Source organism: Magallana gigas, chromosome 3, assembly GCF_963853765.1.
Source record: "Magallana gigas chromosome 3, xbMagGiga1.1, whole genome shotgun sequence".
Classification (NCBI taxonomy): domain Eukaryota; kingdom Metazoa; phylum Mollusca; class Bivalvia; order Ostreida; family Ostreidae; genus Magallana; species Magallana gigas.
The window spans coordinates 37722391-37783338 of NC_088855.1; the positions used below are offsets into that span (position 1 = coordinate 37722391).

Below are 60948 nucleotides of genomic sequence, written 5' to 3' on the forward strand. Positions count from 1 at the left end.
TCTTTAAATGATTTAATGTAAGTGAAAGATTTTGGCTTTATCTCTAATTTTGTTGTTTATTTTTGTAGTACATGTATTACTATTCATGATATTGTGAACTCAGACCTTGTCACTGATTTCATTGTTTTTTATTTTTGTAGTATAACTATTGATGATATTGTGTATGTCATTGACTGTGGCTTTGTGAAGGTCAAGGACTTTAACCCAGAAAAAGGACTTCAGACTTTGGAGAGTTTTCCTGTATCACGTGCTAATGCTCAGCAGCGCAAAGGCAGGGCTGGGAGGTACAGTGTTTAATTGAGATCAATCAGCCATCACACTAAAAAAAATTCAATTAAAAAATTCAGTTGTGTCATGAAATATTCATCAAACACTACAAATGCTAGTTTTTTTCAGACTTCATTTCAGTAAATGATAAATAATAATTTTTTGAATAACTGCTCATAAAACATGTCACTCAACACACTACTTTTTTACTAAGATCAAAAATAGATTCAAACAGCAAAGTACATGTACAAAAGAAAGTTTTAATCAGATAAAAAATGAGCAGAAAATGGAGAGGAAAATAAGAAAATATACATGTAAAATGCATTACTCTGGAATGCAAATGATGTATCAGTGTTTTATTTTTTGCATTCATGCAGATAGTTTGAGTTATTTTAATTTCAATACTGGGAGGTGGTGATTCTGAACTAACTAGTATGGCAAAAGAAAGTTATCCAGATCCATTACTGATGCAAAGTTTTGTTTTATTTACATACATTTAAATGGAAAATTATAAATACATGAACAGTTAATTGAGAAATAAAGTACGAGTTTTCGTGAATGTTGCAGAATAACCTCCGAGGTCGAGAAATGTTGTTTTGAAATATAAAAGCCGAGGCGTTAGCCGAGGCTTTTATATTTCAGACAACATTTCGAGACCGAGGAGGTTATCCTGCAACATTCACGATAACAAGAACTTTATTTCTATTCTACTAACAGCTCAGTATTTCTACAGATCATTTCTCCTATAGAGGGACGATCTAGGTCATTTTGACAGCTGTTCCGTGTAACCCCAATGGTTTTGTTAGTAATGTTTACATGTGTATCGATCAAAAGAATCACATGCAGACGACATAATTTTTCTTTGGATTTTTAATACTCTTTACTTATTTATAAAATATCTTTGAATCATGTTCCTAATATTTTAAGGGCAATTTAATACGATAATTACTACTACACGTTATATATTTTATGTAAAAACACGCAGTGAAAATGTGCAAGGGAGGTCCTAGGAACAGCCGTATTGATCTCTTAAAAATAAACATTTGAGGCAATACACATCGTTTTGACTGGAACTAACACGTGAAATTGACATGGTTTTAAAATTTTTACGGTTTGAAGTTGTACTTTCATGATCAGTGCGAGACAAATAGGTATTTCTGATCTAATAATTTACTGATGACGTTCGTGGTATATTGGAGAATAATGTCCGCGGCATCTCTTTGATCTCGGCAATAACTGTAGTAGAATTCATTGTACACCCTTAGAAATGCACTTTCTGTTGCTAAGCTTTAATCATTTAACCTTATTTGTGTATGTCTTTGCAATTACATGTGCATGTATAATATTTCCTTCAATAGAGTGCAGGCTGGCCACTGTTTCCATCTGTTCACAAGCCTTCAGTATGCAGAAATGAAGGAGTACATAGCTCCGGAGATACTAAGGACCAGATTAGAGGAGCTTTGTTTGATGATAAAGGTAGCTGCCATACATTTCAAATAGACTAGTGTTAATTCTTTGACAAGATTAAGGACTTCTAACTTCTTCATCACATAAGATCCAGCTTTGACCTTTTGACCTGAAAATCAATAGTTTTACTCAATCATTCTGGCCAACATTTGAAATTTGAATTAAGTTCATTAAAGGAAAATTACAAGAATTGGTATATCAGGATGTTAGTTGATGAATATTTGTGATGATTCTAGAAGTAAACCATATGACCAGATATCTTGTTGACCTGATAAAACTGATGATCCTGGTCAGCTTGTGTATGAAATTAGTTTACCAGCAATACCAATAAACATGTGAAAATCATTTTGTCCTCTTCTTTTAACGGATAATGATTGATTATTATTGAGACAATCCTTTTATTGTAGGTTAGGATTAATTCATTGATAATTTTTTCCTCCTTGTTATCATAGAATTATAATTTTGACATTTAGGTAATATATAAATGTATTCCATAAGCAAAATTTACAGTGAGATATATATACTTGTAGATACTGAAATTGGGAAAGATAGAATCTTTTGTCAACAAGGCTCTAGATGTTCCTTCTGCAGAGGCCGTGAAAGCCGCCATTGTCAACCTACAAAATCTTGTAAGTCAGTGTAAATCTTAAGGATGTAAGGCAGAATTTACACTCTTTGTTGATTTTAATCACCAGCATCTGTCTGAAATGTCTGAGTCTGAAATGTAATTTTCCAGCAAGCTTTGGATGACAATGAAGAGTTGCTTCCCTTGGGGTATCACCTGGCTCGACTTCCACTTGACCCTCACACTGGCAAAATGATCCTGTTTTCTGCCATGTTTGGCTGTCTGGATCCTATCTGCCTGATTGCTGCCTGCCTCAATTTCAAGTCACCTTTTTTTACCCCTCTGGTAAGCATTCTTAAATTTTTACATACTGTCATGAAATGAATGTGGCAAAAAGTGGTAGGCTTGAGGACTTAAGACAAGAGGTTTCTATTGTTGTCAGTCTAATTAAAATCATATCCTAGGATATGCTTACTGTCCTTGTGATCAATGTGAGCTGATACAAGAATCTGATTTTAATCAGATTGTACCTATTGTTGTTGCCATGTCCTTTTTTATTTGAAGGGCAAAGAAGCTCAAGCAGATCGATGCAGGAAAGCCCTTGCTGGAGACAGCCCTAGTGATCATATCATGCTGCTTAAAGCCTTCAAGGTAATATCTGATACCGGTACATGTTTAATGATCATTGCAGACTTTAAAAATTTTATTTTTACCATTTTTGTTGTGGGAAGAGTTAGAATTTTATCAAATGAGATCCATAAAGAGACTGAGAATAACCAAATAAGATTAGGTATTTACCATATTTAAAAAGATATTCATTGGAGAGATTTTTTTTAACATGATATTTGATCTGACACCTTCAAATCCAGTAGAAGTTATTTTTCATGTAAAATAAAAGTTTCATTGCATAATATTCTTTAAAAAAAAGTATTCATCAATTTATACATGTAGTATACTAAGACTGATTAGAAGAGAAAATTATAAGTTGTATCAAGTTCATAAGGAGGGTAACATGAAGGATCAGAGTATGTACCTTTTAATTATTGTGCTAGACCCTAGACGAGTACATGTGTTTATCATAGAAGGCAGTGCACTGGATGTAAAATAAGCTACATGTATTTAAATTTCAGAAATGGGAAATTGCTTCAAGGAACGGAAATGGTAGAAAGTTTTGTTATGATAATTTCATGTCTGAGAATGTATGCAAGGTTGGTACAGTACAATTATCCCAGTTATTACTTCTCATTTTAGATAGATTTTTTTGTTTTCATTATATTATGAAAATTCAATAAAACTATCATATAATATTGTAATTTTGAATGCAGTGTTGGTACAGTAACCATTATACCAGTAAATACTTCTAATTTTAGATAGATTTCTAAAATTTTACTTTTTTATGAAAATTCAATAAAATTATCATTTTGTGTTACAAGTAACATGTAAAATTTGATATTGCAGATGTTGATGAAAATGAAAAAGCAGTTTGCAGAGCTGTTGTATAATATTGGATTTGTAAACTCTCTAGATCCAAGAAATAAAGTAGCTAACATTCATTCAGGTATAATAACCTAAAACAGGTCTAAGAAAATTATCATCTTACCGTAAACTTCCTGAATTTAGTGGTTATCATACTTTGATGCATTTCTATATTATTCTCAATGCTAATTTGAGTAAAAAATACTTGTCATATTAGCACAAGTATTTGAATTAGTTACGTATCTTTGTTTATAGAATGCACCAAATTAGTTATTTTGCGATTCAGAGAAAGTGTGTGATTGTACTAGAATGTGCTAGTTTATGTAGGTTTACATTATCCATCATTATTTTCATCCTCGATGCATGTCTAAATGTTGCTATTTCTTTAGGGTTTAGGATTACATCTCATTTAAAAATAACTGGCACTTCCACTATTTACATGTAATTGGTCTGGGTTTTGTTTTCCAGACAATGAAAACTTGATAACTGCTGTGATATGTGCTGGGCTTTATCCCAATATTGCCAAAGTCCATAGAGTGGCCAAACCTAACAGAAGGTAAAATATGTCAATGATACATTTATACTTGAGGTAGTTTCGGCTATATGGACATTGAATATTGGCCTAGGTAGCTCAGTCTTAGAGCACCTGACAAAAGATTCAGAGATACAGGCTTTATTTCCGGGTCCACCCATTTATATAATTATTTTTTTGAAATGAATGTTCATTCTTTATTTCCCACTGCAAATAAAAGGCTAAATCTTTATAAGTACTGTGCACATGATTAAAAATTTCACTTTGATAAGTCTTAAAACTGCTAATTTAGATTGTATTTGGATACATAATAGATGAGTAATTGAATCATAAGTTTGAGATAATTATCTTTAGCTTTACAAATACAGTACATGTACCTCTTCTTCAGTCATTTTTTGTATACTTTTTTCACTGTACATGTATAAACATGTTTATGTATTTTCATTTCCTAGCACTGTGTCAGTTATTCTGCAGAATGGGACCAAAGGTTACCTCCATAAAGGGTCCGTTAATGCCAACGAGACATATTTTCCATCAAAATGGCTGATTTATCACAAAGTTATGAAAACAATGGTAATACATGTGCTAAACCCTTTTCTTATGTAATTATCAATTTTAGAAGAATAATTTCTCATATTTGCATGTACATGTATTTCAAGTAGGCTTAGTACTTAAACATACATATACTACCTGAGAGTTGCCACTTACCAGTAGCAGCAACAAAGGTTGAAGAACTTTGTTAAACTTACTGAAGCCTCATTAAAATTCAGTTATTTTATTCATAGACTTAAAAGTAAAACAAATGTGTTTTTATCATACAACAAAGTTGAGTTTTTTCCTTAGCGTGTAATTCTCTAAAACCATTAGAATAAGAAGAAAAAGCTGTCAGATTAAGATAAAGAAACTTTTGAATAGGTAATATGTCTTATATTTGCAATTGTGTTTTGATATTTGAATGTATAAATAATAATACTTATTGAAATACATGTATTTATTTTCAGGCAGTGAACGTTTATGACTGTAGTGTGGTTTCGCCATACCCTTTGCTATTCTTTGGCGGCAAAATTTCATTCTCTGTTACAAATGTGGTGAGTCAGATTTTAATTTCATTTCAGTTAATAAGGTCAGGTAAAATTGTTGTTTAGATTTTCATCCATATTTGCAAAAACCATGGGGGGATTTTTTTTATTCTTAGAAATATTTATTTTACTTTCTTTTTAGACCATTACCCATCATAACTTACAAATATGTTCATATCAATATACCTGTCAGAACAATTATCACAGGAATAAAATAACATGTCAGTCTATCAAGTGCCTTTGAATTTTATCTATTTGAAAATTTCTGATGTATTCTTTTTTCATATTTTTTTTTCAAATATAAATAATACTGGGGCAGGATGCTTTTAGAGGGATGGGAAGGGAGGAGAAGGACTTTTATGTAGACATTTTTCCTTCTTCTCTTACATATACATTTTACAGAATTTGAATTAAATACCGCTAATTACTATGTGCATGTATATAGCATCATATCCTGTTTGTAATGAATCACCTCCATTTTTGAATGCACAATTTTTTAACACTTGTAAATTTAACTCAACAGAAAGGAAGAGACAGAGAATGCGTGGAAATTGATGGTTGGATCCCCTTTTGGACAGAGAGAGCAACTTATGATCTAGTCAAGGTACGCTCATGATTTATCAATTTGACTATTGAAATCCTAGTGATATGGAGAGTTTATTTTAGAATGAATATCTATGTGCAGTCACATTTCACCAAGAATACTTCTGCACTATGTCCGATTTATGAGATAATCTGTACTGTTAAAAAACTTTCGAGCTTTGAGGCAATAAAGGGTTCTCAAAGTCTTTTATGAAATGAGAAGTATTGTATTTTAAATAAAAACAAAATAAGATATATAATGAAAATGCAGGGGTTATTGTTAAGAAAATAATATTCATTCATATCCCATGATTTCTAAAAGATAAATGCCAACAAGTATTGACCAGGGAGATTCAATTAGCATGTATACTGAATACCAATAATCAGTGTTTTGACGATAAGCTTCAAATGTTTCTCTTTGCATTCATGTTTAGTAATTTAACTCTCACACACAATTTCCAGGACCTAAGGAAACAGTTGGATAAAATTCTAGAGGACAGAATTGTGTCACCACGGGCGGTTGATCTGACAGTCAGCTCCAAGGAACAGGTCATCATTAACGCCATCGTCGACCTCATCTCCAAGGAGGAGGTCACCCATCACGACTTCAGGGACGACGACCAATGGGACTCTAATGAGGTGGATTACTGAGGACCAGCAAAGTCTTAATGATGAAATTCCCAAGGGCTGGTACAAAATGGTACAGGTCAGAGAAAATGGTACAGCTTACTGGTATGTGTACCAATACATGTACCTTAAGCCATGTGATCAAAAGGAGGATTGTTGCCAAAATCTCCTTGTGGAAGAAACATTGGACGTTTCTTATTTTATTGGTTTAAGAATTTTTTTTATTCTTATGATTCTTTAGGAGAGAACATTTATAGGCATATTGCCTGCTGACTGCTGTTTAATCCTCTTTGATGTATTTTTATATACTTATATAAAACACTTCTTAAATCAAATGAAATAAATTATATTCTAATGAAATTTACATAAAAATTTATGATCATTACTTCTTTACTGAAACACTAGATACAGTTTTATTTATTGAACAGTACATGTTTTACAAAATTTATTAAGTGTACAAATGTACATGCCAGATATTTTTTTCCGCAAATTCATTTTTTTTTGTTGACAAAGATGTTTTTTTCCTTATTTTCTATAACTGAATAAAAGATTAAAACTTCATTTGTTATTTTATTTGAAAACAATGCACGGCTTTATGGAATGAACAGAAATAAGTAATTTTGGTATATGAAATTGATAAACATAAAACAAAACTTGGAATTGTTTTTATTTTGGTTTGTGTTTAACTTTCAATCAAGAAGTCAAGAGTCACAGACAAACCGCTATTGCCATGAAATTTTAAGATCTTGACAGGACACCTAATCTGTTCAAATTTTGAGTTATACATGTATCTGCAGATTTGAATTTTCGTAACAACAGTTCGTAGTTTTAAATTGTTTGTGCTCCTTCCTTTTAAAAAAAAAATTATTATGATATTGTTTATTTTACAAAGTGATCAGTCAATGCGAATAGTATTACTACAAGAACTAAGTATGCAGTACTTCCCCTGACTGTGACCTTAACTCGGAAGTAAAACCTAGTGTTACATTACAGTCCATAAGTGTCAAGATATTGCGCTTGATGTCTCGCAGTGTGATCAATGTCGTATGCTGGTATCATCATTAATAGCTGCGGAACCGCAGCTCTTACATTAATGTCTTTACATTTACATTATAAAATTACCAAAAATACCCCCCTCCCCCGGCAACCTCAAATAACCGTCGGAACAACACCCCCCCCCCCCCCCTGGAAAAATGTTCTTGATCCGCGCATGGAGGTAAACTGGTAAAGGGCGCAACTTATCAAGTAAGCAAATATTTTTTATCGGGACGTCAGTCAGTCAATAAAGGCAAAAACAATTGGTAAAAATGAAAAAAAAAAAAAAACAATTGAAAATTTATTTCACATTAGAAACAGCTAACATGGACACGTAGTCACGTACTTTACAAACAGAACACAGATTTCGCACGGATAAATTTTTCCACATAAGTGAGACAGTAAATTTGATTTGTCCGAAAGAAGTTTGACCCTAGTTGACTTGAATTGAGTGCAAGCAGGAGGAAAAGATATACTACTGAATGATTCAACAAGGATTTGGCTACTCATCGTTTCGGAAGTTGTTAAATTAACTTGGGAAGATGCACCGAAACACTCGTGGACTATCTTTTTTCAAATAGAAAAACACTTAACTAGAATATATGGTTATGAAATATTTTTTCTCAGTATTAAAAATTACAACTTCAAATATACATCAGAATAGATTATTAGCAGACCTTTTTCTTTTCTATTTTTTAGAGGGGGTGGTTAACTAGTAAGGAATTGGCGTGAGTCTGGACTAACATCACGTGACGTTTTGACACGACTTCGGTTTCCAGATCGAGGCGAAGAATTGGCACTTTTCAGATACGTAATACCAGTATTGTTACTTTCTTTTAGCAAAGGCAGATGAGGCGTGTACATCTTGTAAAAAGCCTCTCTAAACTGGCTACTCATGAAAAAGAAAATCCAAGCGTTGATATTGTAGACCAGGAGCCAAATCACCACGCCAATGGTATCCCAAGCTTTGTCCTCTTCCTCAGAAAGAACGCGCCCTCTCTTGCTGTAGACGGCTATCTCGTGCACGTAAATGAAATATGCGGCACAGTCTTGTAATTCAGATCCCAGAAACAAGAACAGAATTATAAACAACATGATGGTGGCTCGATGTATCTTCTTGTCGGTGAAGGAGGAATTCTGGGCTCCGTCTGTTATAGTCTTGCCTTTACACAGAAGTTTGACGGTTAGTACACAAGTACTTACAGAAAGAATGAGGCACGGTAACAGCCGAGAGAATATACCTGTAACGATATAGTTGGTAATCACTGAAGATCCAAGGTCGTCTGAAGATTCCTTGAACCAGTGTGCAAAGTCTCGCAGACAGCTCTCGGGTAGTTTGGAAACCCCGTCCTCCGACAAAACTTCAAGCGGGGTTATGTCTATAATAATGGCTTCAAAAATGAAAATTATAAATGCAGCCAGCGTTATGGCACCAATACTGATACATGTGTTTCGCATAGAACAGTATCTTTTAGCTTGGAAAGGGAAGATGACGATGATGCTTCGTTGAATTCCCAAAAGTGCCACCAACCAATTGGAGGACGTTCTCGTCATTTGGTGAGCAATGTAAAGTACGTGTCGAATGACACACCAGTGGTACGGCAGATACCGGGAGTAGTTCCCTTGGATGTACAGGTGGTAGGCAGAGGGTATGATCGTAGCACAGATGATAGTATTGGAGACCGCCAACGCCAGAAGAACAACAGACGTCGGGGTCCGGATCCTCTTCCATATGAACACCGCAAACACTAGACAGTTGATGATGATAGTAAGCAGAGATAGGATGAAATAGACGTACCCTAATACGATGTTCTGCCATGGCTTGAAAATGTCGACTTTATACGGCAATACAACGGTGTCGTAGTAATAGTAGTACAAGTATTCCTCCGAACTATTGTCGGTGGTGGTAGACCAATTCCCTAAAGGCTGCAGGGTGGTGTTTTGGTCCATCGTCAACGAGGAATTCTTCATATCAATAAACCTTTCCGTGATATTATAATCCATGATTCCTCAGTAATTCCTCCAGAGGTCTAAAATCCTGCGATTTATTAATGCGTCCTTTTTATATCACAACGACGGCCGCTCTCTCGTTAATTTTTCAATAATCTGCCCCATGTCACTACAAGAGATCTCGATCAAAAGACAACATGAAACCGCTATCACTGGGTCAACTTGCGTTTATTTACCTATAGATTATGATGCTGTTGTTGCAATGAAAACTGACGATAGTGACGACGCGACAATCGCGCTGGGCGCTGAAGAGGGCTCTTCACCCCGATGACGAGTTGTCATGGCTTAATCACCCCGCTCTGTGGCCCTTATCATAATGTGTTGATATCATTCTTTCTTCATCATTAAATCTCTCTTGACTCAAAATCGATGTACATTACTAAAGAATATAAGAGTTTAGTGTGAATGATTGAAGGGTCAAGACCTGTTTGATAGACATTAAGGACGTTTGATTTCATACTAATGAAAAAAATGTTATTTTTATTGCATATTGTATATTGTGCACGTTGAATAAATTTAGTTTATTTAAAACATAAGATAATTATAAAATTTCTAAAGATAGAGGCTAAATTTTACCTGGCATGTGTAAGTCTAAACGTTTATTTTTTTTCTTGGGGATGTATTAGCGAGATTTACAATTGGAGCATTGACTAAAAGCTGTACAAAATGTAATTATACCACGCGAACAATGTCTAAAAAACGATACCAGTACTACATTTCAATAATATAATTAAGTCTAGCACAGTGTGTGAATTCACTTCTGAAAATACAAGAAAACCAACCTTCAAACAAACACTTTATATAATTTACGTTTAAATTAAAATATTTTGGCCCTTTAAAAAAATCCATGTTTATACAGTTCTTCCTTTTGTCACAAAACACAAATTTATTTATTAAAGTATCACGCATTTTACGTCCACTTTCACACCATAATACATGATTGTGTTTTCATTTAATAAACGCACAATTTAGTGTCGGAATAGACAAGTTTTCTGAAATTAATAAACTCTTAGACACACTTCTGTAATAGATTTTGCAATGGACAGTTTTTCAGAAGGGACGGTCCCAAAATGATAAAAAACTGTAAAAAAAAAAAAAAAAAAAAAAAAAAAAAAAAAAATCTGTCCCAGTACAAACTTTCTGTAAATTAAATCATGACCTTTCAAAACGCTAAAAGAGAAGATTGCAATAGCTGGTACAAAATGCATTTACTAAAAATTCTAGAAATGTACATATTGAATCGATCTCTAACCTGTAGCTGAAGTTGAGACGATTGAGCTATACGATGTTAAACAATAAAAAAAAAATGAAAGCTGTTTTTCAAAGAAATTACATCATGAAATGAAGTCTTTGATCCTTTCCTTAAAACGAGAGGCCACATCGCGCACGTGAACAACAGCTCATGGTTTCATATTACATTGTGTTTTGGTTTTTTAATATTTTCCCCGATATGTTTCAAAGTTAAATATTGAACCCCTATTGAGGCATAGCAGGCATGAATCATTGTTTTTTGAAAATGTGCTGGGGGGGGGGGGGGGCAACCTCATCCAAAATATCTTGACAAGCAGAAAAAGGCAAAATTCTCGAATCTTGAAAAACTTAATCCGGGGGTGGGGGGGGGGGGGTGCCCTTTATTTCAACAATTTAGAATCCCCTTACCATATGGATGCTTTGTGCCAAGTTTTGGATCATTGAATTTAGAGAAGAAGCAAAAAAAAATGTGAAAAGTTCACCGACGGACAACGGGTGATCAAAAAGCTCACTTGAATCTTCGGTTCAGGTTGGCTAAAAGTCGCGGAGTCCCCTGTCAAATTGTAAACCTGGAGCAATTAAGACGGGACATTTTTGAATGTAGTAAAAATGTTCCTTTTTTAAAGTTTAAATCGTTTTGTTTCCACATTAAATATCGTATAAGAATATTAATGTTGCTAAAAATGTTTATTTCAAAACGTTAGTTGTATTTCATACGATATAACATTGAAAAAAAGATTTTTCGTTTAAATGATTTAAATTCAAAATGATATATTGATTAAACTATGTTTAACCATTAAAGGTTCATATTTGAAATTGAATTGAATAAAGATAAAGACTTAAATATCTTAAAATACGACCTATGGACTGTCGGAGGAGATCAGTCATTATGAATCCAATTTATCATTCAAATCTTTAAACAAAATCAAAGGACTCCCATAAAATAAATGAACTACAATGTGACTTTGTAACTTTTGTGCTATTTATGAACTGAATGTAATATAAGTAGAAACATTTACACAGGCTCAACCCCAGACAACAATTATTGTGTTTATTCGAAGAAAAAGCAAGGACACCCAACTTATCACATTGATGTCGCTGGAAAGATAAAAACTACAATACAGCGACATTGTGAGCATAGAAACCTAATGTTCGAGCTTATGACTTAATTCATCTGCTGTTTGTGACCTGGGTGTAATGTTACTCTGCCTCAACCCCATACAACCAGTCACTGAGCACAAGATTAGTACTACATACTCATGTATAGAGCTTCAGTATTTCTGCAACTTTCAGGTTACCTTTCGGTAGGGCTTCCCTTACATCTGATTTGTTATGCCAGAGTTCCCGAAGCTTGTTTTGCAACCATTAATATTGCTGAAAAAGTTCTACTCAACACCCAAGCAACTTACAATACCGGTACTTCGACGCCGTTACACTTATACGGAATTTCTCTGGCTGATTAGGGCCAGAAACATCGCTATGAAAATCATATTTCATGCCAGTAACCTTCATAACCTTCCAACATACACACAGATAAATGAAGAGAAAGAGTATTTTATCAATATTCTCAAAGAGTATTCAATAATAATATTTAAATTTAGAATATTTTAAAGGATATGATTTTCCGAATGTAAAGTTCTTGGCTAATATTAATCACAATTATTAAACAATAAAATGCCTTCTTTGGTGATTCATACGGAATATGAAGGTTGCGACATTGCAGAAAAAATACATAATCCACTTTACCGGTTTTATGTATTTTTTGTAAAGATTCTTACAATCAAATCCCGCATGAATCATCAAAGGAAGCATTTCATTGTTTATATTTAACATCTTTTTAAAAAATTAATAAATTGATTGTAAAAAGTAAGTTAAATTCACTAAATTACTGTTAATGTACATCAGTACGTTAGCTAAAAGAAACAGCTAAAACTTTGAATCTGACTTCATCATGATTATTTCGTGCAGTCCGTGATTTTTCTTATGTCGCTGTAGGTTTCGACCAATCGACAAACGGGGCGTGTCTGGCTGTTTCCATAGAGCTATGAATAACTTAGCTGCATGTATGTAGCTCCCGGTCTGAAAAAAAATTCTGATGGACGACGGCAGTGTGTTTTATCCACAGAATGTGTTCGGAATTGGGGGTTAATAAGTCCAATACTAGTGCAAATTTTTTGTGTGCCGTTTTTAGCTCACCTGAGCTGAAAGCTCAAGTGAGCTATTCTGATCACATTTTGTCCGTCGTCCGTCTGTCCGTCCGTCTGTCCGTCCGTCTGTCCGTCTGTCCGTCTGTCCGTCTGTAAACTTTTTACATTTTGAACTTCTTCTCTAAAACCGCTTATCCAATTTCAACCAAATTTGGCACAAAGCATCCTTATGGGAGGGCGAATATAAATTGCAGAAATAAAAGTCCGATCTGTATTCAAAGCGGAGAAAACCTTGAAACTGTAGAAAAAGGGGGGTGCATTTTTAAAAATCTTCTTCTCAAGAACTACCGAGTTAATCTTAACGTAATTTAGCATAAATCATCCTTAGGGAAAGGAAAATATAAATTGCAAAAATTATAGGCGATTTCTGTTCCAAATTTGAGATAATTGCGAAAATACTTATAAAGAATGGCTCGTTATTCCATATATCGTAGACTGGCAATTCATTGCGATAGACTGACAGGCATCGCCAGTCTACCGCATCTCGAAAACGAGGTTCTTTGTTTGAAGCTGGCAGTTTGTTGTGCAACCTTTCACGTGCGAATATAATCTATGAAACATGGAAATAACCTTGGTGCCGATTATTGTGAAGTAAATTGAGGTTAAATATTTCAACGCGTTGTCATTTTCACTTGTGATGTTGGTTTTAGTTTGTTTTCATTTTTTCGTTTCATTTTGCTTTTTAACTTGGGAAACAATCGCCTTGTATTTGGAACATAGACTTCGGTAAATGTTTACCTGCGAAAATGATTAAATCTGATGCATTAACAACGTACTAAAGTGCATTTCCCTCTGTTTTTATTGTTTATTGATTAATTTTCTAATTGTTCCAACAAGGATCAAACAAGTGTGTTGGTGTTAGCTTGTTCGGATTTTCGTTTCGTTTTCATTATTTACGCTTTTAAACCTGGAAACTATCGTCTACAGGTATTTCGTGATTTTTACGTATCAATTCAAACAGATACTTCGGTAAATCAAACAGTTAACTGTTTACCTGCGCAAATTAAGCAAAATCTGATGTAGGGGTACTGAAATACAATTCCTTCTATCGGTAATTCGGCATTTTCTTTTTATATCGCTGACGGAAATATGTAGGTATATACATGTATATATATATGATTCATTTCGAAAAAATAAATTGTGTTCTTTATTTGTTATAGTGCATGTTTCTTGTGTTTAATTGTTTACAATTTCTATTTACTAACCATATTTGAGTGTTAAGCTTCGAATTATAAGCAAGATACAAAGATTTGCTCACAATTCTATGTTTGTACACAGATCTTAAAAACTAAAGATTAAAAAAGTAAAAAAATTGTCAATATTTATTAAGAAAATGTTCAAAGTCTGTTCTTCCAGAAACCAACTTTAACAACTTATTGTATTGTAAACTTAATCTTTTTAGCTCACCTGAGGGTGGGGCCACAATGGGGGGGGGGGGTGGGGGGGGGTGGAAGTTTTACAGTATATCTTTAAAAATCTTCTTCTCAGAAACTAATCAGCCAGGAAAGCTGACACTTGTGTGGATGCATCCTCAGGTAGTGTAGATTCATAGTTATGAAAATCATGACCCCCTGGGGTAGGGTGGGGCCACAATGGGGGATCGAAGTTTTACATAGGAATATATACAGTATATCTTTAAAAATCTGCTTCTCAGAAACAAATCAGCCAGAAAAGCTGACACTTGTGTGGATGCATCCTCAGGTAGTGTAGATTCAAATTTGTGAAAATCATGACCCCCGGGGGTAGGGTGGGGCCACAATGGGGGATCGAAGTTTAACATATGAATATATAGAGTAAATCTTTAAAAATCTTCTTCTCAGAAACTAATCAGCCGGCAAAGCTGAAACTTGTGTGGAAGCATCCTCAGGTAGTGTAGATTCAAAGTTGTGAAAATAATAACCCCTGGGGGTAGGTTGGGGCCACAATGGGGGATCGAAGTTTAACATATGATTATATAGAGTAAATCTTTAAAAATCTTCTTCTCAGAAACTAATTAGCCAGGAAAGCTGGCACTTGTGTGGAAGCATCCTCAAGTAGTGTAGATTCAAATTTGTGAAAATCATGACCCCTGGGGATAGGTTTGGGCCACAATGGGAGGTCGATATTTTACATAGGAATAAACAGAGTAAATATTTAAAAATCTTCTTCTCAAAAACTAATCAGCCAGGAAAGCTGAAACTTGTGTGAAAGCATCCTCAGATTGTGTAGATTCAAGGTTGTGAAAATCATGATCCTCAGGGGTAGGGTGGGGCCACAATGGGGGGTCAAAGTTTAACAAAGGAATATATAGGGTAAATCTTTAAAAATCTTCTCAGAAACTAATCAGCCAGATGATTCTTTATAATTATTAAGACTTTGGCCCCAGGACAATTCTTTGGCCTCACGAGAAGGTTCAGAGTTTGATGTACGTTTATATCCGATGTATAAACTATTGTTAAGGATCTTTTTGAGAACTGCAATACTCAACATATCACATGACTATAAAATCATCCTGTCAGAAAGGGGACTAATGATTATAAACATAAGAATATCTAGGGGAAAATGGATTTTATTTATACAGGATCTACATGTATTATTGTACATTGTCCAGATAGTTTGTATTATGACTCCATTAAGCTAATTTTATCATACCTATTGTTCCTCAGGTGAGCGATGTGGCCCATGGGCCTCTTGTTTACTATGGGAGGCACTGTAGCTCCCAGGTCGTCTATCCGAATTTTTTCAGACTGGGAGCTGCAGACCTGCAGCTATGAATTAACTATAAGTTTCCGTAAGAAATAGAGGGAATCATACTCGGTAGATGTTATATATTTATAAAAAGACCTCTTAAAATTTTATGAGTAATTTTTTTTTTGTTATGCTGACTACATTCATTCTCCCATACCAAAAAAACAAACATTTTATTGTTCAATATATACTGATATACGTGACTTTTCCTCCTTGTTTAAAATCATTTTTGCTACTTATCAAAGATTATAATAATTTCTTGGATTGCCTGGATCAATTTTATTTTTTTTTAAAGTCCAGGATTTCGTGTATGCAGTTTCAATACACCGATGAATTAATATAAATTTGTTAAAACCGACAACAGAAAAAATAGTAAAATAAAATTTGGTAAATTGAACAAAAATAATGGCCATAGACAAATAAATCAATGGCTAATCTCGACCCTTTATGAATCTTTATCATTTACGGCACTGATCTGCAAATTTAAGGTATGAATTGGTCCACGTAGATAGGAAATATTCATTTCAATTCTCCAAGATCAGCCCTTGATTTTCTTTGTTGGAGATGATGAGTTGACATCAGCAGAAGCTTTTTCAAGTTCTTTCTCGCGTCTGATGTCGGCCCAAAGATCGTAATTAGTGACGTCAGAATGCGCGTGAATGCCCGGATCTTGACCAGACTCCCTCATCATATTCTCGAGCGTTTCGACGTTGTATTTGGACAGTCGTAGGTAGCCACATGCCAACATTTCCTTTGGATCAAATTTAGTGGTGGAATGTCTGCTGAGTTTCTCCAATATGGACTCAATGTGCTCTAGTCGCCTTCTCTGGTGACGACTTTGCATATAACAAAAGCCTTGTTCATCTTCGGCAATTTTCCTGGACATATCAAAATAGGTTGTCACCATTAAAGAAACATTAAGCTATTAAAGATGTTTAGTAAACATCGAAAATTGTGTTTTCTTTATACTTGATATTATAATGCACTAGCGAATCGAGAGGGTAATTACTAAAACTTATATTCACATAGTAAAGTTATGAAATAAATAACCCCAGTTTTCTGGTTCCGCGCTTGTAACCAAAATACCCCAAGACTATTTTTGGCAGCAGCAAGAGTACTATTAATGAGTTTTTGACCGTAGAACGGTCTAAGATAAAGGTCAATACCTGTCCCTGAAAATCTGCACTTCCCGCAGAAGTTCCTCGAGATCCTCCATCGCTGAACTGTCCAGCATACTCAGATTAGGCATGTGTTCGGGAAGCGCCAATGGAGAGGGCTACAACGGTAAATATACAGAATCGTTGACGATATACATACACGTGTATTAAAATTATAACGTTAGAGGTAAAAAAATATCCTTTTTTTGTGTAAAAAAAATGAGTATTAATTACAGGGATATATGAAAACGTTTAAGTATGAACAATCTCCAATGCAAAATAAACATATTCACTCTAGTCTTCATGTATAGCGGTGGAAAAATCAGTAATATATCCTTTTTAAATGTAACCTTTATGAATAATTTGATTCCATTTATATCTAATAAAATGTACAATAAACTGTTTTTAACCGAATATCGTGATTTATGTATTAGCGAGTATACGGATAACCATGTTATATCCAGGAGCTTATAGCTGCAGAGGGTCTGAAAAAAATTGGATGGACCATCGGAGAGTTATGATGCCACACATTGAGGAAAGTGGATTGTAAACTATAAATAATGCCATGTGTCACTATATTTTGTTTTTATTACTTTTTATGTATTACCTTAACTTGTTTGTTCGCTATGTATATTTTGTGTATAAAATAGGATTTTTTTCCCTTTTATATAGATTCAAAAGTACTCTAAAAGTGCATGTAGAAAAACGAGATAACAGAATTTACTTTATTATTTGTTTAAACAATATTAAGTAAAGAATTCGTTGATTAAAGTTTAATTGCAAAGTTTTTGTTTCTTCGCGAAAGTTACGCATATAATCATGAATATTTCACGTTATATCGGGAATTTAAGCGATCAATCACGAAAATGAGTCCAGCGACCTTATGCTTACGTTGGAAGATATTCGTTTCGAGTCTAGATTTTGGGTGGGGTAGTTTTAAATACTCCCATCTTTTTCTATTAATTACCTTTTCCAGGGACACGGATCCCCTCCTTTCCCCGGGCAGTGACCCGCGCCTTTCGCCGGATACCGATCCCCGTCTTCCGTGAATAGTCGGCGGGGAATGTTTGTGAGCATCCGCCACCGATCGGATCGCCAGCTCGTACAGATTCTGCGCCTCCTCCATGTTATTCTCGTGAGCAAGTTTCCGGTTATGGCCCACCATGGAATATCGTCGGTTCTCTAGAATGTGACTCTGTCGTCTGCTTTCTCTGTGCAAATGTGAGTGGTGGTCAGCGTGATGCTCACCATGCCTGGAATCACGATGAGACGGAAGAATGCTTTGTGAATCATGGTGATCACGTGGGATAGGGCGGGCACCATGGGGATGATGATCACGTGATCCAGCGTGATCATGACCGTGCTTTGCTCGGGCTCCGTGTTGCTGATCCTCTTGGTGTGCACGCTTTACGTGTGCACCTTGGGAACTTACGTGATGGTCTTTAGTACCATGATGATCACGTGACTGAGAATCGTGCTTTGTATTCTCTCGAGGAGAAGGATTGTGTTCTCGGTAGCCACTACGGGACGGGTGGTTGTCCTGATTTGGTGGTACCCGATTTTCTTTGTTAGCGCCCACTTTCTCTGGTGCTTGCTTGTTATTCAGAATATCGGCGTTCGGCTTAGCGGTGGGGGACAGGAAGAGGATGCTGGACTGCTTGCAGTCCTCCTCTGTCAGAATAATGGAAGGAATGGGGGTATCTGGCAGTCCTGTATGTCAATATTAGCAGAGAAATTAACGTCAATTCTACACATGCATGTACAACATGTAGTTCATATATTTGTACTCATGGATATACATTTACTTATAATCTTTAATGCATTGCCGAATTTTGTCGTTAAGAATGATCGATGCTAGTGAATTTAAATAAAAGTTGAATGAAAACAAAAAATTGATAAATCACTAATTCAAATACTTTGTTAACTCTTCCTGTGCTAAATCATATACAAACGCGCGTTATAAAAATGACAAGCTTCCAAGGTTCAAATAAACTTAACAATTTTGATAATTGTTAACGACAACGAATACCAGTATACAATATGTGAACTTTTCTTGAATGTCGATGGAGGTACAAACTTTAAGGAGGCTATGTGTTTAGAGCTACCTTTAATATCTAGAAAAAAATTTAAGCTATATACTTTTGATTAAATCTCTATATATTATAGCTTTGAAATATAAATATCTGCTATAGAAGTCTTCTTCTCAAGAAGATCAATAAGTTCTTTTTAAAAAATGGCAAAGATCACGAATCCAGCCTTCTTAATGTACGAGTTGTGTTTTTTAAGATCAGTATCGTGATGTTATGAGTCATAAAAAGTGATGATACACCAACTTATAGATGAATCCTTAAGGACGGATTAAAAATAAATTAAGCTAATTTCATAGATTCCTATACTTTTTCATGCAGATGTACGAGTACATGTATATTTAGCGAACCATTTGAGGATAGAAAAATTATTTGATTTTGACAACAAACTTACTTTTATCCACAGCAGATGTTGCACCTTTTAGCCCATGCGATTTTTTCTTGTCTATAATAAAATCAAAAACAAATCTAACAGTCAAAGTATTAAAGTTTAAAAAAAAACACAAAGAAACAAACAGTTACGGTTTTCTGCACTATATAATGAATATTTTAACCCTATCCCACTCCTCGAATAAGAATGTTCATGAAATGTTATATATTCCCGGTGAATTTTAATTACAAAACGTAACATGGAACGTTATGCTAGTGAAATGATTGCGTTCCCATGACAACCGTACCTGGACTGGGCAGGGACAGGGAGTGACTACGCTGACGGTCCTGGGGGTGGTCATGACCCGAGTCTGCAGAAATCTTGCCTGAAATGATACGTTCATGCTACCATGTGTAAATACTACTTAGGCATCTTTGATGCCGAATATACCTTGCCTATAAGATTTGTTAATGGTATAAATATATTCAGTACTGTTAGGTAGATTAAGGTGCGACTCACATCAAAGTAGTCCATTATCTTCACCAGAATTATTCTGCGTTAAATTTCACAGTTTCTTTTTGCTTTACATGGATTTATCAAAATACAGTTTATGTATTTTGCCGAAATTTGAATAATAATTTTGTTCAGAGCCTGACTGTTTTATTAAGGTACGTGCACATTGTTCACTTTTTAGGAGCTTTCGTATTTTGGACGCGCGAATCCAAGAAAATACCACTAGGATTTTACGATCCAACCCGCTCATTTTCTAAGGTGCGCTCTTGTTAAGGAGCCGAGTGGATAGGAAAGTATTGGCTACAAAGATGGGGAGGTGCTTCTTCAAAATTTCTACCGGGTATATTTATTTTCAAGGGAAAAATACGAAATGGGTATATATTTGTATAAGTTGCATTATGAATTAGATATTGACCAATAATACTTCCGACGAATATTCTTATATGACGCAAACAAACTGATGGATTTGTGGATTCTTTATTCTTTAAACTTGATGGAGGAAAATAATCAACGAAGGAAAAACAGAGCTTGTTCCAACCAGTTGTTTTCCATTCTATTGATGTAAAATACATTTATTGGTACTTATTATCCATATCTTACGGTTAGAAGAACTATGCGTACTGATACTTAATAAGGTTCGGTTTCTTTGTAATTGTAACTTTCACACTACAGTTAAACACGCCTGTTTCCAATAAATAGTTCACAAATTTCTTTTAAGCGAGTTCGCTGTAACTATTTTGGAATGAACAACGAATCCATTATAAGTATGTTCGCTGATATTGCAATAATGTAATCTACACGACATCCAGCGACAACTTGTTGTTGTTGTTAAAGTGTTAATTATTACATTTACCTCAATTGTAAAAGCAATATGAACTGTATTGTTTAGGATATTGTACTGCTGTAAAAACCTGCTAGTATGCTAATTCTGCATGTAACTTAGACTTCTATGATAAATAAGATTTGGGAAAAAAAATCATTAATTTTTGTCAGAAGAAAGATTTCCCTTCAAAGGAATTTATATATAGCAGTTCAATTTTGTACAGGACAACAATAATTCAATTTTACTTCAATTAAGGCTTCTTAAAGGCTTTTCCCACAAAAAAAAATATAAGGCTTACAAAAATTAAAAAAAAAAAATTGTCATTTTTGTAGAAAATAATATTTTCATTAAAAAAAATTCAACATGAAAATTGCAGCTCATATTGCTTAATTAAGACTGTATATAATTGCTTATGAAAATGAGCTATATATTCTAAGTTAGAATCAATACTGAAAATTGTAGGGTTTAGTCCTTAGTTTTTAACCTCTTTAGATACTTTTCTATAATACAATCTTATCATAAGATTTCAGCGAAAAATAAAATAAATAACAATGGAATAATAATGTTATTGTGCATGAGGTGATATTCTGTGCTTTCCAAAAAAATCCTATATTTCATCGAAAAAAAAAATCATAAAAGACCCCATTATTTGTTAGGAAGAAATGTTATCTCATGTGGGGGAAACATCTTACCCTGATCAAGGGATCTACGTGAAGTGGGCCGCTTGAGATCCAAGGAGGTAGCACCAGCTTCCTGTAGCTGACGACGGCTGCGGGATTGACTTTTAACGTCATATCCGCTAAGGGGTCGGAAGCTGCCGCGACTGTAATGTCAGAATGATGTAATTGTTAAAAGACGTTTATAATCTGTATGAATTTGTTATCAGACCAGAACTGTCATTCAGGGTCGTTCGAAAATGCAATCTTTTAGAAAAAAAAAATCTTCTAAAACACGGAGAATAAAGTTGTTGGTTGGGTGTATGGCTATTCTTAACAAATGGACTAAAACGTAGAGCAGATTTTTAAGCTAATTCCTACAGTACTTTTGCAGAAACAATACATAACGTAAACTTTTATTGTCGTTCAAAAGGTGTTATTGTAGTTGGTGCCAGGATTTAGAAAAGATTTTTTTTTACAACAATCAGCCATATCCTTTGGGGTTTTTTTTTTCACGAAATTTTACTTCATAAACATGAATCTTAAGTTTGTTTTTCCTTTGAAGTGTCATTACTCTTGTTATGGACACCGTGGTAATATGGAGTGATTTCTTAAACAATATAAAATACATGTATAACTTTCCTTTCAATCATCATTGCTCTTCTTATGAACGTTACGGGTAATTTGGGGTTATTCCATAAACAAAATAAAATTGGGATTATTTTTTCATGAATCATCATTGCTCTTTTTATGAATATTTAGAGTAAAGCAACACTGTTGGCCATTTTAGTAGAAAAGAAGTAACTTTCTGTGTTTTGTTATCTTTGCGTAGTTCACATAGTAAAGGAAAACTAAGAACTCAATACTAAGTACCTATGGGATCTGTCCCTCTCATCCGTGTTTGGAAATGGGGAACTCTAAAAGAGATAGGAAATAATTATGTAATTGCAGAAGAGTCCTCTAAAAAGTTAAACTAGTACGTTTTATTGATCACCAAATTACCTGTAGGTATTTTTATTGCAATATTCAAGATATATTTATTTATGTATTCATTGATTCATTTTTTATGATTTTTTTTAAATATTTCGATAATATACATGTACATACGCCTCGACTGGGCTTGTAGTCTTTGCAAAATTTGATTCTATCGTGCTCCAATTTCTCCAGACATTTTCTAACCCTCTCCTGGTCTTTTCTGAAGAAAAAGAGATTTTATCATAAAACATATACAATATTCCACGTGTTGTTGGACTTGCAGTAACATTAAATTCAAGTTTTTTTGTGAACTGATCCATTATCAAAATATTCTAATACCATTAAACTATTCATTTTAAACATGAAAAAAATAAAGAATGTATAACGTCGTTTAAAGCTTTTCAAACACCAACCCCATTTCACGGGAGGACACATGCTCTCCCTTGTCGATCAGTTTGTGTTCTTTGGCCAGCTGAGCCTGAATGGCATCACTCTTATATTTTTTGGATTTCCGATTGTAACTACTGGAAAACCCGTCCGGAACAATAGCATCCATCGATCTATCCTACAGCTACAATAAATTACTCTTTTCTAGTTGCTTTAGAAGCCCATAGTTCTAAAATAATATTACGTGAACTATAAACAATAAACCAGCAACCAGCAACGTTATTGTGACGTCACAATTAATAATTGTTACGTCATATAAATGGAATGGTGAGCCCGATGTTTTAGCATCTTTTACGGGTTTTTTTAAAATCTAAAATAAAGAGATAGATATATATATTATGTTTATATAAACATATATAATATTGCCGCTTGATAAAAGAATGTCAAACAAGAATTAATTGAACAAAAAAAAATGATCGATTCAATTATAAAAATATGCATCTTTTTTTAAACTCGATTTTGTTTTAATTTCTTTGGAAAAAATAGCATACGTATTTGCTCTATAGGAGTTTTAATATACCCCATACAACGAATTTGCAAGGCGTATAATGTTTTTTTACCCGTCCATCGGTCCGTCAGTCCTGTTTTGTTTTGTTTTCTTGGTTTTTTTCTTGTAAGCGCAACTCCCCTTTAACCGTTGTACAGAATTTCGTTAAACTTTGTAGGTATTTAGGACACAATGTGTATATTCCGGGTTTTTTTCAGGGAATTTTGGCCTTTTTTGATATAGAATTTTTTTGTCAAAGACCAAGAATAGTTGCCGTTAACAACTTATTTTAATTGTGTACAGGTATTTAATCAAAATAACAGTTTTGGCATCGAATACAATTTTTTCAGCAGACTTTCTAAAAATCCAATCCGACATTAACAACCATATCTGAGAAATAGATGGACAATAAAAGATATGTGTAATCGTTTCTGGTTCTAAAAAATATATTGAACATAGTGGGGAATTTTTAATTTAAGGAAGGAGTCTTTTCTGGTTTTCGACTTGTCAAACGTAAATTTGATAAATTGTTCATTAAATCAACATGAAAGGAAATCAAAATAGTATATTTTTCTTTCTTTTTTACTATCATACAACTTGGCATAGAAAAATGTAATCAATGTTTAGAAGGGAACAAGGACTATATTTCTGGCGTAATATTGGCGTAGGAAAATATCACATGTTGCGCAATTCAGAATTGCTTCAGATTATATATATATAATGAGTCTGTTTTAGCATTTTAAAAACAATAACAATAATGTTGGATTTTTTTTTACTAATGTGAACTAATAATATGATACTTGGGTTTCAGAATATGTTTTTAAAATATGATTTGCCTATCAGATAACATTTTTATAAGCTTTTTAAAGCGCCCATTCTATATATTGATTTTTGTGAAAAAATCACTAAAATCAGTTTTTCTCTCTTATGAAACGGTCAATATATTAGCTTTTCTTTCAATTTATATCTTTATATAAAGTCTTCATAATACATAAAAATTAGAAATATTTTATTATACGAAGCATAAAAAAATAATCAAAATTTCTTCAAAATTTAAGAAAATTAGAGGAAATGCGGGCTAAGCAATATCAATTTTAGTATAAATATTTATTCCAATTTAGTAGTATAAGCTGATAGACACTCTCATCGTCTATGATTTTATTGAAGATTTGAATCTTCAAATCTTAAACAAATGTCTACAGAACTATAAAGAGCTACACTTATTTTTATCACTCTTTACGTTGAGGAAAAAGGTAGTGACCTTGACCTGACCTTTATCCGAAAACAAAAAGGTCAAATTTAATTAAACTGATAGAATCATTAAGTAATATGATCCGTTTGACTGTGTCAAAATTTCATGCATTTCTTATTATAAGAAGTATGTTTGATAATGAAAAGACCCCTTCCTTAACACATGTGTAGTATTTTGTTAGTACCTAATAATCTGTGGATAATTAAACTTAAAAAATTGATCAGTTTCCTTCACCTTTATACAGAGCTCTTCTTCTTAAGAGATTTAAATAGTCTAAAAATGACCAAGACCATCGAGCCCTCCTAATATTTTGATTCCAGGTTCCGGTATCGATCCTTGACCCACCAATATTTTATTTGCATGATGGATAGATAAAGAATCTTTTTGAAATCTGATTTCACAAAACAGAGACCAATATTGACTTTCAATTATTTTTTATTGTGAACTTTATGTATTTCTAGAGTGATATAAAAAAAACCGTTTTGAGTGCAAACAAGGTATTTTAGAGCTTAAGGTGGTATGGGACATCTGTCGATAATAATGTGGATTAAAGTACATTATAATTAGAATACTTTCACCGGTTTAGAATTTTAAATTACAATATTTATCAAAAAAATAGCTTTTAAAATTTTTTGGAGAGGTACAAAATGTAAAACCTCTAGCGGGATTCAAACTCATGACTTGCAGATTCTAGGTAAATTTACCCTCTGACCCACTGCACTACGCCTTTAGGTGACCGTTTTGAGAAAGAAACTACTTATATGATTACACTTCATATTATTGTTTATTTCGATAAACAATAGGTCACACCATGGAGATGTCCCATACCACCTTAAGATTTGATACATTGATTATTCGAATAATAATTCCAAACGAAGGAGTAAATTTTATATAATGTTTGTTTAATCATTAATTCTGGATGCTGCACTTGCATACCTAGTAGCTAGTAGTAGTCGAAAGTTGTAAACGTCAATAAATGCACATATAATTCACGAACAATATATGGTCTATATTCTTTCATCGCCAGTAAACAGAATTTCGTTATAGAGTGACTTGTATCTCGAGATAACTAAGTAATAATGAGATACATGTAACTCGTTAGGATGAGAACTTATACCTCGGTACAATATGTCAGTGCTTTGTTATAAAGGAAGGATTTTTATTTTATGAAATATTCCCCTTCTGTCACTTTAAATTTATTTCAATATGAATTATAATTTCTGTTACTTGAAGTTTACTGCAATAAAAAATAACAGTATTGTAAAGACTATTTCACAAATACATGTATCTAAAACTACACTAGAAAATTCAAATTCATAAGAGGGTCATTATTCTACGGAAGTGACTTTTCTTCACATAGAGTGTGCTCATTTTGATGAAAATGACACTTACTCCTCGGGAAAAAAAGGGTCATTATTCTACGTCGAAAAACGACCCCCCTGTCATAATTCTACGGGGGTTATTCAGAGGCGGATCCAGCAATTTGGAAAAGGGGGGTTCCATTTGATGAAAAACCAAAATGTGCAAAATTCATCATTTGTCAATAAACAAGGACTTTTTGAACGTTTTCCGTGCGTATACAACTGTATTTTATAAACATTTATTTCATCACTATCTATTTCACATCTATTTCAACAGCAGAGTGCACTGCATTATTGAGCGTTTTTGCCGATTTGGTTTAGGTAAGGAAGATTTGCATACTATCTAGCCACAAGAAACCCAAGTCTCCAGCATGAGAAAGTGAAACACTAAGAAGCAAAAAATAAATCAGACTAATTAGACAAACTATTATAAAAATTGATATTTTGGTAATTTTTTTTATGTCTTTGATGTTTTTAAATTCTGAACTATTTATCGCTTTTGAGTTCTATCGATTGCCTTCTTAAATAAAGGTCTAAATGATAGGATATGACAAAAAAATGGGGATAATTTATGTGCTGAATAGATGGTACGTGTAATACAATGGTAAAAGCAATTGTCGTCCCAGGGAACTTGATGTGACCCCTGTAATGGCCGGGTGCGCTACATCATTCGGCACAAGTACAGGTGCGATCATATTTAGAAAAGTTTTGAAAAGTTGGGCATTTTCATAATGGTTTACATGTTAACCCTTTATACGGTATTTTTGTAACAGAATTTCCGACTTTTGGAAACAAAACAAAAAAGGCTTTCTTTTGTGTTTCATGTGGGTATGAGGTAGTCAGCATTCCAGAAAAATAGCATAACCCGCGTAAGCGGGTCATGTAATTTTCTTTGTATTTTTCCTTTGAAACGAAGTAAAACTCATCTATTATAAATACTAAAGTTAATTAACTAAACAATAAATTTGAAAGCGAATGCGTGTACTCATACTTGAACGTCGTTTTACTCGATGGCTTGTCAGTTCAAAACTGTATGAACTATAATAATTTTGTTTTAAAAGAAATAGAGTAGAAAATACAGTGTATATGTTATTATAAATCTGTGTTTTTTAGCGATACTGCTGAATATTATGGTTTTTTTCTTTAATTTTCCACATGTTAACTCGGTGTAGTAAACACCGGATGCTGAAGGGGGTACAATGTACTTTATTTCGATAAAAAATCGATAGGGTTTTTTTCACATAAGAACAAAATTATGGGACGCAGTACGAAATTCTTTAAATAAGCAATTTTAAAAACATTTCTTTGAGATAATTACAGTATTTCTATTATAAATGGGAAAATTGTCTTTAAATAGGCACTAAACGTTTTCAAAAAAATTCATATGTCCCAGAGAAAGGGGGGGTTCCGACCCCCGGAACCCCCCCTCTGGATCCGCCAATGTTATTATTCTGCTTTACTCTGGGGTGAATATATTTTAATATATTTTAAGCGACATGGGATTTTGAGCTGTATGGCGCCATGTTGCTCCATTGCTTCTGAATTCTAAGAATTTTGAAAGAGAATGTTTATTTTCCTGAATAAGTAAGAATCAAACTACTTGCAAAGAATTTTTTGGTACAAAAATGTATGTAGCTATATAAATATTTTTTAAATATCAAACGATTTTGTAGCGAGGTTATCCATCGTTTAAAAGCGTTCACAAAATTTGCTATAAAATCGGACCAAGCAGCTTTAAAATACATGTACAAACTTTATTGACAGTAATTAAAAAACAAAATAAAGTATAGTTGCTTTATGGTAAACAGTTCATTTTTGATAGCTCTCCGGATAATTTTGATTGACCAACTTCACTAGTGAGACCCTACTGAATCGACATTCAGGACGCCATACTTATGTTCCTATATCGAATTCTTCACTTACATCTTTTGTATACACTCTCTAGATATAATGCACACCGATTTTATTTTTCCGAAAAATCATACTTCCTATGAAATGTTTTTATCCAGAGATAATATGATGATACGTACTTGTAATATTATTAATTATTAAGTTTGTTACTGACTGACCACAGAAATATATCGTCTTGTTCAATGTCATAGACGGCGAGGCTAAGCGGTAAACATCGCAACATCGCCATAAGCGCATCTGGGGGTCCTTGGACAGCCTATGACGTACTTTTCTTCGTGTTTGGTGTAATTGCGCGAATCAATTTCAATCCCCGTTTCAGATGTGGCATTGTTCTTGTTAAAATCAATGACCAGTTTGTCTGTCACATAATGTATACTGTTAAAGGGGAAGGAAACTAAAAATATGTTGTACAATAAATCAATTAATTATCATCTACTATAATTGTAAATCGTATTTATTTTCATTAAAAACCCCGGATCAATGAATAAATCAAGAAAATCGATCGCTTAATTTAAATTTCCCGCCGCCATGGGGGCTGCCATTGAACTTTAATCTATGACGTCACACCATCTATTCCGGTTTGTCTTATCAACATAACATCATGATATTCGCTCTAAATGACAAGTTTTGGAAAATTTGAAACAATATTGATTTGAGACCGTTCTTTTACCTTTGCAAACTACAAACTAACGTCAAATGGAGCATGTTCTTTGAAATCTAAAAGCGGGGGTTAGTGTCGGAGAAATCTCCGCGTAAATGTGGAAATTGTCAACAGATGCCAAGTATCATAGAAAATGTCTGCCGTCGTTATTTCGACATGGTAATTCCGACTTTAAAAAATGAATTTTAAACATCCCGATTACAATTATAACATTTATTCAGTTAGCGAAGAACTTGACTTGGAATAAAAGATTTAATCGAGGTCGTTTTCAACTTTGAATGATAGCAGATTAATAGCTGTTATTTACTTATAAAAATGCATATATTTATGCAGGTACATGTATTTATTCTTTAGATTGACGTGTGAACTCAAACATTATCAATTTTGTTTAGTCGAATATTTGAGTAACAGAAAGGTATAAACCAGCGTTAATTATATTCAGAGCACTGTGTACATTCATTTGTATATGTACACCAAACCACCAAACCGGAATAGATGGTGTGACGTCAAAATAATTAATTTTTTTTGTTTTTAATACAAAAGAGCTCTACATCATGTCAACCTCCAGTAAATACGATTTCTCCGACTTCAAACGTTCATTCAAGCTTAATTACGTATTTTATTTTCAAAACAGCATGACCACATGTGATAATTTACACCACTTTATTAAAATAAATAAATTATGTTTTTGACTTTCCTTCCCCTTTAAATTAACAAAAGTAAATTCAAACAAAAAATTAAAAATTTTAAGATTGAAGTTGGAAATTCCAAGATTAAAGTTGAAAAAATCAACTTTAAAGTTAGAATTTCCAACTTGCATCTGTCGAAAAGATTAAATTGGAGGCCTGTGAAGCCTATGTTCTAGTTTTATAGGTTACACGATCAGAATGACACACATACTCAGACTCACGAACCAACACGATTGCATACTATAGTATTCGGGTTAACAGGTTTACAGGTCTGGATTTTTTAACACGATTACCCTCCATAGTAAGTATCTTTGGAAACTATCAATTCAAATGAGAGGAAAGAAAATAAAATAGTTTTATTAGACGTTTAAGGTAGATCCTACTCAGACGCGTCATCAATTTAGCGGATATAATAAGCTTTAAATAAAAAACGATATTTGTTTGGATTTACCGGTTTTGGTTCTAATTTTTTAAAGTTTAATTGAAATTCTGAATTTGATAGAAGCAGTCAGGTGTAAATAATGTCTACCAGACAGTACCAGTATATAAAGGTTTTGATCTTCAATGAGTCTAATAGTTGGAAATCATGAATTTTTGTACTGAGATTTTAGAGCGTTTGTGTTTATATATGCAGAGGAAAGGTACTGTTTATCAAAAAAATTAAGTTGTACTCAATACACATGTATACATGTAGTTTTTAAGGAAGACTTTTAGTGTTTATCAAAGCAAACAAATGAAATGCTGTTTTCTGATATATTTTTGAAATTTCATTTTTGTAACATTTCATTATAAAATTTCATTTTAATCAATCAAATGATGATAATCACACTTGTTATTATTTTTTTACATATTAAATGATAAATTAAAACATTTGAAACTTTGTTTTGCTTTGATATTTTATAAATATGAGCCAAATAATGATTTTGGTTGAAATCATGTGATCGAAGAAGGGGGTATGCAATTTCTTGAAACTCTAGTGATAAAAGTAAATAGTTAAGACATGTATTTTGGGGCTTTTTTATTACATAAGGTATTATTCTACTTGATTAATGAAAAAACTTACTTTAACCACAAAAATCCTGAGTAGGGACCTACCTTAAAAACTCTTTTCAATTAATTTAATCAAAATATACAACAACAACATCACAATAAATTGTGTCAATAATCATAGTAATGATCAATAACAATGGTAAAAATAACAGACAAAGAGGAGGAGGAGAAAAAGGGACGAATAATCGAGAATGTTACACAAGGATAATTTATTCGTCACGTGCTGAAGAAGTGTACGTGACAGAGTAACTTCACAAGGCTTTTAGGTAAGACTTTTACATTAATAGTTCATAATTAAACAGTTATTTTTATGATTTTTTTTTAGATTAATTATGAAAACGACGCGATACTATACTGATCCGATTATTGATTGATTTTGAAATTGCATAGTAATAGAAGGAATGGAGACGTCAACAATTAAAGGTATTTGGGTTTTTTTGCGATTGTTTTTAATTTCCTTTCCTCGTGTTAAAACAGGAAGTAATATTTAGATAAATCGTACAAATCTCTGTTCACAGGCATATAAAGTGTCATACATGTGTACATGGAAACTGTTTCCGTTAGATCAAGAGTGGCCTGAAATGGAAATTGTTTCAGCTGAAAGAAGAGTGTTATCGCCGTTATTTACAATTCGTAGAAGGCTTTGTTATTTGTTTCGTCGTGAGTGCATAAGACCGACGGATTTAGGCCGGAGACTAATGCTGTAATAAGCATTTTTGTCTGAGCGGGCGACAGAGATGTTACTCGAACTCATTGCGACTTTCTGCTTTATTGTTTCATGTATCCCTTTCCTCGCTTCTGCAGTTTGGCTTACTTGGTCAAAAAGAACGCGGCATATACCGCGCATCCCTCGTAGATGGCCTATCGTAGGTAATGCATTCCAGTTGTCCATGAACCAGTGTCATCTTGTTTTTACGGAGTGGTCGAAACGTTACGGAGCCGTGTTCGAAGTGAAACTATTCAACGAAAAGATCGTAGTTTTGAATGACTATAACAGTATTCACGAAGCCTTGGTGCAGGCCGGGGCCACTTTTGCTGGCCGACCGAAGATGCACCGTACAGACCAAAAGCAGAGGTACAAAAAGTCGATTGTTTGGCAAACCTACACTCAAAAGTTGGTCTTCTTGCGAAAAGTGGTACACAAATCGTTGAAGATGTACGGGCTCGGGCTTTTAGCGTTAGAAGATGTATGTAGGCCAGAACTGGAGTCATTGGTGAACCGAATTCAGCAAATGGAAAGCACGGCGTTTGACCCAAGTCGTATTTTCTTCGACTCTGTCGGCAACGTAATGTTATATTTTGTAAGTTATACCAGCTTCATGCAGTACTATAGATGGTCAATGAAATTGTATCTGTGTATTGCCGTTGAATTTATTATTTTACTTAGAGGTGTGAATAGCTGTATGCTTTTTATAGCTTGTTGGACTTCGCTTTGACCCTGACGGGCCGGAGATTGAGACCATCCGAGCCATGAGTAAACTATTCAACGAAACGTTCGGTGCAGGGGACGGAAAGCGTCTTGACGTCATGCCCTGGCTCAGGTTCGGGCAAAATAAAGAAACTCGGCGATTGGAGACAGCACTGAACGTCAGAGACCGATTGTGGGACAATCTTGCGAAACAGTATGGAACGGTATGTACATATAATTAAGGAATAAGAAATCATTTTTTGAGAATTATGAGGTGATAATTTTGGCTTTAATCGAAATTATCATTTTATTCAAAGAATGATTCCTTATTCCTTATATTTATATCATTTTAAGCAGTTTTACGATTAAATATTAGAATATTAATGTGAAATGTGAAATGTGATTTGCATTTCTTTTAATTATGGAAACCCCGCTTGCGCCAATTTATTGGACTGTACGTTATCAAATCGATTTGTAATACAGGTACATGGTCGAATCGACACCAAACTGTATACAAACTGATTTAATTTCTTTCTTTTAACAGTTTTCGGAAAAAAGCGTTATTGGTCACATGCAAAGTCTGATAAACGAAAACTCAGACATAGATGACGACACTGCTAAAGAATGCTTCACCAACTTAATTTTAGCAGGTATTTATACTTTTATATCAAAGATGATAGAGTTTATAAAATAGTTTGCAAGGGAAGGATTTCGCATCGTACCAAGTCCGCTTAGTCCTCTCCTCAGATGAGAGGGGATTGTATATATTAACATTGGTTTGCGACAATGAGATTTCGTGACGAAAATATACAAAATGTTATGTTTCCCAAAGATTGTATAATATAGTACGATTACGCTTCGTGTTAATTTGTTATCCATTTGATTATTTTTGAGGTGTTGACACGACAGCTACTGCCCTGACGTGTCTGATTTTGATCCTGATGCAGAATCAAGATCTGCAGACACGGATGCAGGAAGAGATCAATGGTGTTTTCCCGGAAGGTGTCTTTCCATCGCTTTCTAAACGCCAACAAACCCCGTTCACAGAGGCCGTTATTTTAGAACTTCTTCGTTATATTTCACATGTGCCCCTTGCGGTACCTCATTCTACTCTAGAGAACGCTATCATATGTGGATATCATATAGATGCAAATGCTACGGTATTTTTTAAAATTTAATTTAGCTTTTTATTACTTTTTTCACGTTTTCATTTATATATTCATTTACCATATCTGCAACACCAATAAGGTGAATCCCTTGCAATGTTTCAATTTTTAATAAATTCAGATTTACATAAACCTGTGGGCATTGCATCATGACGAACGTATTTGGCCCGATCCTTGGAAATTTGACCCAGGTCGTTTTCTTGACAACGACGGCGCAATTCTTAGTCCGTTGCATCCGAAAAGAAAAAGGTGAGTAATATTTGCATGCCACGCGTCCCAATTTTTTCAATAGAGTGATTGAATTTAAAAAAAACCTCAATATGTACAAAAAAGAAAGAAAATAGTGAATCATGAGGGCGGTCGATGAAATTTATAAACTTTAGTTTAATGTGAATTTTTAAGATGTGTTTCCTCCTATGTTAACTTGGGCACCAATTCAATTTCACACTAGGATGCTTGCATTTGGAGCTGGACGAAGAGTATGTTTAGGAGAGTCGTTGGCCAAGAACCGTCTGTATTTGTTTGTGACCGCGCTACTACAGAGATTGACCTTTGTTCCGGACGATTCCGAGGCTGTGCCTGACCCTGACCCGCGCTCCTACGATCTCGGACTTGTACTGCATCCAAAGCCATTTAAAGTTAAGGCAATCAGACGGGTACATGATCCATGAACAAGTATAGCAATGATAATATACAATGGATAAACATGTAAATAATTAATTTTATGCTGACATTTTTTTTTATTTATGTTCATGTTTACGATACTTTTTAACTGTTGTGCATGTATTACATAAAAGAAAATGGTACTTTAACAGTCTGTTTTATTGGCAGCAGAAACAAAAACACAATTTTACAATTTCTACAATCAAATTGATGCTCAGTATGTACATTTATGAATGAAAATTATGAAAATGGGTATTCAATAAATTGTTTGAAAGACTGAGTCTCCTCTTCTTGAAGCATACGTGAACACTTCTCACAATGATAAAGCAATTCTTAAAAATATTTAATGTGCCAAAATAAATGAAATATAATACTGTATTGCTTACGAGCAGGTGCTCACACAAAAACATACGTGTATAAATACATTTTTGTGTCAATAAAAAAAAATTCAAGAATATACCCATAACTCGGGCATGAAAAATTCAGAGGTCACATAAATTTCAATTCATTCAACAATAATACTGCCTATGGAATTAAGCAATTCTGAATTTGCAGTTCTATGTCACAGAGATGTGCTACTTTTCAAGTAACTAATATGTTCAGATTCATACGGTAAATGTACTACTTTTTTTCTCTTCAACTCTCAAAAAAAAAATAAGTACCTTGATAAAGGACAGGTAACTCTAAATTATCTGTCATGTTGGTTGAAACTAGGGATGTCAATGCTTTAGCGAATGATAAATAGAGCTAACGGAATCGGGCGAACAGGTATATAGGACGAACGAGCCCGATACCGATTAATCGAGGGCTTTAGTAGAGCAACAGTCGAGTACTCCTCGATTTATTTGAAAATGCGTGTCTTTTTCAGATCAAATATTTAAAAATGCTACATCTTTTCTCAAATCAAAAAAAAAAAATTAAAAACTTACAACATGTGCTAAATGTATTTGAAAGAAATTGGAAAGTGTTTTATCTAAGTGTCCGTAAGCAAAAGTTAAAAGGGATAAGTGTTTTGTTGTTGTTGTTGTTGTTTTGTTTTTTTTTTGTGGGAGGTCTGCACATACTTGAGCTCCATATAGTATCAACGTATTCCATGTTTTGTCATTGCCTCGTGCCTATCTACAATTAAAGATTAATGATTATAAAAACGAACGGTTTGAGATGATTATTGATATGATTAAACTGTTCATTATACGAACATCTAACCCAGTAGATAAATGATTAAATGAATTAGTTGGTTCTTATCAAATACATGTGGTCCAAAACTTCAGAATTAAAAATAAAATGATTTCTTTCTTTTTTTCATTTTATAACAAGTAATCAACTAAAAAAAATTAGGCGATAATCGGTGTGACCGAGCGATAGCCAAGTACACGTTGACATCCCGAGTTGAAAATAGAATCAAGAATAAATAATTTTACTATGGATGATAATTTGTTTCTCTCACTCTCATGAACAATAAACATTTACAGATAAAGAGACAAAAAAACAAGATAATAAAAATATCATATCCATTGAAAGTAAATGGTTAAAAGACAGCAGCTAGTTGTATTCATTTTGGTTGTCACATGTTTTCATCAGCCAATATTTACATTAATATTACAAAGCAATGAAGCAACCAAAGTCATTTCACATATCGGTTTTAGGATGAATACAAGATATCTCATAACTTGTGATGTGATATTGATATTGTCTGAGATGTTCATTTTCTATCACTGAAAAAAACATACAACTCTTTAAGATAAAAATTCATATACCATGACAAATCAGAAGAAATTCTATACAAGCTCTCATGCTGTTGTACATGTGAATTCCTATTTCATAGACTTTAAGATCCAAAAAGTAGTGCAATTGGGAAAACATGGAAGAAAAAAGTCTTAAATAGGAAAAGTAAATACCTGGTACATGTACAATGTACTTGTATACATTATATAACTTAGTGAAGTTTCAGAATACTGTAAAAGCAAATGTTTTTGGGGACTGAATTTCTTTTGTAACATTTTTCAACAATATTTAAACCATTTCTTATATATTATTTTGATATGGTTTTTGTGTGTATCTTTAATGGTTATGTTTGAAACAGTTAATAAAATATCCACAAAGCCATTCCAGTCAATCGGATCACATAAGAATTTTTATTCCCATTGGAAACATCTCAGTGGGGTTCAAAGTCTCCTGAAAAATTTTGATTTATTCAGTTCATGAACTAAATCTCACTGGTTCCAGACTTGCAGTATATATTTTCTAATGTTAAAGGAAAACTCTTGACTTAAACATGTACATGTATGTATATGAATGCATTCACATCAAAAAATTTAAAAGTGAAATTCTAGGCTTTGGCTCAACAGAGAAAATTGTACATGTATATCAGTACATGTACCAGAAAAATCCAAAAAAAAAAACCCCAATCACTGGTATTAAGTACCACTATAAATAAGCATAAGATCACATTGTCTTGGCATCTGAATACATGTATTTCTATTACATTTAATGAAAATTCACAACAATATCTTTTTTTCAATAAAAATTACTAAAAGATTTCAATTATTTCAAATGATTTCAGCAGCAATTAACCATAAATACATGTACAGTATTGGGAAGAAATTATATCAAATTTAACAGCAAGAATATTCATAGAAGAAAGGCTTAAAGGTAAAGCAAAAATAAATAAAAATCATACTTCGAAATATAAAAATAAGCACATTAATTACAAAAACAAATCTTTTGGCACTGCAAATGCAAAATAATCATATTAAAATAAAAAATATTTAATTTTGTTGTAACCCTGCAAATATTTCTCTAACCCTTTGCTGTACCCCTGGAAAGAAGGCATACAGCAGAAGACCAATGGGTAAAACAGTACGCAGAATAGTGCCAACAGCGTTGGACAGAAATAAAGTAAGTCCCATAATCATTGTGTAAGGTAGGCATAACAGAATTTCCAAGATAACAATAGGAGTGCGTATGATTGCTCCTAACATATCTAGCACCATCAATATTATGGCCATCAAACAGTGTAGTGAACACGCGATAGGCCTCGTTATACAGTAGCTGAGCATGGCTACGATCTCCAGTATGATGGATAAGGCTGCCTGGAGGACAGGAAGGACGACCGACTGCAGGAAGCCCTGAGCATTCTGGGCATCGGCCAGGGTCAGCACGCATGTCACCACCAGCAGAAACAAGATTGCTCTCTTTGAGTCTTCGCTGTAATTGCTCCATTGTGTTTTTAAAGTTTCTACAACAAAGTTCAATCAAATGGAAAATAGAATATGCATTTAAAATGATACAGATATCGGTATTAATGAAATTTTATTTTGGACAATTTTTATTTCATTGCTTCTCTACCTTAGTCTTATGACCTAAATAAACATTATAGCCTTTTTTTGTGACACAAATTTAAGTTTGATGGAGCCAATCACAAAACGGGATAAAATTATTACTTAAATGAGTCATAAACAGTGAGTAAGGAGATCGGCAGTGGGTTTTTAACAATGCAAGATTTTTGAGGCTGATGATCATTGCCACTTACCAACTTTAGGGTGACTGGCTATTTTATTATTGACTGTGACAAAAACCTCTTTTGCCTGGTTCTTTAGCCATTCCATTTGTACTTCATGTCCACCTAAAAATTAGTAAATATGTTTTGTACATGCATTGTAAATTGATTCTTATAAAGTAAACATTCTTATAAGTATGCAAGATGCTAAGGATTAGATATGTTGGAATTTTTTTTACGATTAACTTAGATTTTTAAAATTACTTTCAAGTACTGAGTACATGTACCCAGTATATTTTCTCTCAATAAGAATGGAAACATTACCTTCTACATTCCTGAAATCGGTTACAAATGTTCCTACTTTGCCAACACAAAATTTTCCAACATCCCAACATTTCTGGACAAATGGAACTGCTAATATTTTATCTGTAAAAAGGGGCAAAGCATGATATACTGGAACAGTATATTCCATTTAACAGTAATCTGGTAGAAGTTAATCTGATATTTTTATTCTGAACATAAAACAATTTCATTTTCGGTTAATATTATAGGATTTTTGCTGTGTGGTAAAAAATTACCTCACTTTCCAATACATTTTGTTGAATTTGCCATTGAAACTTAATCATATCAGTTTTCAAAAATGCTTTTTATATAATTTTGATAAAAATGATTTATTTTTGGGGGTCAATGTTCATGGTTAGCCAAAATGTTCCTTGTTTGTGGGGACGTAATTTTGTTGGTAATGTAATCAGAATAATATCATTAAATATTATCGATAAACAAATGCTTGTAAATACATTTGTGGGGATGTAAATTAATGGGCAAGAGCTACCCCATCTTTGCTAGCCAAGGGTTTATGATCCACTCTGCTCCTCTACAACCCAAGGGTCCCCTCCACCAAGGGTTGTTGAGAAGCAGAGTGGATTGTAAACCATTGGTTAGCGAAGCAGAGTGGATTGTAAACCCTTGGTTAGCGAATCAGAGTGGATTGTAAACCCTTGGTTAGCGAAGCAGAGTGGATTGTAAACCCTTGGCTAGTGAAGCAGAGTGGATTGTAAACCCTTGGTTAGCAAAGCAGAGTGGATTGTAAACCCTTGGTTAGCAAAGCAGAGTGGATTGTAAACCCTTGGTTAGCAAAGCAGAGTGTGGATTGTAAACCCTTGGTTAGCAAAGCAGAGTGGATTGTAAACCCTTGGTTAGTGAAGCGGAGTGGATCGTAAACCTTTGGCTAGCGAAGATGGGGTTACCCACAAACGCCACAAACACTGGTCCCCCACGAACAATAATGATTACACAGTATTCAGAGTTAGTTAACCATATCAATCCAAGGATGAACCATATGAATTCTATTTGTTTACACTTCCTGGCATGTTTTATAACAAAAATAATCTTCATTTCCTTCAAATAGTTTTATCTTTGAACAGGGACTCATTCAGCATGGGTAATTTGGAAAAAGTTTGCAACTCTCTTTATCAGAATATGTTTGAGCAAAAAATTACTTAATAATTTAATGGTAAAAATATATTGGACCAAGCAGCAGCATATCCATTTTAAAACTTAATGTATAATCTTGCTGTCACATTTATACATATAGCAATATCACAAGTTGTAGCTTCTATATTTATCATTATATTATCAATATTATATATTTACTTTTAATACATATTTTTCTTAAATTTCTTTTATATATCTTTGATACCCCTCCCCTACATTGAAACTCTTTTTGACCCCCCCCCCCCCCCCAACCCTCCTTCCACATATACACATACACAAACACACCCACACCCACAAGGGTCACAGTTTGATCAAACTGGAATCGTCCATGTATAATGCAGTTTTGATAATAATTCTTATCTGGCTCTTGAGAATATAAAGATTTGCTCATTATTTTCCTGATATTCATCTCTCCTTGGAAGGAGATTTTCATTTGAAAAAGAAATAAAACTTGAATGAGGATGCTTAAATCATGTTTCGTGCCAAATTTGGTTTAAAAATAATTAGCCCAATAATTTTCAAGTAGACAATAAAATGTGAAAATTCACACATCTAACTACAATGATGACAACAGTTGCAGGACAAATTTTCCATAGAAAAACTCTTTTTTTGTTTTGTTTGTTTTTGTTGCTGTTGCTCAAACGAGCAAGAACTGGAAAATAGAATTTTAACTGAAAATTAAAAAAAAAAAAAACTCTCAAATCTGAAATGCCCCAAATGAATGAGGTCAGTGTCAATGCAAGTTCATTTCAAACAAGAATCCTTATCATAAATGTTAATGTTTAAATGTCTAGCTGCTAATCTTTCAACACTCCTACTATAAATACAATATATGAACGGAAGAGAATGTTTTTAATGTACTTACTTTGGGCAGATAGACAAGCTTTGCGTACATCACTCCTGAACCATATATTATATACAGACTTCAGAATGGTGCTATAGTCATCAGTTTCTTCCCAAGGATCAATTTCTGCTTCATCATTTTCTTTAGTGAAGATGAAGGTAAATCATTCTCCATTTTGTTTAATAAAATTGAAAACATATTTTAATGAAAATTCAATCAATACATGTTTAAATAAAAAGTACCTTGAATCTCATGGTCATCAAATCTAACTCTCTGTAGGTTGTGGATTTCAGTGCGACATTGGGGACAGCTCTGGGTTTCCTGAGATTGATAATTAAAGAATACTCCCCTCAGAGGGCGCTCCCTTGATGTTCTCCACCGATGGATACACACATTACAAAATACATGTCCGCATGGCACACAACACACTGGAGATTTTAGTCTTTCAAAGCATATGGGACAGAGACCCATTGTGAATTAATTTTCTTGTGCTAAAAATATCTGAATTGCAAAACATTGAGATCCATTAATTCATCAATAAAGTAATGCTAATGATATATTTCCAATAAATCCCTATATTTGATAACTATAACATATAGAAAGAAAGTTCTTCTCTATTGTACAGTAATACAATCTCATCTGAGAAATTACCTGAACCATGATTATTTCAATCAAGACAAAACTCCTGTTATATCATGATTAATGTCATCATACTTCAAAATAAAACATCCTCAAGACATTATATGATTATCCTGTTTTTACTTTTATCTAAATATAGATTTTGGCATGCATACAATATAAAGATTTCCTACATATGCGTTTCAATATATTATATAGCATACTCATGTGATATCCAAAGCCTGGATGTTTTGGATCTAATCCAGTTGGACTTTCACTTTGAGAAATTTTTAAAATAAAATAACCCGTAGACGGAAGATTCTCAGATTCCGGATTAAAGAAAATACGGAAAACTTTTTTGTTAAATATCTTATTCGAAAGTTAGAACCATTATGATTTTATAATTGAGTAATAGACTTTTGAAAAAACGTCGACAACATTCTAAGTGTAAATTGCCATTCGAACCAATCGGATATAAATAATCCGTTAAAGTTGGGTTTTGGAACTTGGTGTATATTTTCTTATATCATTAAAAATAAATTTTACAAGATGCATTTAAGAAATATTAATAATAATCTCGTCACAACTTAATTGATCAGATATAAAACTGTGGTTATATAGATATCGATAATGATGCATGATAAAATCATAAAATGTATTTCTTTAATGGCATAAGCGATACTGTTTTGACATCCGGGCATTGTTGCCTGGACAACATTAGAAGCCATTTTGATATAGGTTAACGTCGCTCAGTAAACATGGTAAGTACAACAAACTCACAACTAATTCTTTTTTCTACTGTTATTTGCAAATGAAAAAAATAACAATTATTATTAATTAAGATAAAGAACATCTGTTAGGGGAAACAGACTTTACCTCTTTAAATTTATAGCTTTAAAATAAAGACTCCTTAAAAAAATCAACATACCAATGAGCATTCTTTCAAGTTGTCATGATCTTCCATGCCGATTAATCGAATGAAGGATTTGGCACTCGTTGTATATTTTGAAAATTTAACAGATACATTACCATTATTTAGATATATCATTTTAAGTCACTATACTTTTGTGCATGTTTTATACAACAGCCTCCCAAAAAGAAAAGTGGAAAGAAAGGGAAGAAGGGGAAAAAGTCAGGAAAGGCTAAGACCCCAACTGTCATCGATGGCATTCCAACAGAGGAGATGACTAAAGAACAGGTAACAATCTTGTTTACAGCTAGTTTCTAATAATGTGTTTTACATTGCGGCCGCTGCAGCAAGTGCAGCATATAATTAAATAACCCATCTGTATCATTATGATAGATCAAGAAATTAGCCTGATTTACCATATGGATGCATCAATCTTAAAAAAATAATTGAATGATAGATAAAATACATTGTTGTCTTTGTTTTTTTAACAAATGATCTAATTTTTAAGCTCCAGTATATAAATAATAATGTACCACAATATTTGTTTTATTAATGACTAGAACTTCGTTAATCATTAGTTGCCTCTCAGGTTCAATTCATTTCAATGCAGAGTTCTTTCCCGTTTTCAACAACTGATTATGACGTCCAAGTTCATGTTTTAGGTTTTTAAGAAACTTTCTCATGAGATTTAACTACAAGCATAAGAATGTTTTAGTTACCTTTTAAATGTCTGATATTCTTAAAATACATTTTTACTTGTTCTTTAGAGAACATGAAATTGGTAGACATATGAAACTTACATGGAATTGTTGGTTTGATTCTGATGACAAAAAAATCAGTATGTCAAAGGAAGCAGTAGAATGAATTTACCTATGGTACATGGTACAGAGTTCATTTGCCATTTTTATGCAATTAATTTCTATTGTTGATACAGTCAAAGTTTAAGACCCTGATTATAATTAAATGTTTATGCAAGATTTCTTGACTTTATTACATGTACTGTTGAAATCATTTGGTGGTATAAATTTGTATTGAGTATATAAAGGATCTTGTATCGTTTATTGATAATGAATGCTAAAAGGCCAATGCATATATATAGTACTACATATGAGTGCAACAGAAACTCTTCTTCACTACATTTGTTCATTGATTATTTTGCTATATTTGTTTTTGTAAGAGTGGGAATATCTTTGAAGTAAACATTGAATTTATTTGTATCATGTAGCTGGAAGAGCATGTGGTGCGTTTAAGAGAGGAATTAGATCGTGAAAGGGAAGAGAGAAACTATTTCCAATTAGAGAGAGACAAAGTAAACACTTTTTGGGAGATCACAAAGCGACAACTAGAGGAAAGGAAAGCAGAAATCAGAAACAAGGATAGAGAGATGGAAGATGCTGAAGAAAGACACCAAGTAGAAATTAAGGTAAGATTGTTGAAATACAAAAATTATTTGAGCTTATCATTCATTTTACACTGATGTTTGAAAGGGATTTGAGATATTTGAGAGAATGGAGAAATCTTTATGTTATAACATTAAAACTCTTTTTAAGGTCTATAAACAAAAAGTGAAGCACTTGCTGTTTGAGCATCAAAACAACATCTCTGACCTGAAGGCTGACAATGTGTGTGCCCTCAAACTTGCTCAGGAGGATCACAGGGAGGAGGAAAAGAAGCTGAGGAAAGACAAGCGAGGCCTCAAAGTCACCCTCAAAGAGGAGGAGCTGTCCCATGAGGACATCATCAAAAATCTGAAAAAGGTAAGACACAAAAAAAATCAAATATGCACTACTTTGTAATTTCTTCATAGTGCCTCCTTTGAAAAATTGTTTGCTGTCTCCAGGCCGACTGATGAAAAAAATACACCACTTGGCAACTAGCTATTTTTTCCTCTATGACCTGTGCATCCAGTTTGCTGATTTTTTCTAAATGCAATTTTTGCTTAATGATAGTCTAGTAGAAAAGACAAACATTTGTTGCTAAACATATGAGTACAATGTATTGAAAATCAACTACTGATTATTATTGATGTAACTTGTATTGACGTGAATTGTAGTACTAACTATTTTCAAAATTCCTGTCTTAAAAAGTGATAAGAAGTTAGTCTAAGTTCACTTAATTTTATTCGATATTACAGAAACATGATGAACAGATCACTCAGCTGAGGAGTGACTTTGAGAGACAGGCAAGAGAAATTGAAGCCAAATATGAGAAGAAGATGAGAACATTGAGAGATGAACTAGATCTTCGTCGCAAGACAGAAATCCATGAAATTGAAGAAAGGAAGAATGGCCAGATTAATGAACTTATGAAAACACATGAGAAGGCCTTTACAGACATCAAGAACTATTACAATGATATCACTCTCAATAACCTGTCTCTCATCAACACACTGAAGGTTTGTAACTTTGTATCATTGCATTGAACATTGAGAAACTCTTGACATTTCTTTAGTGCCAGTGATGATTATGTATTTTTGAAGCAGGAATTGTTTTGTCTGCATGGATTTGTCTTCTCCCAAAGTTCTACATGCTTGGATTTTTTTTTCATTTTCAAGCAAAAATGTTCAAGTAAAAAAAAAAAATAAGTATATAGTGTCTACTCATTTTGACATATTGGGGAAATTAGCAGAGTAATTTCATTTACAGGAACAAGTTGAAGAATCTAAGAAGAAGTATGAACACATGGAGAAAGACAGAGCAGAAGTCATGGCTGAAAATAAACGATTACTGGAGCCACTCCGTGAGGCCAAAGAACAAGTGGACCTCTTGAAAAAACAATTAGCAAACTACGAGAAGGACAAAGAAACCCTCAGAGTAGGTTTTAGAAGTCTCGGAAGACTTTCTGTTTATGTATTATAAAAACAATATACATGTACTTTAACCTATATGTCTAATTTAGCTAGATGTAATGAGTCAACAAAACTTTCACAAAAACCACTTTTTTGTCTTTCATCTCTTTGAATTTGATGTTTTTATTTAGTTTTTATGTACATGTAATTGTACTTTTTATGTAGATGACAAAAGCCAGGCTAAAGGTAACAGAGGAGGAACAAAGGGCCCTCAAGTGGGAGCATGAGGTCTTGGAACAAAGGTTTGAAAAGGTAAGAAACAATAGTTTGATTAATTTTGAACTTAATGCATCAGACAATTTTTAATGGCAAGTTCACAGGGGTTTTTAAAAGTACAAAAACAAATTTTGCAAGATACTGGTATTTGTAAGTGAGTTCATCTCAGAGTATAAAAAATTAGAAAAACTGTGTTGATAGTTTTATATTATTAAATTTGTTTAATTTGATAAACAGACTCAGGATGAGAGAGATGACCTGTACAGGAAGTTTGTGAAGGCCATCCATGAGGTGCAGCAGAAGAGTAACTTCAAGAATCTCCTTCTTGAGAAGAAACTGGGGGCACTTGCTGACACCCTGGAGAAGAAAGAGGCCCAACTCAATGAGGTCCTGTCCGCCTCCAACCTGGATCCCACAGCACTCACTGTTGTCACCAGGAAACTTGAGGTACTGTAAAATCTGTCCAAATTTTTTTTACCATGTATTAAATTACAAACCATTTTCTGATAAGTTGATTAAATTAAATAATAAAAATTCTGGATTTTAATATGAATATTATGTTAAATGTGTGTGTAAATACCCTATTTCATGGTGATTTTTATTTGTTTGATATATTAGTTTAATTAGAAGAAATGATTGCATTCTGATGTTGTTTTTAGGATGTCCTTGATTCCAAGAACAGTGCTATCAAAGATCTACAATATGAGCTGGCTCGAGTCTGCAAAGTAAGATGGAATGAAAAATATTACAGCATACAAATTCATTTTCAAGTTTTAAGATAACTTCAAATCTTGAAAAAAAAATTCAAAGAAGTTTTTCACTAGAAATTAATGTAAAATGATACTCATATTGAATATGGTAAATTGCAGGCTCACAATGATCTACTGAGGACATATGAGGCCAAACTTACACAGTTTGGTATACCCACTGAAGAGCTTGGCTTTAAACCATTGGAAAGCACTGTAGGAGGTCAGGCTTTGGGACAGGGACCAGCAGGACTTGTATCAGCCCCCTCCTAGATCTGACTAATACCTTCCAAATCCGTCCACTTAATATAATTTTGTTCATTTTATGAACACTTGTGAAATCTATTTGAAGGCATTACATTACAAGATTACAAAATGTGAAGAGGAAATGTGAAAACAATGCTATAAAAATACACTATGAAGGCACCAATTACTGTTTTGAGGTCTTTAAGAGTTATAAGTTATTTTAACTGTTATATTATTAGTATTTTTTTTTTTTGTATCAAATCATGTCTGTGATTGAGTTTTCCTTGTATGAATGGGTAAGTGTGAAATGTGGCAAGTATACCAGAATAAACTGTGATAACTCTAAAAAGGTGTTTAGTTAGTGTGTTTAGTTTGTTTATATAAATACACCTGCCTATACATTATCTTAACTGGATAAATAATTGCATAGACTAACATTCTTTTAAAGTTTAATTACCTTTAACTTAGATATAAAGATGTTCCGGTTTTTTTTTTTATTTTGAAGCATCAGTTTATATGGAAATGGGTTTTGACTTGGTTGAAAAACAAAATACAAGAGAATACACACAGTAAAAGTAGTATGCAGACTACTTCTAAACAACCAGTTGCAATATTGTGAAAATATTGGCATTTTCTAGTAGGATTCCTTTTGAGCAGTTCAATGTAAAACGAGTTATCTAACATTGTTTTCGGGACCTCAGCAATAAGCGAAGGCTACCTCATAGCATCCAGGGACATTATATATTAAGTACTCAGAGTATGTTTCTTATATTTAAGCCTCGCCGTTACTAGTTGTTGCTAGTATTTACATCTACACTTAATTTCCTGCGTGTTCGCAAGCAGAGTTTCCGATAAGTACTACCGTTTAGCCTTATAGATAGCTTCTTCCAAAGGACTGATAAAAAACCTTTCAATTTAATACGCATTTGTCCTAAAGATCAATCGGGCATAAAATGTTTAAATTTATATGATTTAATCCATGCAATTAAACTCATTCTCAAATTGAGCTTATTTTCACCTGATAAAAGATGCGCCTATTCCGTTTTTTTTTTAAATGAAGATATATATGTGTCAAATATGATTAATATTTGCATAATTGTTCAAGGAAAGGGAAATCTTTTTGTTAATTAAAACATGCATATAAGTCATAGATCTAAAAGGTGAAGGGTTTATGATTCGATTCATAAAGAAACAGAGAGGATGAACATGAAATGAACTTGTACATGCAGCTGTTTTTTGATCTGATAACTTCTGAGAAAGTTCGGGTTATCTTCCATCGAATCAAAGATAAAATACATATGGCGCACAGAGAACGAAGAAACGGATAGACGAACGAAAAGAGCAGGGTAAGGGGATTTGAATGTGTAACTATGTATATAAGAAAAAAATCTTTAAGTTTCTCGGAAGAAATGTACTACAAAATGTTTGTCGGCGAACCACTACTTATATTCATAAATATAAAGTATTTAATGAATTCAAATTCACAAGTTCTTTAGCATTAATAAATACAGAATTCCGCATATTAATCTTTTAATGTTCGTTGGCTGAATACATGACATATAAGTAAAGTATATCAATTTTAAGTCATTTACAAGGTTATGAAGATGCCCCAAGCTGTATTTATATCAACTTTATTTTGTTAAAAAAAATGTTATTCTCGTTCGCACACTAGAGTCGGCGAAAAAAAATTGAAAAGGACGCTCTACTGTATACCTCCTTATTATCTTTTAATAATTATGTTTGTTTATTTGAATGAATTTGAGTGATTTTTCATCAAATGTGATCTATATTTTAAAACAACTTCGAAAATGCTATCATTTTTATAGAACTCGTCAAGCCAAATACTATAGTATATCAATCTACTTTTACGATGAAATTTTTATATGATAAAAGGGGTCATTAATATATAACTGTCTTTGAAAAGAAGTACAGACAGCAGTCCTCTTCTGAAAACTATTTTGGAAAAAAAAAAATAAAAGTAAAAGTTATAACATAAAAAAACAACACATTGGAACGGTACACATTTGTTTTCATTTATTGCCCTTGACACCGAATTGATATTACCGTTTCGAGTTTTAATAATTGCGTTTTGTGCACAACTTTTTTTGCATAAGTTTCGCGTTTACTTGTGGAAATTTGCGAAGGTTACGCAACATTTCGCGAAAGATACGGATTATATCGCGAGAGTTACGTTCTTTAACGTACAAAAATTATCTTGATGGCATTTAAATTTGTACATGTAAAATATTCTTCAGGGTTTCGAAAAAGAATATATGTGTATTATATTTTCATAATCGTTAATCAAGTATGAAGGAATTGTATAACAATTTTAATGATCGAAAGGATTTTTAAGTTGCAAAAACTTAAATAAATACAATTAATTTGTATATCGTATACCTCATATATACGGATCTAAAGGGGTGGTTTGGGAGGGGTGGGGGTCAGAGGGCCCATGACCACCCCCCCCCCCCATTTCCTAAAAATTATTCAACTTTTTTATATTCATGTAGTTAGTTACCAAGAAAATAGACCCCCAACCTGGCCAAAAAGTTATCCCTCTGACCCCCCCCCCCCCATCCCCCTGGATACAATTCTGGATCGCGTGTACATTATAAGTATTTTACAATAAACACCGCGTACTTATTTTTTTGTAAGAGAACTATAGTACGCATAGCTATATATATATATATAGTGTGTTTTCAAGACTGTAATGTTCAGCGTTTTAAGTAAGAACCAAAGGCAGTCAAAATTAAATGATTACCGCGGGCGGATTCAGAAATTTATCGAAATGGGGGGGGGGGGTCCGAGGAATAATTCAGTTTGTCAGGAGATTCCGAGACCTATTATCGGTACTATGTGAATTTAATAAGATTAATTTTTCGAGACACATGATTACAAAATCAAAACCAAAAAAAAAAGCATTGGATAACAAAGTATAAATTAATAATGCAACACGCACAAGCAGAGAGAGAGAGAGAGAGAGAGAGAGAGAGAGAGAGAGAGAGAGAGAGAGAGAGAGAGAGAGAGAGAGAGAGAGCATATATTCGATATATCTGGTAGTTCGCTCAACAGTACGGTAAACCTTGTAAGTGGCCTATAATATAATTATATATATACTGGACTTTGTCTCAGTCTAATGTTTAAAGTGCAGAAAAAAAGAATATCAAACAAACAAAACACCCCATGTGTATCGTATATAGTTGGTAGTTCGATATAAAGTACGGCAAACTGCCTTGTAAGTGGACTATACTCAGCAATATAATTATATATCCTAGACTTTGGTCTCAGTCTAATGTTTAAAGTGGTGAAAGAAAAAACCCTAAACAAACAAACAAGTTACAAGTAACTCATATGCAGTATCGCCTTAACAAGTATACAATGATAAGTATATAATATCGGCCATACTTACTTTTCATTTTGTGTGTGATTTTGATATTTTCAGTTCATGCCCATTGCTGAGTTATTAATATAAATGTACATGTATTATAATTAGTCCTCTAGCTCAGTATTTCTTTTTGTTACTATCCATGAAAAGGTCACGGAAGGGTTAAACTCGGCCTTGTTCAGACAAGGGGGGGGGGGGGGGGGGAGGGGGGGGGCTATAAAAAAGTAAATTAAGATGGAGCCCCCCCCCCCCCTTTTTGGGGGGAGTATGTAAAAGTTAAGAAAATTGACAGTGAAATTGATGTTATATTACAGGTGGGCTATGCTCTCTGTCCCCTCCCCCCACCCCCTCTTATTAAGATTTTCATGATTTTGAGAAGTTAACTTTTTTTGCTTGTCAGGTTTTTGTGGATGTGCCCCCCCCCCCTTCAAACTATTGCTACGTGCCTGTTTTTCCCTGTAAAAGTATAAGAAACAAGGGGAAAATAATAATAACAAAACCTTATTCTTGTAGAATCTGTATTTTTTTTTCTAACGGCATTTTGTTTTAATTTTTACCTTGAGAAAATTCAGAGAGAGAGAGAGAGAGAGAGAGAGAGAGAGAGAGAGATGTTAAAATAAAGAAAAATATTTATGTTCACTCGTATGTAGTTGATAATTCGTAAATACTTTTTTTTCTCCTGGGCATGCTGGGTATTACATTTAATAAGAGTGTTGTTGCATGTTCGTTTGTTTACCTGTAGTCCCGCCTCTATTAATAAAAGCGTTGTGATTGGTCAATTTTATTCCATCTCCGAGAGAGCATGTGATGTATTCCGTATATTGACTGTATGAACAAAACCGTTAAGACGTACGGATAGCGATGAGATTTCTAGTTATTATATCTTTAATGACTGATAATTATTATAGATAACAAAATGTCAACGACCAAATTGTGGTGCCTTGTTTCGCAACCGAATTCTGTTGTTCTTGAAGTTGAAGTGGATCTTAGAGCAAATGGACAGGAATGCTTGGAAAAGGTATGAAACATTTGATATTTTGTTGTTCTTTGCATTTCTTTCCCTTTAATTAAGATATAAAACCAAGTATTTTTTTATTTATTATTATTTTTTTCATTTATACACAATGTGTTGTCAAATCAGTACCGTTTTTTTAGTTGAAAATAAAGATCTGCATGAATGACAGCAGGTCGCCATGTTTCTTGGGTACAAAGTCCAACTTTGTGCAATACACTTCTCTTAGTTCTCTAGATTTAGCATTTCCCCTATTTCAGTCAAACTTAATTTCACATATTGTGCATTGATGCTTTAGAGATAAAAATTCTTACATTAAAAGTTTGAAAATGGTTTAGAATACACTACAGTATATTAAGTCAGCTGTTTTATGTAAACAAATCGATAGGCCCTTTATGTCAGTGCTATTTTTATCTCCACCGAGTCTTTGTTACTGCAGGTCGAGTGTCTTTGTGCAAGAAAACAGGGTTAATTTATGTATATATGAGCGGCAAAAAGATAAACATAAAAATACTAATTTATGCTTAGGGTGTATACGGATATTTGTTACATATTTTTAATAAAATTATTTTGCAAAACAGTTAGTTATGGGTATTTAAATTTAATTAAAATAATAAAATCTTTTCATAATTTACTTTTTATGAAAGAGTTAAAACACTTGTATTGTTAGCATCTCAAACATTTTGTTATTTCAATTATCATTTGTCAGTTCTTTATTAACTTTAAGCTATACAGCTTATCAGTACACAAGAATATCTGACAAGAATATGTCAAAGTCATTTGCATGTTAGTTCAAACATTTGATTCTTAATTAATGTATTTCAACCTTTATACCAATATCTTGAATCCTAGAACATCTAAACGTTTGTTGAAGTCTGTGATAATGAGATAATCAAAAGAGTTTGAGGTTTTTTGTTATCAAAAGACATTTTAAAAAAATATAAATATCTGAAGTGTATACACGTATTTTTATCAGTATATGCAGATATTCATTGAAATATTATTTCCATTGATGCCTGTATCAAAAATCATTTTCTCAGTGTTCTCTTAGTACTGTTTACTAATGTTGTTTAAACTTTTATTTTCATGTTTCTGTAAATTTATAGATGTGATCAGATTCAAATTATGTACAATAATAATTCTTGAACCAGTATATCGACTTTTAGGTCACAGAAGTACTAAGACCTTTTTTAGTGTGTGTGCTAATGTGATGTTTTCAAAAAAATCATTGCAAACTTGAGATGATGCAAATTACAGTACCATACTATGAATAAACTTGATTTGTTGAATACATAATATTAAGCCTGAAATTTAATATTATTTTTAATAGGTTTGTGAAAAGCTTGGTATAGACTATTCGGAGAAGGACTATTTTGGCTTGCAGTACAGAGGGAATAAAGGGGAGAACCTATGGCTGAACATGAGAAACAGAATAGACCGACAATTGTCTGGTCCCCAACCATTCCGGTTTCAACTGAGAGTCAAGTTTTTTGTTCAACCCCACATGCTTTTGCAAGAAAAAACAAGGTAAATTATAATTATGTATGAATGGTTTTTTAGTACCTGCAGCTAGGTAGTTTTTTCCTCTTCTGAAATAAGGGATAATTTAGTTTCTTCATTTTTTTAAGATGAAGAAAGGTAACTTAGCTAAACATGTTTGACGAAGAGGTGGCAGGTGAAGTTGGATTTGTTGACTGCTGCAGAGATTAAATGCTAAGCAAGTTAATTGCTCTGAGTGCATTAAATAGCATTTGTTGTTGTAGTGAGGAGAAATCTGAGTTGGCCAGGCATATATACCTGCGTCACTAGATGTGGGAGTGCTGATGGTTATAATTATGTTGTTTTCAGTTTTCTAATTCGGTCTCTTCAAAATTATCTTTTAGCATGATGTGAATTAATAAGGATGAATACAGTTTTTGAGATATTTCCATAATATTGGCATATTATATATAAAGAGAAGAGAGTTACTGTAGAGATAATGAAGAGGGTACATGTACTTGACCGTATTGAAATTTAACAGTGGCCAGGAGCACTTTGTCGTATGAATATAACCTGTTTCAACCTTTTGCAAATATACCTTTAGTATTCATGGACCAGACATTAAAATTGAGCTTGAATCATTACCATCACATTCATTACTAAGTGTGAATATGCACAATGGTTATGTAGCTGAATCCTGAATTTCAAAGTATTTTCTTTTGTTTGTGTGCTCATCAATAGAAAAAATATTTTTGCCATGTCACTATTCTCAAAACATTTCCATTTTGGCTATGTGAATTGTTTATTTACTTGAAAAAAATATATTAGGATATTTACAATATATTTCACTAAAGGTAGATCACCTGTTTGTTATTTCCATTGAAAGGAATAGAACAGCTCTGTGGTCATTGCTGGCCCCAGTGACCTTCAGGCTGTTTAGATATTCCATGTTGTGTAAATACCATGCAGTTATGGACAGAAAGTGTACAAAGAGTTCAACACATGTCAGTCCTACAGTGAGGAGAATAGGAAGGGTTAATACCTGCTCTGTTTATTATGTTAATTCTCACTGCTATGATTGATCATGATAAAGATGTTAAGAGCATCAACAGGTGCTATGATCTCCATATTCACTCAGACTAGTACATGTACCCTGGTATAGGTCAGAATCTTAATAAAAAAAAACCTCTTGCTTTGAAGCAGACCAACAATTTAACCTTGCGAGATGGCCTTCAGATTTGATGGCATGTTCAATACATGTATCAAAGTTTAAAATACACTGGGTTTTTGCAACTATGTGTGTGTTGGGGGGGGGGGGGGTTAGGGGTTAGCAGTTGGTGTCAGGTCTTGCCAGCTAGGTTTATACAAAGAGAATTTTTCCCTTGTTTTGTGGTCATTGGAAGTTTAAGGTTGGACTTTAACCTGAGTGAATTATACACTCAATAAGCAGCTGAGAGCCCTGGCATACACTGCAGTGCCATTATCAGCTATCAGACACCAGGTAGTTGAACTTTGCACTGTGAAAAACAGAGAACTCCTCAGAGATCAACTAACAAACTCTTAAGTGTTGAAATCAAGTTGTGTACCGGTAGTTTTAAATTTATTGGAAATGACATTTGTTATTGATTAGCTTTTAATCAAAAAGTTGTTAAAGATCAACTACCCTTCTAATTAAGTGTACTGAATTTACAAACATATAGATCGAGGCTAAGGGTGTTGATACGACCAAGCATATGCCTCTAATAAAGTAATTTTACTCCATAAGTAATAACATGTATGGATAACAGAACATAATAAGGCCGATCTAGTGGATTTATTCATGGCAAACGAAAATCTTTTTATCTAGAAGAAATTTTTGATGGTTTTGTTGTTTTGCCTATCAATTCGGACAGTTATTTTTAGCTCAAAGCCTTTTGTAGGTAAATCTCTGACTGATGAGTAAGTGGCACAATGCAAGATTATTTCATTGTATAGGATGAGCTTGAGTGAGTTTAACGAAGGACTTTAATTGTATTCATATATCTATGCATATATATGTAGATTTGAATCATTTGATTACGTTCAGAAAACGAAACCATCACAAGGTAATATACTTCCTTGTGATTTTTTTTTTCGCTGCTTACCTCATCCGTGCACTGTGAATTGACAATTGTTAAAGTTATTGACCTAGTATGGAAAAATTTCTGATGCGTTGCACTGTATGATCAGACATTTCTTACCGATGACTTTCAGGTCATTAAACTTTAAAATTGAGGACGAAAATAAATACCTATTATTTATCCGCTGTTATAGTAATTAAATCAAATTTAGGACATTTGATAAATGAATACAAACAAAAATTAAAAATTTGAGGAACAAATATATTAAACTTTTGATGAAATACAAAAAATTGGAATTGCCTATATTCATTGTTGAGTAATAAAGCTTGAAAACTATTTCAATTACCTAGTAAGGAACATAATGAGAAAAAATTGTTAGATATGTGGCAGAGAAAATTGGAAATAGGTAACTTTAAGGAGGATCTACAGACATAATAAGATGTATATATTTTAATTACAGACACCAGTTTTACCTCCAAATTTGCATGGAGCTGAAGGAAAAGAAACTGTTGGTGTCAGATGAAGACCATTTGGTCAGAATCATGGCTCTGATGGCCCAGGCAGAGCATGGGAACCAAGCCAACACTGAGCAACAGATTCTGTCCTATCAAAACCTGATCCAGGGAATTGTTTCATCCTCCGACGATTTCCTCACCAACCTGGCATACGAGCATGCCAATTACCGGGGAATGTGCCGAATTTCAGCGGAATACAAGGTGATCCAAGAGGTTTCGGCCCTGCCGGGATATGGCATGGAGTACCATGAAGCCAAGAACGAAGCAAATGAGGATTTAGTGGTGGGGGTGGGGCCAGAGGGTGTTGTTATTTACGACAGCAACATGACAGAGTTTTCAAGGTAGGACAAGGATATTTTTTGGGGGGGGGGGGGATCAATTTGATGATTGCATCTTAAATTAGTAATGATTGTTGAAAATTATAATAGGGTAAGATATGATACACATTACATGTACAGTTATGTCATTTTCATCGGTGTTCTTTGTAGATTCCCTTACCCAATAGTTCAGAAGGCCGTCCACAATGGCAAGAAGTGCTTGTTGTGTGTGTTCAACGAGGATGGAGAAACAACACACGAGGAGTTCAAGATGGTGAGCTGTAAGGCAGCAGTGGCTCTGTACCGCAGCATCACGGAGATGCACTCATTCTTCAGGTGTGACACGATCAACAGCGAGGTATTCTCCCAGGTCAGTCAGGATCTGAAGGGAGTTCTGGCCTCCATCTTCCTCAAGGAGAACAACTCTGTCGGTAAGGTTTCAACATCATTGATTGTTGGATGGTCACCAACAGGGGATCAGTGTACTTAATTCAGTAACTCTTGCTCCTTTAGAGGACATTGATGCTGTATTGATTTAAGCTTTAACATACCAATATATTAAGGTCTGAGATAGGTTGTTACATGTAACTGCAACATTTATTCTCAATCCCAAACAATTTACTTATGAAAAAGGAACTTTTATTCATGAGATTTTGTTATTTGCCAGTATTTTTGCTTTTGAATTTTGATGTTTTATCAGGGTTTCTTTGATAAACAAGTCCCATGTGTGAAAACAGATTTTAAGACATCTTTTGAAATGTTTTTTTTGTATGTGTAGGTATGAACTACGTGTTTGATGTGCAGCACACCTTTAGAGAGGTTTACGACAGCACAAAAAGGAAAATATTCATGTCGCAGCAGAGTCTGGATGATCAGGGCCAAGGTCACTCCGAATCAGAAATGGATACCACCTATGAAAACCAGGATGTCTCAAGTAGCTTTGAGGTAATGATGCAAATAAAATTCCAAGAAATCTGAAAGTTTTTAAACAACACTTGTTTGTATATTAAATAAGGTTACACATATATATGTACTAGAATGTGGATAATTTTCATAAGAAGTGTTGTATCCTGCTAAAAAGGGAATGAGAGTCTCAGAATTTTTTTATTTTTTATTACCCCAATATACCTGGTACTTTTAAAGGGCAGCAGTGTTTTGTTGCTATATGAGTCAGAAGGAATGAAAGCAATTCCATGAAAGACTATTAAAAGGCCACGTTTTATATACTGTGTTGACCCAATTTTACGTGTTATTTGAATCCATGCAATATTTATGCTTATGGGTTTGAATTTTTATGATGCATAGATAAAAAGAAATACTGTATGTTATTTAAAACTGGAATTTCTCACAGAAAAAATGAAGTCATGTTATATTTTTAGAAAAATGTTTTATTTATGCTACCTACTTTTAAGTGCTAGGTATTTGCTTGTCTGTCACAGACAGACACATTTGAAGTAAATATTTTCTTCTTGTTTTATTGTTCGTAAATAATTGTAGCCAGTTGAAATACTTAGCCATTGGGAAACTATTTTGGAAATCAACATGGTCATTATTATATGATAATAGGATGTGCCTGCAATCAATATAAATCATACATGACGTGTATTTTGTTATGTTACAAGGAAATAATTGTTTACAATGATGTCAAGATTATCATGATACCGGAACAAGGGGTACATTTGGCGAATAAAAATAGGTTAAATGACAACAGAAATTTATTATTAAGTTTAGGCATGATATGCTTGCATGATCAATTGAACACATCCCTTTGTTACTAATAATAAATCTGTACAGAAGTTGGACACTGAACAACTCTTTGCTTGACCTTTGAGCACAGGGAAAATAATACAACGTACACTTAAGATCTTAAGAATTATCAAGATCAAGATAATGACATAGCTAGTATGAATCACTACTCTAGGGGGTTAAAGTCCACCTCAACTATCCAGTACGTGAACTTGTATGTATGTGTAATGCATTTCCTCATTAACGAGGCAATTGAAGTCGACATTTCCTCCTAATAAACCCCAGTTTAACTATTTCAAATGATTAGGAAAAAACTTAATTCATATAGGGGTTTTCTTTTAAGGAGTCAAAAAGGGTTTAGGATTTTGGGAAATCAATGTGTTATATGGTACATGTATATGTTAGGTTTTCTTCTTGTATGCTTCCACATATGACCCAGAAATATACATGTATTACAAAAGTATTTCATGCACTGCATTGAATTATTTTTAAAGTTCTGAAAGGAAATCATAAACATGATCAAGTTTTTTTTAATAAATTTGATTTTGCCTGATCTATTTAGTTATGATACATAATGATAATTTTCAATATTCAGCCAGAAATTTCCATATCTTGAATACATTTTATAATAGCATCATTACGGTAATAATTATAATATGTTAAAATTCAAAATTGCTTCAATTTTTTGTAGATGTACAAGAATCAGTTGCAGAAAATTCAGGAAGGTTTTGTTTGCCGTGTGTGCATGGACAAAGAAATTTCAACCACACTGTGCCCCTGTGGTCACATGGTGTGTTGCTCGGAGTGCGCTGATAGACTAGATGAGTGCCCTGTGTGTCGGACAGCGATAAACAAAATTCAGCCTGTGTTCCTCCCCACCCCAGTAATGGCTGCCAATGGTTAGTTGTCCTCACATGACCATGGAAAACATTTGACTGTGATAGCCTTGTGTGTGGGGGGAGGGAGGGATATTGCCGGATCAATGCAATAAATATTTTTTGTGATTTTTACTCTGTAGATTTTAACGGGAAGTGTGCATATAGAACATGTTCATCATCACATTTCATGTTGTTGAAAATCATTTTTGTTAATATTGAGTTCATCAATCTCATTCATTATTTTGTTACAAAGATGTCTCCAAAAGGTGCATATCATGCATTCGGCGCATTTTGTTCATGTAAAGATTTGTGACGTTATTTTAAAGACAAAATCTCAAAGTATCAACCTTATGTTCATGTTTGACATTGGTTTTAATTCACTTCTATGACTGACCATGATTTACAGAGTACTTGTACAGGTAGATGAAATTTCTCAGGTGAAAGCACTGAATTTTGCAAAAATTATCATTTGTGTTCAAAATCATTTGAAACATGTTCAGATATTTGAAAAAAATTCTACCTCTAATTATGAGTTCAATACTTAAGAAATATCAATGAAATAGTAGTGAATAATTGTTTGACATGTACATTGTATCACATTGAACACAGTACAGGAGAGGAATCTTACTTTAAAAAATCTAACCACCCTAGTTTTATTTTTCTATCACTACTGTCATTGATCTTAACAGATTTCTAGTACTGTAATAGTGGAAAGGTTTACCTGGGGGAAACTTGCAAATGACTTTACACAAAATTTAATGCCCACGAGTCGGACACATTTATAATTATTATTTCGGTTTTAAAAAATGCCAAAGCTTAACATGCAGATCTTTAAGTTTGTAAACTTTTCCATGTCTACATTATCTTTCATACATGTATTTAAATTGCTGTTGATATATAGTTTCTCTTTGTTTTTTTTTCTTTTGCACCCGCTATCAGCATTTTTTTCTAAGTTATTATTTTTCACTTTTTACAAGTTACATGCTAAAGTCCTAATTAATACAGGTGGCGCTTTTGTTACCTTAATTGAATGACATTTTTACTTTTTCAAATGTCAAAGAACTTTAGTCCCAACATGTAACATGTATTTATTTCTAATTGTTCACAGGGTATACTGCCATTTCTGTATGCTGTAATATTTTTTTTTTTGCACTGTAAAACTGTAGGGAAAAGATAATGTAGATCTGATTGTCTCAGTTGGAGTTCAGCATGTAAATTTCATTGCAATTAATCCAGTTAATGTTATTTGTATATAGGATGTTTTGCTGTAAGCATTTTACATTTGGCTGTGTATTTTATTTAGTGATTTGGCTGAAAACGGCTTCTGCCAGATCAAGTACATTGAGTCATACATTGATAAATGCCAAGCATATATGTATAAATATAGGTGCATCAAAATACATGTATATGCTAATTTAAATTCACAAATACTTTTTGAAAAATCCGTTCCACCAAATACATGTATTGTACACACCAAATTGAATATGTTTACAGTATTTACAGTGTTTTCTCAGCATTAAATATTTTCTAAATATACCAGTAAATAGAATATTAAACCTTAATACATGTAATTGAAAAAAAAATAGAACTGAAAACTGCATTGCAGAAATAACCTAGCATGTATGATATGAAAATTGCAATTTTTTTTTCATTTTGAATTCAAGAGTCATTCAGAGTTATGTCACCTTTTTTTTTAAGTATGGTTGTAAATTTCATTGTGTGCGAGTGTATTTGTACAGACCTTGAGTGGCAAGAAGTGAAGTACCTTAAAGTTTTGATGTAACACAATGGGCCACTGTAAAAAGACATGTTTGAATGGTTGTAAAGAAAAAAAATTAATATATGATCTACTCAGAAGAAATATGTATCGTGTAAATATTGAGAAGATTATTTTTGAGGCATTTTTAATTACCTTGGCAAAACTGTGCAGAAAAAGAAACAGGAGTATGAATCAAATTATATTTTTATAGACATATTTTTCTGCAATAATTCAACAGAAATTTACATTCCCTTCATATTGCCTTCATCAACCTTACTGACTACCTGGTAGGTAAGAAGAAAGCATTTGCCATAATTAAGATTTAAACTTGATATTTTGATGGAAGAAGGAATCTCTTGCTTTGCTTCAAGTCACATGTTGCCTTTTCAATCATTTACCGTACTACATTTTCTGTTGTTTGTCCATTTTTGTCAAAGAGCTCGGGCATGTGTTTGTTTATTTTGGTTTATCTACCATGAAAGATAATGACAACCAAAGTCTTTGTTTACCGGTACTACCAGAGATGATAAAAACTGCCTGATGATTTTAATTGTGTTTTTCTTGCCCTTTGTTTTGATTTTTTTTTTCATCAGCATCACAATTTTTAATTTTATTTGCTTTTATTTGGATATCAAAGATTGGTCATTAATGGTAATATTTTTTGTTTAAGATTCATGTGAATGTCTTGAATAATAGGATTATAGAGCTTTTAAGGAATAAAACAAAAATCAAAAGGGACATGGTTTTACTGTACATTGATGTTGAATTAGTTCTTTTTAAATGAGATAGAGCTGCTTTGTAGAAGATAATTGTCTTTCATTTATGTTCACATGTGTACATGGATAGAGAATTGAATCGATTCCACAAAGTAATAAAATTGTTTTAAAATGTTGAATTTGAATTATTTTCTTTTTAAGTGGAACAATAAAACCTATTGTTAGGTCAGCTCAGTGAAGACTGATAGTTGTTGATGAGCACAAGTTATGTTCATGTAATATTACATGGAACATTGCGGGTACATACCGGTAACAAGTTTTTCCTAGAACCACAAGGCTAAATTTAAAGTATAGACTTAATGATGAAAATGGGTTACCGGTACATAACACAATGTTAAGGGTTCACTTCAAGTTTTTTATGTGTTTCATGTGGGTTTGAAGGTAGTGGGCATTGCAGAAAAAATATATCTAGCAGGTTATGTAAATTTTTAATTTCTTTAATGCATGATCACTACCTTCAAGTCTTGTAATGATATACCAAAGAAAACATATTATCGATAATTATACATGTTAATATATTAACGTCCTTCAAATCTCTTCTTTAGAATAATTTTACATTAAATTAATGTAATTGTTAATCTTTATGTTGCAAAGAAGGAACAACAAATTTTTATGATATATGGAAAGTTTACTCTGCACATCTTAATAATTGGCGGATTCATAACTCACTGACAGAATCAAACGAGATTTGTTGAATGATGAAAAGTAACTATTTTGATGTCTGAAGTTGATTTACGGAGTCCATGCTATCATAATACCGGTAAATAAAGATTTTAGTCTATGCAAAGTAACCTTGAAAAATTGAAATATGACAAGAGCCATTTAACATCATTTATTATGGAAACTTGAATGTTTTTGTCACTTTATGAACTGAAAACTACCGAATATTGCATTTGAAGGCAGGTATAAAAAAATTGGAGAAATGTATACATATATGTATTCAAATGCAGGCACAAACTGATTTAAACTAGATAGATCGTGATTTTGCATTGTCAGTGCCTATGCTGTATTTTACCTTTATCAGAAATCAAAGGAGAAAATACTCAGTATATGTGCAAGTAAGATAATGAAAGTAGACATTCAACAGTTAAAATTACCCTAATATTTTTTGAAATGTTGTACATGTACATGTTTTATTTATGACTTCTTTGTACACGCATATCTGAAAGACAAACTTGCACATCTTCTTCAATCTCCTTTTAATTTTCAAACGGTAATATGGTTCACAAAATAGATCATTCTGCTTCATAACTGCAAGTCTTAGAATAGAAGCATCTTGAAACGAATGAGGTAATAAATGAAGAGAAAATCTTAAACTGATCTCTATTGTTGAACTTAGCTGTGATAGGAAATTTTTTGCTCTTGACCTAAATGTGTGGTTTTTCCTTTTCTATTTAAATAGTTTCTGAAATTTAAAGTTCTGGCAATGTGACTGGTCTATTATATATAACATTATATCCTTTAAGATATTCTTACTTTACTATGGAAGAATGGTGTGAATTATTGCTCAATATTCCTTTTAGAGATATAGAATTCTAGCATACTATCAACTTGAATTTAACTATTGAATAGAACAAATAAGCTAAAGTGCAGAAAATGCAAAGGCAATTGCAATGTTTAAAAGTGACAAGATTTTGAGGGGCTGGAGTAAATGTGACAGTGTTGCAAATGATACAAGCTTAGGGTTCCATTGCTTCTTCACCATAACGCAAAAAACTCCATCCTTAAAGATTGACACATATGTACAAACTTTTCATATTTCAAACAAAAGGGAAAATTTTTATTTTATTTTAACTCCACTGTTAAGTCTTCAAAATGTGCCACATCTAGATCTGTGTTGTAGGATTGGTGAACAAAAATGCTTTGAACAGAGTTTGTTTAGATGTGTAGGCGTACTTCAAAAAGTTTTTTATCAAGTAAGCCCACATCATTGATATAGTGCACTCCCCAGTAGAATCACAAATTTGTGAATGAAATTGCTTGATTTTATGTGAATGACCATAAGTAGTCATACATGTATGTTGTACATTATGTACAAATGAGTTATTGTAAACTATCTA

General features: G+C 33.3%; 7 protein-coding genes across 9 annotated transcripts in view; 4 read left to right on the top strand and 3 right to left on the bottom strand.

Annotated features, from left to right (window-relative positions):
• LOC105345676 (ATP-dependent DNA/RNA helicase DHX36) overlaps positions 1–7156 on the top strand; it is an 18615-nt gene extending 11459 nt beyond the window's left edge. The window contains exons 17-28 of the mRNA XM_034480115.2: positions 141–284; positions 1626–1743; positions 2265–2363; positions 2471–2644; positions 2864–2950; positions 3430–3507; positions 3758–3857; positions 4244–4331; positions 4760–4880; positions 5309–5395; positions 5910–5990; positions 6431–7156. Of these exons, the coding sequence (XP_034336006.2) occupies positions 141–284; positions 1626–1743; positions 2265–2363; positions 2471–2644; positions 2864–2950; positions 3430–3507; positions 3758–3857; positions 4244–4331; positions 4760–4880; positions 5309–5395; positions 5910–5990; positions 6431–6619 (1366 nt within the window). The 3' untranslated portion in view covers positions 6620–7156. The remainder of the gene's footprint in view (positions 1–140; positions 285–1625; positions 1744–2264; positions 2364–2470; positions 2645–2863; positions 2951–3429; positions 3508–3757; positions 3858–4243; positions 4332–4759; positions 4881–5308; positions 5396–5909; positions 5991–6430) is intronic.
• A 1182-nt stretch (positions 7157–8338) lies between these two features.
• Positions 8339–9580, bottom strand: LOC105345722 (sex peptide receptor-related protein 2). The gene has a single exon (XM_011454000.3). The coding sequence runs from the start codon at positions 9578–9580 to the stop codon at positions 8339–8341; it is 1242 nt and encodes a 413-aa protein (XP_011452302.3).
• Positions 9581–15924: 6344 nt separating this feature from the next.
• On the bottom strand, positions 15925–23078 carry LOC105345677 (uncharacterized). The gene is made up of 9 exons (XM_011453899.4): positions 22820–23078; positions 22539–22626; positions 22305–22348; positions 21468–21598; positions 19747–19824; positions 19464–19514; positions 17950–18692; positions 16992–17101; positions 15925–16703 (listed from the first exon to the last, which is right to left on the bottom strand). Exons 1-9 carry the CDS (start codon positions 22960–22962, stop codon positions 16364–16366), a joined length of 1728 nt encoding a protein of 575 aa, XP_011452201.3. The 5' UTR covers positions 22963–23078; the 3' UTR covers positions 15925–16363.
• Positions 23079–30357: 7279 nt separating this feature from the next.
• On the top strand, positions 30358–33779 carry LOC105345678 (steroid 17-alpha-hydroxylase/17,20 lyase). Of its 2 annotated transcripts, XM_011453900.4 has the most exons (8): positions 30358–30530; positions 30655–30687; positions 30783–31565; positions 31681–31896; positions 32217–32322; positions 32567–32832; positions 32960–33087; positions 33290–33779. In XM_011453900.4, exons 3-8 carry the CDS (start codon positions 31002–31004, stop codon positions 33507–33509), a joined length of 1500 nt encoding a protein of 499 aa, XP_011452202.3. In that variant the 5' UTR covers positions 30358–30530; positions 30655–30687; positions 30783–31001; the 3' UTR covers positions 33510–33779. The 2 variants fall into 2 exon arrangements, with proteins under 2 accessions (XP_011452202.3, XP_011452203.3); XM_011453901.4 differs by lacking the exon at positions 30655–30687.
• A 752-nt stretch (positions 33780–34531) lies between these two features.
• On the bottom strand, positions 34532–40339 carry LOC105345679 (uncharacterized). 2 transcript variants are annotated; one of them, XM_011453902.4, is made up of 6 exons: positions 40181–40339; positions 39581–39839; positions 39360–39479; positions 37325–37426; positions 37034–37126; positions 34532–36739 (listed from the first exon to the last, which is right to left on the bottom strand). In XM_011453902.4, exons 2-6 carry the CDS (start codon positions 39807–39809, stop codon positions 36270–36272), a joined length of 1014 nt encoding a protein of 337 aa, XP_011452204.3. In that variant the 5' UTR covers positions 39810–39839; positions 40181–40339; the 3' UTR covers positions 34532–36269. The 2 variants fall into 2 exon arrangements, with proteins under 2 accessions (XP_011452204.3, XP_011452205.3); XM_011453903.4 differs by lacking the exon at positions 40181–40339 and adding an exon at positions 39990–40141.
• Positions 40340–40581: 242 nt separating this feature from the next.
• Positions 40582–45271, top strand: LOC105345680 (dynein regulatory complex subunit 4). The gene is made up of 10 exons (XM_011453904.4): positions 40582–40717; positions 41044–41154; positions 42092–42289; positions 42417–42623; positions 43001–43261; positions 43512–43679; positions 43880–43966; positions 44168–44377; positions 44590–44655; positions 44800–45271. The coding sequence occupies exons 1-10, from the start codon at positions 40715–40717 to the stop codon at positions 44947–44949; spliced, it is 1461 nt and encodes a 486-aa protein (XP_011452206.3). The 5' UTR covers positions 40582–40714; the 3' UTR covers positions 44950–45271.
• Positions 45272–49101: 3830 nt separating this feature from the next.
• Positions 49102–59007, top strand: LOC105345681 (E3 ubiquitin-protein ligase MYLIP). Its single transcript, XM_034480118.2, has 6 exons — positions 49102–49325; positions 50650–50846; positions 53358–53753; positions 53901–54160; positions 54508–54674; positions 56167–59007. Exons 1-6 carry the CDS (start codon positions 49224–49226, stop codon positions 56377–56379), a joined length of 1335 nt encoding a protein of 444 aa, XP_034336009.1. The 5' UTR covers positions 49102–49223; the 3' UTR covers positions 56380–59007.
• Positions 59008–60948: the final 1941 nt, after the last annotated feature.

Bases quoted from the DNA above. Each gene is read 5' to 3' on its own strand.
- LOC105345722 (XM_011454000.3), bottom strand. From the start codon at position 9,580: ATGGACCAAAACACCACCCTGCAGCCTTTAGGGAATTGGTCTACCACC.
- LOC105345677 (XM_011453899.4), bottom strand. From the start codon at position 22,962: ATGGATGCTATTGTTCCGGACGGGTTTTCCAGTAGTTACAATCGGAAA. The intron at 22,627-22,819 runs GTTGGTGTTTGA...CTTTTTCTTCAG, and splicing joins GTGTCCTCCCGTGAAATGGG to AAAAGACCAGGAGAGGGTTA. The intron at 19,515-19,746 runs GTACGGTTGTCA...ATTTTATTATAG, and splicing joins CCTGTCCCTGCCCAGTCCAG to ACAAGAAAAAATCGCATGGG.
- LOC105345678 (XM_011453900.4), top strand. From the start codon at position 31,002: ATGTTACTCGAACTCATTGCGACTTTCTGCTTTATTGTTTCATGTATC. The intron at 31,566-31,680 runs GTAAGTTATACC...TGCTTTTTATAG, and splicing joins GCAACGTAATGTTATATTTT to CTTGTTGGACTTCGCTTTGA. The intron at 33,088-33,289 runs GTGAGTAATATT...ATTTCACACTAG, and splicing joins TTGCATCCGAAAAGAAAAAG to GATGCTTGCATTTGGAGCTG.
- LOC105345679 (XM_011453902.4), bottom strand. From the start codon at position 39,809: ATGGGTCTCTGTCCCATATGCTTTGAAAGACTAAAATCTCCAGTGTGT. The intron at 37,427-39,359 runs GTAAGTACATTA...CCCTTTTTACAG, and splicing joins AGCTTGTCTATCTGCCCAAA to ATAAAATATTAGCAGTTCCA. The intron at 36,740-37,033 runs GTAAGTGGCAAT...ACTTTGTTGTAG, and splicing joins AGCCAGTCACCCTAAAGTTG to AAACTTTAAAAACACAATGG.
- LOC105345680 (XM_011453904.4), top strand. The intron at 43,262-43,511 runs GTTTGTAACTTT...TTTCATTTACAG, and splicing joins CTCTCATCAACACACTGAAG to GAACAAGTTGAAGAATCTAA. The intron at 43,680-43,879 runs GTAGGTTTTAGA...CTTTTTATGTAG, and splicing joins AGGACAAAGAAACCCTCAGA to ATGACAAAAGCCAGGCTAAA.
- LOC105345681 (XM_034480118.2), top strand. From the start codon at position 49,224: ATGTCAACGACCAAATTGTGGTGCCTTGTTTCGCAACCGAATTCTGTT. The intron at 50,847-53,357 runs GTAAATTATAAT...TTTTAATTACAG, and splicing joins CTTTTGCAAGAAAAAACAAG to ACACCAGTTTTACCTCCAAA. The intron at 54,161-54,507 runs GTAAGGTTTCAA...TTGTATGTGTAG, and splicing joins CAAGGAGAACAACTCTGTCG to GTATGAACTACGTGTTTGAT.